Source organism: Sus scrofa, unplaced genomic scaffold (genome assembly GCF_000003025.6).
Source record: "Sus scrofa isolate TJ Tabasco breed Duroc unplaced genomic scaffold, Sscrofa11.1 Contig1878, whole genome shotgun sequence".
NCBI lineage: Eukaryota > Metazoa > Chordata > Mammalia > Artiodactyla > Suidae > Sus > Sus scrofa.
The window spans coordinates 1652170-1723233 of record NW_018084968.1 but is presented as its reverse complement, the minus strand read 5'-3'; the positions used below and the strand labels follow the sequence as shown (position 1 = coordinate 1723233).

The 71064-nt window shown below is 49.6% G+C and overlaps 1 protein-coding gene and 1 long non-coding RNA gene across 3 annotated transcripts; one reads left to right on the top strand and one right to left on the bottom strand.

The window, feature by feature from the left end:
• The first annotated feature begins 17162 nt into the window (after positions 1 to 17162).
• On the top strand, positions 17163 to 35043 carry LOC102164846. 2 transcript variants are annotated; one of them, XR_303380.2, is made up of 3 exons: positions 17163 to 17416; positions 24910 to 25026; positions 34942 to 35043. It is a non-coding gene; the product is annotated as an uncharacterized LOC102164846 (long non-coding RNA). The 2 variants fall into 2 exon arrangements; XR_002341050.1 differs by lacking the exon at positions 17163 to 17416 and adding an exon at positions 21083 to 21460.
• Positions 34820 to 53059, bottom strand: ISX (intestine specific homeobox). The gene is given in 5 exon segments (XM_013997557.2): positions 34820 to 35659; positions 35661 to 35846; positions 36706 to 36822; positions 38581 to 38732; positions 51253 to 53059. Coding segments are annotated over 5 exon segments (873 nt in total). The 5' UTR covers positions 51446 to 53059; the 3' UTR covers positions 34820 to 35434.
• Positions 53060 to 71064: the final 18005 nt, after the last annotated feature.

Below are 71064 nucleotides of genomic sequence, written 5' to 3'. Positions count from 1 at the left end.
GGCCAATGAGGCACTCTCAGGAGATAGGATTCATGGAAGAGAAAGAGAGTCGTTGTTCTTTAGAGGCGCTGCACCTGCACAGGTGTGCAGATGTGAGGCTGGAAGCCGTGTCCAGGTGGGCTTCCTGAGAGGCACCTCCATTAGGGATTCAGGCTGAGCTGGCTCATGGGAGCTTCCCAGTGGCCTCGGGGTGAGCTGTTGAAAACCACCTCATTGCAGGTGGCTTCCTGTCCCCCAGCGTTGTGCAAGCCCCCGATTTCCTACCCTAAATCCTTCGTACTTGAAATACACAGAATGGCTTCTGTTTTCTTGATAGATTCCTCACTGATACATGAATCAGGTGTGTGGAGTGTAAATATCTATCATCATTCCCCCCCTAAACCATAAGCCCCACGTGATCAGAGCCACCACGACATCCATCTACATGGAAATGGAATCCCTATTGTTCCATTTAACAGATTGGAAGACTGAGCCCCAGGGTAGGTCACAAGGCAATGGCAGAGCCACCAGCAACCCCGTTTCTGAGTGCATTCTTCCTTCGCCACCAAGGCACTAGAAATGAAAGGACCAACTTAAACTCAAAGTGGCGTTTGAGTGATGATCTCAGATAGTACTTTTCTCCCCCCAATCAAAATGCTAGTCACACTGAAACCAAACCACAGGCTTCTCACTAATACAATTGAGTTATTATCACCACTTTCCAGTTGACAAAATTATTTCTTATCTCTGTGTTTTACAGGTATAAGCAATAAAAATTATCGTCAAGGGCATTATTACAATTTTTAACTACGAATGGAATTATGACGCTTGATGGAATATGGGCAACAAAACGCACTCCCCCCAACAGGCAGGACCTTTTGATTTATTATCTCTGGGCTTTACAGTTACCATGGCAATAAAATTCATAGGTACCAGGATTATTACCATTCTCAACAACGAATGGAATTATTGTTTTTGTTTGTAGTTTTAAGCCTTAGAAGAAAATGTAATCCCATCAATGGCGCTGAACAGTTTAATGTCCTTAAACGTTACCGTGAAGGATCAATATCCTAACAGAACTCCTCTAAACCTGTCGTTGTCCCTTCTCCTTCAGCCATGGGGTCTTTTCGTTTCTCTTTTTCATGAGAGCCAAATTTGTGAAGGGAGCATTCGTTACACAGGCATTCAGTCAATAGACTCCTTTCTAGGCGTGGAGACTTCTAGGATTCTAGGATGAATAAGATCACCAAGCTTGGTAGTTAAGGAGCTGGCTTTGAGGTCATCTGGACATGAGTTTGTTTTTTTGGTTTTTTGGGTTTTTTTTTGCTGTTGTTTCTTTTTTCTTTTTTTCTTTTTATGGCTGCACCTGCGACATGCAGCAGTTCCCAGGCTAAGGATCGATTTGGAGCTGCAATTGCTGGCCTGCACCACAGCCACAGCAACGCCAGATCCATCCGAGCCACATCCGCAGCCTATACCGGACCTTGCAGCAATGTCAGATGCTTAACCCGCTGAGCAGGGCCAGAGATTGAACCTGTGTCCTCACAGACACTATGTCAGGTTCTTCACCTGCTGAGCCGCAAAGGGAACTCCTGGGCAGGACTTTGAATCCCACTTCCAGTGGGTAGCCCTGGGCATGTGTCCTAACTGCCTGAGGTTTCCATTTCCTTATTCCAGCACAATCCCCTGGCAAACCCCTACAACTCTCCCCTCAAATTCTGCCTCCCAAAGCCAAGAAGAAAACCACTCTCCCCTCTCAACTTTGGAGTGTGGATCAAGGGGTCTTTGCCGTGTGGGAAAGATGCTCAGTGAAGGATGGTAGTTGCTGTGTTTGTGGTTGTTTCTGTCGCTGTCACAGTCCAGCCTTTTCTCTCAAAGGATGTGCATTCTAATCAGGGGGAGGGGTGCCCCTCTGCAGGTGTGCCAGGCGCTATGCAGAGAGCCATCTAACCCAGCCAGGAGACACTGCGGAGGTGGGGGGGCTTCCTGCTGGAGGTGACCCCTAAGTCAAGTCCCAAGGAGTGGGTGGCCTGGACACTCGGGGAGACGAGGAGATCAAAGGGCCGTGGGCTTCCCCGTGGGCAAAATGACCCCCACCAGGCCACGCCGTGACTTTGAGCTACTCCCTAAACTTCTTCCTTCTCAACGTGTGAACATCCATTACCAAAGATACCCGCAGGCTGTCTTTGGAGGAAAGAAAGCATTATCATATTAACTAATTACATGAATTAAAATAAATTAATGAAATAAATGGCTTAATGAGATTAGTGCATGCGTTGTTTAATGATGCGTTACCGCTAATGATAATAATAATGGATTCTGCACTTGGGACAGGTGACAAGTCTGTCAGCGAGCAGTGCGATTTGAAGCCACAAAGGAGCCACCTAGGTAGGGAGGTCAGAAAGTGGCCAGGGGGCTTGTCTTCCTCTGTCCCTCAGGCCACTTCTCAGAGGCACCTGTGCGGGGGTGGGGGCATCAGTGATGCTGGAATTAGGTCATGTTCACGTTCACACCTGGACCCCCGCCAGAGTGGAGCCTGAGGCAGAGGCTGATGACGGCCTTGCTGTCCATCTCGGTAAACCCACTCACTTGGCCTTTGCAGTCGAGGTGCTGCCGCGTGGCCGGAATGCACACACTGGGCACTGTCCTTCCGTGGCTGCATCTCCCACCTTTATCAGAGGGACCACAGGGCCTTGTACTGGCTTCCTTCCCGTCTTGTGTTTATTTCCCTGGGTCCCCCCCTCCTCCTTCCCGGATCACATTTCCAAATGAACCCTCCACACACAAACCTTGGCTGGATCCCGGGCATGGACACTGAGTCCCAGAAGTGGCCCTGGAAAGCAGGGTCCTGGATGACTGTCGCCTGCACAGGATGACTGTCCCCAGTATTTCTCAAAGATGCTGGTTTGCTCTCCTTCCATCCTGACGCTACCCCCCATCCCCGTATGTCCCTTACTGCCTCAGTGAAGGATGGATTCGCCCATTTCACATAATAAACCCAACTAGCCTTCCTGCCTCCCTACGTCTTCTGGCCCCTTTCTCAGCACTACGCCAAAGCAGGTCCAGCCCCTCCACCTCATCTGTTAGAGTGAGAACACCATTGTGTTTGACCTTCAAGGAGCCATCTCAGCAGAGTTAGGGTGAGTCCAAGTATCTGTACCAGACACTGAATGCCAGGCTGCAGGTGGGTTCCACCCCCCCATGTTAATGACTTCTTCCCTATCCATTTTTATTTTATTTTATATTATTTTTTTTTTTAGGGCCACACCTGTGGCATATGGAAGTTGCCAGGCTAGGAGCCAAGTCAGAGCTGCAGCTGCCGGCCTGCACCACAGCCACAGCAACTTGGGATCCGAGCTGCATTTGTGATCTACACAGCAGCTCACGGCAATGCCAGATCCTTAACCCCCTGAGCGAGGCCAGGGATCGAACCTGCATCTTCATGGATACTAGTTGGGTTCGTAAGCTGCTGAGCCACAGTAGGCGCTCCCCTACTCATTTTTATATCTCACTGGTGAAACTCCACCAGGATTGGCTTCTTAGCTGGGTCTTGAAACTCCTTCAGTGTGAAAATTGCCTCTACCCGGGGCAGCAGCGATACTCTCCTGCTTGGGCTGGGATTGTCATCAATCGGCCGCAAGTGAAGGTCGGAGCTCGTGTGTTGCTGCTGAGTTCCTGGGATTATTGATTGTTCACAGATATGAACCTGAGGGGGAGTTTCTAGGGCCATTTCTGGTACCCACTGTTTTCACGTGGGTTTCCCGCAAGGTTTATGTATGGATGGGTAGTTTATCTGGGAAAGTGATTCAGGAAGGAGGCCTGAGGATGGATGGAAATAGAAACAGGACAGAAAGGAACCGATACTAGGAGCTGTTACCCTTTTGGCCAAAGTACCTTCTAAGAGGTTTCAGAACCATCTGCCCAAGGAAAGTAAGCGTCCTCCACCAAGAGTTGCCCTGTGGGTGCTCGCTTTCATTTCTCATGTCAGTGGGTGAAGAGTGGGTGTCCCCAGGCATCTGGGGACAGGAAGTGAGAAATGCACATGGGGCCTGAGGTGGGGCAGCGTCAGGGTGCATGTTCATGAAACTCGGGGAACTTTATGCCCCCCTCCCAACAGCGGCTGGAGTAAGAGATGAGGCCGAGAAGATCGGAAATGGTGCCCAAGGAGCAGCCAGTTGGTAAAGCACTTGGCAAAGTGCCTGGCAGACAGTTAGAGCTTGAGTTAAAAGGCAGTTACAACTTTCCCTCCCTGGTAGCTTGCAGTCACTAAATGACGGATGAATGAAAAGGAAGAAGAAGCTGGCTTTGGAAAGTGGGCCTTGTGCGTATTTAAATGGCATAGCTCTTATTTAAAGGTCTCTGTCCACCTTCAGCAAAGATGCCTGCGCTGGACCAATAGGACCTGAAACTACCATTTTTTTTTTTTTTTTTGAACTGCACCTTCGGCATATGGAGGTTCCCAGGCTAGGGGTTCAATCAGAGCTACAGCTGTCGGCCTACGCCAGAGACACAGCAATGCGGGATCCGAGCCACGTCTGCAACCTACACCACAGCTCACAGCAACGCCGGATCGTTAACCCACTGAGCAAGGGCAGGGATCGAACCCGCAACCTCAAGGTTCCTAGTTGGATTTGTTTCCGCTGTGCCATGACAGGAACTCCGAAGTTACTGTTCTTGAGAAGAGGTTTTGGCCTGTGGCCTCGGAGGACTTCACAGTGATGGGGAACAACAGCTAAGGGGACAGTCCCCAGAGAAGCAACCTGAATGAAATCACGTGGCCCGGGGCAGTCACCCTAGTGGTTCCACCCAAGGGCTTGAGACTCCGTGGCCAATGATTTGAGCCCAGTTTTCCTTGCTCCTTCTGCCCAGATTCTGACCCACTTGGCAACAGAGCCCAGATAATGATTCTTCCTCCAGGAAGAGGTAACTTTTCCTTTTTTTTTTCCCCTCTGGGTGCACCCTCAGCATACCAAAGGTCCCTAACCAGAGATAGAACCTGTGTCACAGCGGTGATGATGCCAGATCCTTAACCCCCTGAGCCACCAGGGAACTCTGAGGTTATTTTTCTTTCTTTCTTTTTTTTCTTCTCTTTTTAGGGTCACACCTGTGACATCTGGAGTTTCAGGCTAGGGGTTGAATTGCAGCTACAGCTGCAGGCCTACACCACAGTCACGGCAACACCAGATCCAAGCCTAGTCTGTGACCTACACCACGGCTCACGGCAACACTGGATCCTTAACCCACTGAGCGAGGCCAGGGATCGAACCCGCATCCTCATAGATCATAGTTGGGTTCATTTCAGCTGGGCCCAAAGGGAACTGCAAGATTATTTTTCTTATTTGTGGCCCTCTTCCCTTCCCTTCCCTTCCCTGGAGTAATGATTGCAAAAGTCTCTGGAGTTTGCCTCCGGCAGGGAGAGGCCATGCCCGTGACCCCGTTCTGTCCCCCCAGCCAGCCAGAAGCCTTAAGGTTGGAGCGAGTTGGGGCAACTTGAAAGAGCACAAGACAAGCAGGCAGGCTGGAGTCCTGGAGCCCAGGACAAGGGATGTAAAAAAATTGGGAGACGTCAGCCAAGGTCGAGAAAGGCCCCCCAGCGGCTTACCAGGTGTGAGCCGGAGAGACAGACTGGCTGATACTGTGACCTTGAAGGAGTGGCCTAACCTCTCTGAGCCCCAGTCACGGCACTGGGAACCAGAGTCTGTGTTGGCACCTTGGCGGGGCGGGGTGGGGGGGTGGGGGTGCTCCAAAGACCAGAGGAGGCCCCAGCAGGAAGCACACGGCACCATTGCTGGTACACAGTTGGCGCTTAATAAATGTTCTCTCCTGCTCTCCCCGCCGGTGGCTGATTTAAGGGGAGGGGTCCTCACTCCGGGGCTCAGAGAACCTGGGTGACTCTCTTGCTTCAGAAGCCAGAGACCCAATGCAGTGGGGTTTCCAGGTCCTGAGAGAAGCTGCTCCCGAGACAGTTATGTTGAGGTTATAAGGCAGGTGCGGAGGGAGGGGTGAGCTGGGTGGTCCAGGTGGGCCCCTTCCCGCAGGCTGCAGGGCAGGGGGCTCCAGCCCCAGGTCTCTTTAATAAAGCCATCTGTGTGGCTCAGGATTTCCTGACAACGATTGTAATAAAAATAGCAACCGTGAGGCAGACACTTAGCATTATTAGCAGGCTAGTTTATCAGCAGAGCGCTCAGCAGGCATTAACTAATTAAAACTCCTCCAAGGTAAGCAGTTATTGATTTGTGAGGAAAGATAAAAAGAGCTCCATGAGGATACGGCCAGCCAGGCTGAACATTGCGTCAGCCTCAGCCGCAAGGTCTTTCGTCTGCGATGGCTCCATTCGCAGGTTCTGGGGACCCTGCCCTGGGTGGGGGTGGGGTGTCTGGCAGCCTGAGACCCTCTGATGGCCTTGGATCCTCTGCATCAGACGTTGTCCTCAACCACAGAGAGAAGCCGGCCAACCTGGCCCTCCAGGGGGGTGTGGAGAGAGAAGGGGGCATGGACCAAACCACGGTGCTCGGAACACCACCTACCATGAGCTGAGCACTTGCCATGTGCCAGGCAGTGTCCTAAGTGTTTACCCACATTATCTCATTTGATTCGAACAACACCCTGGGAGGTAAATGTTAGGATACCCGCTTTACAGATTGAGAAACTGAGGTTGTGAGAGATGAAGTAATTTCCCCCAATTCCCACAGCTCCTGAAGGGAGAGACTTATCTCAGGATTTCTGGAAGGTTTGGCACAGACAAGCTCTCCTTGGATCCTGAAAACAAACCTCCACCTTAGGAAGTGAGGCTTGAAGGGGGCCAGCAGGTCAGACTTGGGACGGAGGCTGGAACCAGAGCTGTCATTCGAGAGCAGGGCTCTTTTGCTGCTACTGCCCACCCTCATGAGGAAGCCTTGAATGTGGCCCTTTCTGGGCATCTCTGGCTGCTCACGGGGCCTCACCCCTGGACCACTTCCTTCTGGTCTGTCTTGCTTACATCACAAGTTGGGACTTTCTAAGGCTCCATAACAAGGCATTGCAGAAATTACGGTATTGGTGCCACGACAGCATCTGCCCAGACCGCCCTCGCCAGGTCCTGGAGGGTTCCAGCCTGAGTGAGCCCTGGACGCTCTGTTCTGGGCTCACCGAGCCACACCCTGCCTCCTGGCAGTGACAGTGCCACTTTATAAAGCTGGCAGTCGCTCTCCACCAGACCTCCGCCCCAGGCATGGGATTTATTCTGCAGCCATAAAGTGCGATCAGGGAAGAATTTACAATCAAGGCTATAAAGTAATAACAGCAAAGAGGCTATTTCGTTGGGTTCAAGTGGAGGTGAGCGAGGGGTTCAGAAGTTCAAGACCTCCAGGCATTTCCGGGCGGCTGATAACCCACTCTGGGCGCTGAAACCAGCTGGTGTCCCAGCCGCAGAGGCCTTTCAGAAGCTGAATAAGTGGGATTATTGTTCATGGTTCTTAGCCTGGATGGATGGACCCCTGTCGGGTCAGGTGGTCCCCAAGACAGGCACTGAGGATGAGGTGTCACCTTCCCAGCTCTCACCTTTATGCCACCTGGGGAGTATGTCTTCTTTGGCCCTGTCCTGCTCTGAACACGTAAGTGGAGGGGCAGACCACAGCCAGAGAAGTCAGCCATGCCCTGCCATGTGGGGTCCACAGGGCTGGGTCCGTCTTGACTCCCACTTACTGGCTGTGTGACCTTGGACAAACCCTCCACCTCTCTGGGCCTGATTCTTCATCTGTCCTGGGGAGGGCAACGCTGCCTGTAATTGAGATCATAGCCTGGCACACAGTGCGGGGATGGAAGGAGCTCCTTGGCCCTCCTTTTGCCCTCTTTCTCTTCTCTCCCGTGGGGCCCTCCGCCTTCCCAGGACTCAGAGAAGTGGAATCGAAGGGGTCTTGGAATTATCCTGGGGTAGAGGTGAGGGGTGGAGGCAAGAGCCCCAAAAAACTACATTCTAGTTCCATCCCAGATCCCTTCTAGTTGTGTGACCTCAGGCAAGTTTCCTAACCTCTCTGAGCCCCGGGTTCTACCTTCAAAGAAGACAGAATTGGGTACCAATATTCTGCTGAGCCCGTTCACCTGGACATTCCACTGGCTGCAGAATCTATCCTAGAAAAGCCTTCAATAAGTACATTTAGAGGGGGGATGATGAGGCCCAGAGAAGTGGGGGGACTTTCCCAGCATCTGAAGAAGAAAGGTGCTTCTTGTATGTCCTAATTGGGGTTCCTCAAGTTTTAAAAGACAGAGTCGGGAGTTCCCATTGTAGCGCAGCGTAAACGATTCCGACTAATATCCATGTGGGTGTGGGTTGGATCTGCCCTCGCTTAGTGGGTTGGGGATCCTGTGTTGCCATGAGCTGTGGTGCAGGTCACAGATGCGGGTCGGATCGTGTGTTGCTATGGCTGTGGTGTAGGCTGGCAGCTACAGTTCTGATGCGACCCTTAGCCGGGGAACTGCCAGAGGTTTAGGGCCATGGGTTTGGCCCTAAAAAGCAAAAAAAAAAAAAAAAAAAAAAAGCAAAAAAAACCCAAACAGAGTCAAGTGTCAATGGCAAGACAGATTAGGTGGCATGGCCAGCAGCCTGGCCAGACACAGAAATGCTGGTGTTCAAACCTTCTTTATCGCCACAAGAGTCTGGCAGTATTTTGGGAACATTTCAGGGCAGGGGTTAGCACGTGCCGGCCTGTGGAAGAAATCCAGCCCACTGCTTCTTTTTGTAAATAAAGTTTTATTGGAACCCAGCCACACCCATTCATTTACATATTGTCTCTGGCTATTTATGAGCTACAAGGGAGGGAAAGGTAGTTGATACAGAGACCACGGGGCCTGTAAAGCTGAAAGTATCTGCAGTCTGGCCCTTTATAGAACACATCTGTAACCCCTGCCCTGGCGGCTGGGGGTTTGAGGCTGGGGGTCTGAGGCTGGGGTCTGTGCTTGAATCCATTGCCCACCCTTCACTTAACCGAAGGGTCGGCGACTTGCCCACTGCCATGCGATGGTGGGGTGACTTCTCAGGGTCAGGGTACAGCTCAGTCCCATTGTCAGCCAGGGGTCACACTGGAGGCGGTGGAAATCTTTAGCCAGACCCACATCTGTCCCAACATGTGTAAAGTGCTTTGCAGGTGGTCAAACAGATTTCAATCCCCTGTTTTCGGAGTCCTCGAGAAACTCTTCTTGGCAAGTATTTGTGTCAATAAACACTGAATGAAGGAATGAAGGTACAAAGGAATCCTCACCTATTTCAGTGGGGTGGCTGAAACTCCCATGATCAGCACTGGCAGGTTTCAGACTCAGGGCACCGCCTGCTCCCTCGTGGTTTTTCTATCAAGCTCAGAGCCCTCAGCATCCCTCTGCACTGAGGACACAGGCCAGGGCCAGCTGAGCACAAGGGGGAGAGCTCAAGACTCAGCCTGTAACCTAATCCATCACCCCAAGAATCTCCCCTGTTGATGCTGTAGGCCCACCAGGCCTGTGCTGGCTTTATCCACAGGTCATGTGCTGAATTTTACAGAACTTCATCTTTAAATTAATTAATTTATTTATATTTAGGGCCGCACCCGCAGCGTATGGAGTTCCCAGGCTAGGCCTATGCCACAGCCACAGCAACATGGGATCCAAGCTGCATCTACACCAGCTGCAAACTATACCACAGCTCACAGCAATGACGGATCCTTAACCCACTGAGAGAGGCCAGGGATCGAACCCGGGTCCTCCTGGATACAAGTCGGGTTCAGCTATGGAGCCAGGACAGGACCTCTCTTACGGAACTCTTTAAAGACATCTCTTTGGGTGAGTCATTTGAGAAAGTGTTTTCCTGTCGTAAAAATTCTTGTGTTGGTGGTGTGCCAGTGCTGGCTGTGGGCATCTGGAGCTTTAGTGGATGGATTCGCTCTCTCCTTCCTCCTACACCCACCAAACTCAGGAGGCTTTTTGTCCCGAAGGGCCTTTGGAGATCTCCTGATGCCCTGAGGCCAGAAAAAGGGTCTAGGACAAAGCTGGAGTGAGCATCCATTTCTCTGGGCTCCCTCTATGGAGCGGGGTTGCAGCATGGGGCAGAAGAGAGGGCAAAAGCTATGGAGCCTTGGAGTTCCCATCATGGCTCAGTGATAATAAACCCGACCAGCATCCATGAGGATGTGGGTTCGATCCCTGGCTTCGCTCAGTGGATTAAGGATCTGGTGTTGCTGTGAGCTGTGGTGTAGGTTGCAGACCTGGCACGGATCCTGTGTTGCTATGGCTGTGGCATAGCCTGGCAGCTACAGTTCCAATTTGACCCCTAGCCTAGGAACTTCCATATGCTGTGGGTGTGGCCCTAAAAAGAGAAATATATACATACATACATACAGAAAGCAAGCCATGGAGCCTGGTGGCCCTGGGCTTGAATTCTAAACTGGTCACTAGTTGTGTGGTGTTGAGCCTTTCCTGAGTCCCCTGGGCCCCCCTTTCTTCATCTGTAAATGAGGACAATGAGGAAGCCCCGTTGATTCAACTAATGTGTACTGGAGTTTCTTCCGGAGGCTGGCAGCTGCCACGTGGATTAAATGCAATAACACCCTGGAAGAATCTGGACCCGTCAAGCCCCACTTGAAAGCTATCTGTATTCTTCTTCTAGTTCTTGTCTTCAGTCTTGGCTTCTTGATCTTGCTGTTCTCTGGGGCCATGGAAACGACCTGCAAATAAAGAATAAAGGTAATCAAAGAACTTTTATTTTGTTTTGTTTTTAAATAGAGTCCCTCCCTATTCAGATATTGCAGGGCACTGGTGTTCAATAAAACATACTCTGAAAACATGGATCTAGGAGAATTCCCAACTCTTGAGCAAGGTCCGTTTCCAAGGGGTGGTTAGATGGCTTACTTAAGTTGGTGACCCACCCCACACAGAAGTCCAGGCCATCTCAGAAGCTCCTGTGCCAATGAGCTTTCCTCTCCAACACTCAGTCAACTTTAAGAAGGCAGCACTTATAACCTGTCAAATCATTCCTGATCTGGCTTCTCTTTCTGGATCCTATGAGAGGTGGTGACCCCAGGATGTAAGAAGAATGCCTTGCTGGTCTGTTCTCACTCCTTAAAAAGGCACCAGGGAGTTCCTATTGTGGCTCAGGGGGTTAAGAACCTGACTAGTACCCATGAGGATGCAGGTTCAATCCCTGGCTTTGATCAGTGGGTTAAGGATCTGGCTTTGCCGTGAGCCGTGGTGTAGGTTGCAGATGCAGCTCAGATCCTCAGCACCCTGATTTGACCCCTAGCCTGGGAACTTCCATATGCCACAGGTGTGCCCCCGCCAAATGAAACCCCAAACAAACAAGAAAACCAAAAAGGCCTTCAGCCCCTTGGGGTGGAGGTCAGCTCCCTGCTGTCACTTCTGCGCTGGTTTTGCCAGAAGCATCATACCCCATCCAATCCCCTGACTCCCTAGGGAAGATCATCCCTCCCCCTCCCCCGCCCCCACTGCCCAATCACACCTCCACCTCCAGCGAAGGAATTACTAGAACCGTGTAGGCTTTTGGCTTCATATGATCTGACCCTTCTCCTGGAAAGCCAACTTAGAGAGCATGTCAGTCTTATCAGCTCCCGAATCCCCAGCACTGGGTGGTTCCCTGGTACATAGTAGGTGCTCAGGCAACGCTGCCGAATAAATGAACACCTCCTTCCTGAAGGTCATCTCAAAGTTGAAACTGAACTTTGCTTTAGGGCCATAAATGCAGTTTCAGAGATGGCATGCTGGATAAGGAGACAACTTTGGCCTGGGCTTGATTGCTTCAAAGAATGTTCAAGAAATGTTCAAGGAAAGACTCAAGCCTGGGGGGTCGGAGTTCTGGGATTTCACACCCAAGTGCTTCTTGATTCTGTTCCAGGCAAAGTCAGCTGCTGGCTTTTCCCTCTGGCCTCCTCCTGCCTCCAGGATTTTGTGCACCCTCGTCCCCCCTTTGGGCAGCTGGCCTTCCATCTCTCTCTCTCTTTCTTTCTTTCTTTCTTTTTTTGCTTTTCAGGGCTGTACCCACAGCATATGGAGGCTCCCAGGCTAGGGGTCAAATCAGAGCTACAGCTGCGGGTCTACGCCACAGCCACAGCCACAGCCACAGCCACAGCCACAGCCACGCAGGATCTGAGCCGCGTCTTTGACCTACACCACAGCTCACTGTAATGCTGGATCCTTAACCGACTGAGTGGGGCCAGGGATCGAACCTGCATCCTTATGGATACTAGTCAGGTTTGTTTCTGCCGGGCCACAGTGGGAACTCTTACATCGCCTACTTGAGCCGATGGTTCCCTTATCACCGCATCTTCTATGAGGGCACCGGGCTTATAGAAGTCGCACAGCTTGTAGAGCTGGGACACAAGCCAGGGACTTCAGAGCCTAGATCTTAACTCTGCAGCTTTAAATCCTCAGGGACCGACAGGACGAGGCCTGAGTGCTCGTTTCTTCATTTCTCGAGCTGAGGCCACTGTCATAAGAGGCAACATGTAACTGTTGGAAAGGGGGCTTTGGGGAGAGATGGTCCCTGGTTCCAGATCTGGCTGCATCACTTACTGCCCTTTGACCTCCAGCCTGCTGTTTCCCGTCTCTAAGAACGTGGGTTCTTTTCTGGAGAGGGAAGGCAACCAGAGCAACCCCACGGGGCCAAGCAGAGGATGATGGCAGATGCTCTATGAGGTGGTTAGTCTCCTTCCCACCCCTCACCCCCCTATTCATTCATTAATTTATTTAGTTTTTAGGGCCCCACGTATGGCATATGGAAGTTCCTGGGCTGGGGTCCAATCAGAGCAGCAGCTCCAGGCCACAGCCGCAGCCACAGCCACACCAGGTCCAAGCTGAATCTTTGATCTCTGCCGCAGCCTGTGGCAACGCCAGATCCTCAACCCACCAAGCGAAGCCACAGATGGAAGCCCCATCCTCCCAGAGAGCCAACATCAGGTCCTTAAAGCACTGAGCCACACGGGAACTCCCCACCCCCTGTCTGAATGCTCTCAGCACCTCTAAAATCTTCATCTGATTGGTATCGTGATCTTTATAAATCTGGACGTTTAAACAAATCTCCAACTCCTGGTGTACAACAAGCGTCGCATGGTGGTTTGTGAGTCGATCCAGTTTATGTTCAGAAGAAACATTTGGCGGGATTTCATCTGGAGGCTGAGAGATCCATGTTCGACTCCTACCCTGCCTTTTTCTTACACTGACTCAGCGCCCAAGGTTGGTTCATCCGCCTCATGGAGCCTTGGGTTCTCACATCTGCAGTGGAGGAACCAGAACTCATCTCATTGGGTTATTTTTTTCCCTTTCTTTCCCCACCCCCGAGCTTTATTGAGGTATAATTGACATATAACATTGCATAAACTTAAGGTGTCCAACGAGATGAGTTGACACCTGTGTATATTGCAGAATGATTGCTACAATAAGGTTACTTCACACTTCCTTCACTTCATATCATTACCATTCCCCCCCCCCACCCCTTGGGATGAGACCATTTAAAGACTTACTCTCTTAGGAGTCCCCGTTGTGGCTCAGTGGTTAATGAATCCGACTAGGAACCATGAGGTTGCAGGTTTGATCCCTGGCCTCGCTCAGTGGGTTAAGGATCCGGCATTGCTGTAAGCTGTGGTGTAGGTTGCAGACACAGCTCAGATCCCCCGTTGCTGCGGCTCTGGCATAGGCCAGAGGCTATAGCTCCGATTCAACCCCTAGCCTGGGAACCTCCACATGCCACGGGAGTGGCCCTAGAAAAGGCAAAAAGACAAAAAAAAAAAAAAAAGATTTACTCTCTTAGTGACTTTCAGTATATAGTATACCATATAGTATTGAGAGCCAGAGTCACCAGGCAGGGCAGTATTTCTCACATGACTGGTGGTGTGTACCCCTTGACCAATAGCTCCCTAGTTCGTTCGCCCCCAGCTCCTAGCAACCTCCATCCAGCTCTCTGCTTCTCTGATGCGGGCTTTTTTAGCTCTCACCTCTAAGTGAGAACATTTGGTATCTGTCTTTCTCTGTCTGACATACTTCATTTAGCAGTCACCGAGTTATTTTAAGACACACGAGATAATGAAGAGAAAGCAATTTACATAGTGCCTAGCACATACTAAGTGATAAAAGTCTGGATAATAATAATTATTCCCATTTTCATGCTAATCCATCAAGGTGGAGGAAATTCATGTTAGAGGTCAGGCTATTAGCCCAAGACCACTCAGAAAAGCGTTGGTGTCAAGCGTGCGGACCTCATTCCCGCACTGCCCAAAGGCAAAAGGGAAGGCCTCGGTGAACGTTATTCAGTCACTCAACAAACATTTATGAAATGGCTACTATGCACAGGCACTGTGGTGTGAGCCAGAGGCACACAGTCCTCCAGGACTTAGGCCTTTCCTCCAGGGCCTGATGGCTATGAATCAAGAACAAAAAGAAAATCTTGGATTTCCCCTTGGGGCTCAGCAGGTTAAGAACTGGACTAGTATCACGAGGACGTGGGTTCAATTCCTGACCTTGCTCAGTGGGTCGGGGATCCAGTGTCACCATGAGCTGTGGTGTAGGTCGCAGACATGGCTCGGATCTGGCAGTGCTGTGGCTGTGGTGTAGGCTGGTGGCAATAGCTCCGATTGGACCCCTAGCCTGGGAACCTCCATATGCTACAGGTGCGGCCCTAAAAAAAAAAAAAAAAAAAAAAAAGACCCAGGGAGAAGCAGAGCACAGCCCTGGGCCCCCTGCGCTTCCTGGCTGAGGTCCTGTGGACATCTTGCCTTTCCAGAGGGTCTCTTTTTCATGGCAGGAGGCTGCAACCTCTGGTGCCTGAATGGGGCTACCTGCCTGACCGAGCAAAGCCAGGAATGAAGCCAGGCAGCACTAGGGGTGGGCAGCCCATCCCTGGAGCATCTCTAGTTGAATGCTGTTGCTGTGATACCCAAAGCCTCCGGAGAAGGCTTATCCATCTTCCTTTCTCATTCTACAGATGGGGACACTGAGACCCAAGGGTGGGCGGCACTGTCTAGATGCATCCAGCAGGTGAAGAAAGCTTGGGCTTGAATCAGAATCTTCCCATTGCCAGCCCAGGACCCTCTCTCCTCTGCCCAGGGCTGCATCTATCCAGAGTGCTTTGGAAACACCTGGAGAATCAGTGTGGGGTGGTGACACAGAGAACAAAATTGCTCGGTGGTTGCTCCCCCTGGCCCCTAACTTGAACTTGTGACCCTCGAGCTTCTAGTGAGCATGAAGGTGGTGGAAGCATCTCACTAAAGTCCCCTGGAGGGCAGTGTGCACGGAGATCTGGGTCACGTGATTTAGGAAGGGATTTCCTTGCCTGGGATGGAACAAACTTTAATTCTGGGTTTAAATTCATTGGAAGTGTGTTTCTTTCTTTTCTTTTCTGTTTGTTTGCTCGCCACCCTCGCCAGGGCGACCTACATCACAGCTGCAGCAGGGCTGGATCCTTAAAGCCCACTCCGCCCCAACCCACTGGGGTGGGGATTGAACCAGTGCCTCCACAGAGACAAACTGGCTCATTAACCCACTGCACCACAGCGGGAACTCCTCACTGGAAGTGTTCTTAATGGCATCTCCCATTGCTCTGGAAGGGAATGTGAGCCCGGCTAAGGAAGATAGTTTGCATCCGGGGGAGTTTGCGAGCTGTGCTGGTGGTCACGGAGGGGCTGTGTGCATGGAGCCTCATCTTCTCTTCCGAGGTGAAATTCTGGTTTATCAATGCTCCAAGCCCCCTTTGGAAGGCTGGAGAGGTGGGTGCTTTCCTAGCTCTTCAAAAAGGTGGATGGGTGGAGGGAGTCTGATTGGGAAAAATTGGTTCTGGAGGTTAGTGCTGTGGGCAGGACGCAAGCCTAGTGGGACTGCAATTTCTTTCCGTACAAATGATGCAGGTAAAGAGGAGGCAGGACAGAACGGCTGAGATACAGGGCCTCTGATTAGCCAGAAGAGTCACAGAAGCCTTCTGTGGTCTCTGCAGTGGAAGCCCCTGGTGGAAAAGGAAGGCATTCTATTGGGAGGGCGGGGGCAGGTTCTTAGCTTTTTTGAACCATGGAATCTTCTGTCTGGCTGGAAAAACCGACCCTTTCTCTGATACTTTCTTTGACACCTTAATACTTGTTAAAAAAATTTTTTTTTTAATTTCTTGGCTGTACCCACAGCATATGGAAGCTCCTGGGCCAGGGATCGAACCCATGCCTTAGCAACGACCTGAGCTGCTGCAGAGTCAACACCAGATCCTTAACCCTATGTGCCACAGGGGACACCTGAATAATACATTTATTTCATTTCACTTCATTTTATTTTATTTTATTGTCTTTTTGCCTTTTCTAGGGCCGCTCCTGCAGCATATGGAGGTTCCCAGGCTAGGGGTCTAATTGGAGCTGTAGCCGCCGGCCTACACCAGAGCCACAGCAATGCGGGATCCGAACTGCGTCTGCGACCTGCACCACAGCTCACGGCAACGTCAGAGCCTTAATCCACTAAGCGAGTCCAGGGATTGAACCCGCAACCTCATGGTTCCTAGTCGGACTTGTTAACCACTGAGCCACGATGGGAACTCCCAATAATACGTTTTAAATTGATGAAATACAATATGGATTTTAGAAGAAATTAATCATACTGCAATCAAAGAGTAAAATATTTGTGATACTGTAACGTTCCCGTGTTTCTTTATTAGTAATTAGATATTTGGAGGTATCTGCAGGTCCCAGGTACTGCAGTGCTGTGTAATTAGTTGTCTGCAGTCTTAATGGAAGGAAATGCTACATCTTAGAGGTTGATGAAAATACAGATGCACACACGCCTACAAGATGTGGATGTATAATAAGAAATCAGTCTGAGCCAAAGTCTCAAGAAAGGTGAGTGGTTTGAATAAATTGATTGCAGTAAGGTTAAATGGAAAGGTATTAAATAATACCCTTGTTTGCTTTGCCAGATCTTTTTTTCTTGATCTTTAAAAAACATTTTAAACATGGTAAAATGTGTTAAATATATATTTTGCAATAACGATAGCCTTTTTTTTTCAGTATAGGAGGGAATGTCTAGTTATTTTTTCTTTTGTTAAGCCACAGTTAAGGTCTAAGTATCCCATTTGGTTCTCATGACCTGGACTTATTATTATTCAGGTCACACCCCCCTCCCCAGCCCCCAATAAGGAAAGGCGCTCTCGAGGGCTAGATGCTACTCCCCCCAGTCCCTGCTCCCGCGAGAGTCCACGCGAAGTGGGTCCGGGAGAACCCTTTGGAGCCGGAAGCTCTGCTCCTTACCGTGAGGACCACAGCGTTTACTTGAGCCTCGTTTTCCACAACCTGTACGGAGGGGATTGTAAACCCCACGGGGATGTGATGCGGAGGAACAGAATAGAGGTTAAACGAATCTGAGTTCCCTCAAGGTTCTGTATTTGGGCACAGCCCGCTGTCTGCGATGGTCTCCGTACCCGCTCCTGCAAGACTCCCCCTCCCGCAACCTGACTAAGGTATAATTGACAGCAATTACATGTGTTTAAGGGGTTCAACGTGATGGTTGTTGTACATGTACCTTGTGAAGTGATTACCCCCCCTCACATGAATGAACGCATCTATCACCCGACACAGTCACTTTTATTTTCTGTGTGGTGAGAACACTTAGGATCTATGCTCCTAGCAAATTTCAAGGTGACGGTCGAGTATTATTAACTACAGTGGCCAAGTGGCACGTTCTATCCCCAGAACGTACTCATCTAATAACGGAAAGTTTGTGGCTTTTGGTCAGCCTCTCCCCAGTTTCCCCAGCACCCAGCCCCTGCTAATCGTGGTTCTACTCGTTAGTTCTATGAGTTCAACTTTTTTTTTTTGGCGGTGCCCAGGGCATATGGAAGTTCCCACACCAGGGATTGAACCTGCGCCACAGGAGCGACCCAACCTGCTGCAGTGACAATGCCGGATCCCCAAGCTGCTGCTCCACAAGAGAACTCCGAGTTCAACTTTCAATTTTTTATACATGAGATCATGCAGTATTTGTCTTTCTCTATCTGGTTAATTTCATCTAGCATCATGTCCTCCAGGTTCATTCATGCGGCTCCAAATGGCAAGTGTTCCTTCTTTTTTATGGTTGAATAATATTCCATCATACATGCGCACGCACACATGCACACGCACACATCCATATCTTTACCCATTCACACAGAGAGACATTTAGGTTGTTTTCATATCTTGGCTACTGTGAATAATGAGGCAATGAACGTGGCGTGCAGATATCTCTTTGAGATACTGATTTCATTTGGATAAATACCCGGTAGAGGGACTGCTGGATAACACAGTAGTTCCATTTTTCATTTTTTTGAGGCACCCCATAATGTTTTCCATAATAGCTGTACCAATTTACATTCCCACCAGCAATGCACAAGGGTTCCTTTTTCTCCACACCCTTGATAATACTTCTCTGTTGTCATTTTGATAATAGCCATCCTAACAGGTGTGAGGTGGTATCTTTTTGTGGTTTTGATTTGCATTTCCCTGATGATTAGTGATGTTAAGCATCTTTTCGTGTACTTGTCTTTGGAAAAGTGTCCTTTGAGGTCCTTTGCCCATTTTAAAAATGGATTATTTGTTTTGTTTTTTTTTTTGCTATTGGGTTTTAAGAGCTCCTTGTATATTTTGGATATTAATCATTTATTGGACATATGGTTTGCAAATATTTTCTCCCATTCTTCAGGTTGCCTTTTAATTTTGTTGACGGCTTCCTTTGCTGTGCAGAAGCCTTTTAATCGGATGTAGTTCCATTTGTTTATTTTTTGGTTTTGTTGCCTGTGCTTTTGGTGTCATATCCAAAAAAATCACTGCCAAGACCAATGTCAAGGAGTTTTTCCCTGTGTTTTCTGCATGGAGTTTTATGGTTCCAGGTCTTATATTTGTCTTTAATCCATTTTTTCTTTTTTTGAGTTTTTAAAAGTAAAATATAGTTGATTTACAATGTTGTGCCAATTTATGCTGTACAGCGAAGTGACCCAGTCATACATATATATACATTCCTTTTCTTATATTATCTTCCATCATGGTCTATCCCAAGAGACTCCCCGTACTGTACAGCAGGACCTCACTGCTTATCCATTCTAAATGGAATAGTTTGCATCTACTATCCCCAAACTCCCAGCCCATCCCACTCTGTCTTTAATCCATTTTGAGTTGATTTATGTGAGGGCTGTAAGAGAAGAGTTCAGTCTTGTTCTTTTGCATTGGATATCCAGTTTTCCAAACACCATTTGTTGAAGAGACTATCCTTTTCCCATTGTGTATTCTTGGCATCTTTGTCACAGATTAGCTGACTATATATGTGTGTGTTTATTTCTGGGCTCTCTATTCTATTCCATTGATCTAGGTGTCTGTTTTTATGCCAGTACTCTGCTGTCTTGGTTAGTATAGCTTTGAACTATAGTTTGCAATCAGACCATGCCTCCAGCTTTGTTCTCCTTTCTTAGGATTTCTTTGGCTATTGGTGTCTTTCATGAATTGGTGATTGCTTTTTCTATTTCTGTGAAATATGCTTTGGAATTTTGATAGGGATGATTTCAATACGCTTGGTTCCTCAGGCTCTGGAGGTGGGTTGTATTTATTGGTGTCACATGATTAAATTGAATAATTCCTTACTGAGAATCTATAAGGACTTGTTGATGCTCTAAATCGAGAGCTCTCAAAGTAGGGGTGGGGGAGCCCAAAGACCACAGAGAATATTTTATTTATGTCTCCTGGAAACTTTTTTAAAAAAGTGAAATATAGCTGATTGACAGTGTTCCTTTCGTTTCTGGTGTACAGAAAAAGAAAAGGGATTCAGTTATACATATATTCCTTTTCATATTCTTTTCCATTATAGGATATTACAGGATACTGAATATAATTCCATGAGCTAAACAGTAGGACCTTGATGTTTATCCATTCTACGTACAACATTTTGATCTACTAGTTCCAAACTCCTAACCCAACACCTCCTCCAGCACCACTCTCATCTCCCTAGATACTTTTTTTTTGTTTGATTGAAGTAATGGTTGAGTTACAAGGTTGTGATGGTTTCTGCTATACAACAGAGTGATTCAGCTGTACATGTACATACAGCCATTCTCTTTCAGATTCTTTTCCCACATGGATTATCCCAGAATATTGGGTAGACTTCTCTGGGCCATGTAGCAGGTCCCATCTCCTGGATACTTTAAAAATCTAAGCATACAGCAGCTTTGATGTTCTTAGCATCTACTGTGGATGAGACATGCCAGGTGCCTCTCTGGGCCTGTTTTCCCATTGACAGAATAGGAATTCTACCAGTGTCTACTTCCTAGGGCTGCTAGGAGGGGGTCAGTGAACAGTCGTATAACGTGTTTAGAGCCGAACCTAGGAGTTCCTCCTGTCACTTACCTCTCAGCTCCAGCATCTGGATCCCTCCAAGGCTTTGCCTGGCCACTGTAACTTCACTAGCCTGCATCCATCATGACCACCCTTTTTAGATCTTTATCGTTCTCTGTACTTACTCTATTTGTATTTATTTGGCTCTCATCTCTTTCTCTTCCCTCCGCATCAGACTAGAAGCTCCAGTATAGCAGGGACTTTGCTCATCATTGTTTTTCTACCTTCAGTTGGTATTTTGAACACTACAGATTCTCAAATATTTACTAATGGACTGAGTATTGCACTTCTAAGGGGCTGTTCAACTTGGGCTCATATGCACATGTTGTCAGGGAGTTCCTTCCTCCCTGAGGCCATCTGTTCTGCTGTCTGTACCTTTGACAGTTAGAAAGTTCCTTCTTCAACTAGATCAGTTCTGCCCTTTTGGTATCCACAGTTTAAGTCTCTTCCCAGCACCTTTGGAGGTGAGCTTCGGTGACCCGATTTTTGGTTTGTCAAAATATTCTCTTTTTCCTTCCTTTTTTTCCTTCACATAGATGTTCAGGCAAAGCAAAACAAAACAAAAAATAGAGGTTGTCCCCCATTATCTTGCAAAGATATCCACAGATGGCTAACTGCCCACTGTCAAGTGCAAATATTTGTCCTAACCAGGGGCATGTTACAGAACAGAAAGCCACGCTGTTCAACCTAAAAACAAAAAGGAAACTTGGATTAAAAGATCCATATTCTAGAGGCTTATTGTGCTATTAACAGATTTCCTGTGGGGGTGAAAATGTCCAGTGGTCAAAGTCTGAACACACTGCGCTTCACTGAGTTAAACTTTCCTGTGGATCCTGGTTTCTTTCCCACAGATCTTGTCAGAACCTCTGAGATGCAGTGGGGCCTGTGAGCCTCTATGAGGGAGTCACAGTTTATGCGTTTGCCAAACTCATTCACCCTGGGAATATTTTCATCCAACATCCATGAACCCCTCCGGAACTGCAGATGGCCAGGCTCTCTGATTTGAGAAGTCCTTTCCTAGATGTTTCTGAAGCTTTTCGAGCTGAGATTTCGTGATTCTGGAGAGGAACCTGCTAGGGATAGAAGACCCTTCTCCTACGAAATCCACAAGGCTAGGCCTGCCTTGTCCACGTCCGAGGAAGGGCCAGGTACGTGGATGGAGCGCCGAGCTGTTGCCGCTTTCCCATCGCCGCGGGCGGCCGTCTTTCCTCCTTGTCCTTTCTCATCGTTCCCCGCCCCCACCCAGGTTCGAGGTTTATGACCCCTTTCAAATAACATCTCGGGATTCTTGGGGAGATAAGAACCACCAGGTAATTGTTTGAGAGCTGTAAATGACTTAAATTGGTTAGGATTCTAATTACCACGAAATGGCTTTATTGCCTCTTGGTGATAACAGGGCCATAAACTTCCTTCCCTGGGGAGCACAGGTCCCCACCCCCAGGGGTCACCCAGCGGTCAGGGCCCTGGCAGCTGGGGAAGAAGAGAGAGGCTTTCTTCTCCCCAACCCCCCACACTCCCACAATGCCTAGAAGCAGGCTGGGCGGGTGGTGCCCACTGCATTGGGACCTCGTGGGCCATTCCCCTCCCTCTGTCATCCCATCAACTTCCTGGGCAGCTTGGCAAGCCCCTGCCACTCTCTGTCACCTGTCTGCTCTTCTAGCCCATGTGGAATCCTGGAACTGAGTCCCATTTATTTATTTTATTGTCCAGAAGTTTGCTGTGAGGGGCATGGGGAGGGTGGGGAGGGGAGGGAGAAGCATATACATAATGTGTCATAATGCTGGATTTATTCATTCATCCATCCATCCATTCTCAAATATTTATTGAGCATTTACCATTTGCCAGTGTACTAGAAGGGAAAATATAGACTCAATGAATAAAAGAAGGCATGTATTGATACACACATATACACACACCATTTATATGGTCATAGAATCAAGAATAGTGTGTGTATGTGTGTGTGTATATATGCATATATATATATACATGCATATGATTAAAGCTTTGGGATCAGGCAAATCTGAGTTGTGATTAGATCTTTGCTGGGTGACACTAAGTCCTATCCACCTCTGATGCTTATTTATTTATTGTCTTTTTAGGGTCTCACCGCAGCATATGGAAGTTCCCAAGGTAGGGGTCGAATCGGAGCTGTCACTACCAGCCTACACCATAGCCACAGCAACGCCAGATCCCAGCTGTGTCTGCAGCCTATACCCCAGCTCATGGCAATGCCACATCCTTAACCCACTGAGTGAGGCCAGGGATCGAACCCACATTCTCGTGGATACTAGTCGGGTTCCTTACCACTGAGCCGAGATGGGAACTCCCCACCTCTGATGCTTATGATGCCTGTGCCATTGGCTTGGGGTGAGAATCAAAGCTGTGGGCCCATGGTAGGGTCCTCCATACGTGGGGCCACTATTGTCATAACGAAGGTACACAGTGCTGTGGGAGTGAAAAGGAGGAATTGTTATAAAAGGTAATTTATAACTTAACTTTGATATCTGTCTATAAAGACATGCCTGTAACAACCACCCGTAGATTCTGAGCAATTAGGGGATGCTGTTACTTCAAGGGAGAGATCAAGGGCAACCAGGACAGCATGTGAGTTGGGCCTTGAAGCATGAGTAGAATTCCTAGAGCTGGGGAGAGAGGAGAGCATTCCTGGCCAGGGAAAATGCAGGACAAAGGGCGTGAGATAGGAATGTCCCTGGTCTGTTCTTGGAGCCTCATGAGATTGAGCGAGGTTGGAAGGTGGGGCTTCTGGAGGGCTGCAGAAGAGGAAGCTCTGGAGCGGTTCGGGAGGAGGCGACTTTGGGGAACTCGCTCCAAAGTTCTTTGCACTGACTTTAAACTTCTGTCTCTCTGATGTCCACCTTGGTCCTGATGTCACCCCCTGGGGAACTTGCCCAGAGCCCGTCTTCCCTCTTCCTCCGGACAAGTTCTTCAAATATGAGCTGTCTGGGTCCCCGACATCCTTGGTTCTTTCACAAAACCCTCAGCAGACCTGGTTCCGAGAACCTGTGCCCCTGTACATTCTAGATCATTTTTTTTTTCTGTCTGCACCCCCCTCATTTTTTTTTTTTAGACTCAGATTCATCCGTTTTCTTTTAGTTCCACAGCTTCACATTAAAAAAAGCATGAATCTGAAAATCTTTTAAAACGCGTACCAGTAAACAAAATTCATTTTTATTAGAACACTGATGAACATGTATTGCAATTAAGAAAATCCTCAGACATATCCAGTGTTTTCATGTATTTTTTTCTTAGGAAGTTGTAAAATAAACAATTTCCCAAATTGCATCAAAACGTGCAACAACTTTTTGAAGCAGATCTCTTCAAACTACTGGAGTCAACATGGAAGGTACACAGTCTGGATGCTAAAAGCAAGGAAAGCTTCTGGAATGAATAGATGTTTATGACCAAAGTTCAGAGCTTGTTTTTTTCCCCCCATAAACTCATTTGATGTCCATTGATTTTTTTCCCCCTTTTTTGGCCACCCCACATATGGAGACCCAGCATATGGAGTTCCCAGGCCAGGGGGCAGATCTGAGCTGAGGTTGTGACCTACACCACAGCTGTGGCAACGCCAGATCCCTTAACCCACTGTGCTGGGCTGGGGATCGAACCTGCGTCCCTGTGCTCCAGAGACGCCACGGATCCCGTCGCACCACAGTGGGAGCTCCTGCCCTCCCCTTTTTAAATGAATGGCTTCTGGGTTAAAATTTCTTGATTATGCAAGATTTCTAGCATATATGAAACTAGAGAGCATCGCTTATGGTAGGAACTCCCACAGGCCCATCAACTTGTCTCAACAACTATGAACATTTTGCAGTCATGTTTTCTCTTTCTTTCTTCTGCTCTTTTGTTTGTGTGTGAGGTTTTTTTTTGTTTTGTTTTGTTGTGTTTTGTTTTTTTGTTTTTTGTTTTTCTGGGGTAGTTGAAAGCAAATCCCAAACATTACATCTTCTGTAAGAGTTTAGTACACGTCACTCGCAACAAGGGACATTACAAAACCTGGCCATGTTATTTTGACAATTAACACAATTAATGGAAGCTTTCAGAATCCTCTACTACTCAGTCTGTATTCAGAGTTCCTTGATTGTTTCTGAATTTTATTGTTTTTTTTTTTTTTTTTTAAATCAGGGTCCAGAAAGCACTCAGATATTTCGCTTACTTGTTCATTCTCCGAAGTTTCTGTTACTCTATAACCATTCCTGCCTCCTCTTTTCCAAACTATGGATTTGCTGGAGAAACCCAGTCATTCATTCTTTTGACTATCTTATATCCTGAATATGGCTGATTGCTTTTTCCTGGTATTTGATTTGTTTTTCTGCACACGCACACACACACACACACCCCGTGATGCACACATGCATGCCCAAGATGCTCCCAATGGGCAGAGCTCTGCTGTAGGAAGTGGAAAAGTCCTTTTGCATGAAGGGGTGAGTTCCTTCTGCTCCTCCACCGCATTTAACTCCAGATCAAGGAAGCAAACAATTAGCTGGAGTGACTCAGCCCCAAGGGGGACCACTGTGCGAGCCATGACCCCGGGGAAAGTTTGGTAAGAGCATCTGTTTGGAACCTTTCTTTGCAGATCCTGAGGCTTGCAGCAAACACCTTCATGAACCCCATCTTCACCTTTGGCTGGCGGAAGAGGCTCGGAGGTTATTTGAGCTGGTTTCCAGCTGGGACTCTGGGGACCAGAGAGGAAGTGAGTCAATGTCTCCTGGGAACTCAGGCAACGAGTCCGGCTCAGACCCTGCCTCTCTGAGGAACACAGACAATTAGAACTGGAAGAGGGCCCAGTGATAGGGAGGGAGTAGGATGGTTACACGGGTAGTTGTAGAAGTCCCAGTCGGGGACCACAGATAGAGAGGAAACCTAGGGAACTTGGGGAGACCACGCTAAGTTAATAATTGCTCAAGAAAGCCATCCGAGCAAGGCAGGTTTGCTTGATGGGTGGAGGCTCCAGATGTGCCTCAGGTCACTGGCTGGTGGATGGAGTGAGGCCTGCATTCAGCTTCAGACCCAGGGCAGGAGGTTAAGGACCACCCTTCTGCTGGTTGGAATAAGCAGCAGGGCGGTCCTAGTCTGACCTTACAGGGTCAAATACTCTCTTACCGGATACCAAGGAGGGGCTACTACTTGAAGAAAGAAGAGGCGGTCTTTTCCCACCCCCCCTCCCCTTGGATTATAAAAGTGTGGCCCATTGAATCCTTGGAGCAGAGCCTCCTCGCCTGCCCCTTTGCCCCTCTCACAAGCCTCCTATCTTAACAAGTCTGCTTCTTGCCTATCACTCTGTCTCTCACTAAATTCCTTCTGCATGGGTCAGCAAGAACCTGAACCTCAATAAGTCCAGACAGCGGGTGAGTGATTCTAATTTAAAAACTGGGTTTGAGTCCCAGTCTGGGTTTAGACTGGGTTCAAGTCTCAGCACATGGGTTCAAGTACCAATATGGGTTTAGGCTGGGTTTGAGTCCTGGCACGTGGGTTCAAGTCCCAATCTCCTTCTGGCTACGTTCAAGCCATTAGCACTGTCAGTTTCACCAGGAGCCCTCTTGATCAATGTTACTTTATACAGGATGAGGAAGCTGCGTTGTGGAGATGGGCCACTACAGCATATGGTGGGGATGGCGCCAGAGGCTCAGGCTTCCTAAATTGTCTGTTGGAAGTTTGTTTTTTTTTTTTTTTTGGTTGTTGTTGTTATTGTTGCTATTTCTTGGGCCGCTCCCGCGGCATATGGAGGTTCCCAGGCTAGGGGTCCAATCAGAGCTGTAGCCACCGGCCTACGCCAGAGCCACAGCAATGCGGGATCCGAACCGCGTCTGCAACCTACACCACAGCTCACGGCAACGCCGGATCGTTAACCCACTGAGCAAGGGCAGGGACCGAACCCGCAACCTCATGGTTCCTAGTCGGATTCGTTAACCACTGCGCCACGATGGGAACTCCGGCTACAGAGTCTTAAATGGAAGCCTCCTTGTGGGAGAGGGGTTCTGGGAGTGTTTTGTTTTTCCTAATAGAAGAGACAGATGTCACTGACATTGCTTTCTTTGCTTCTTCCCAACTTGAATGCAGATGCGATGGCTGGAGCTGAAGCAGCCACTGTGTGGCTATGAGGGAAAGGTCAAATGACTCATAGACATGCTGGCCACACCTCTGGATTTCTTATTATGTGAGAAATCCAAATTCGTATTTGTGTAAGCTACTGTTGATTTGATCTTTTATTTCTTGTAGGTGAATACACTCTTATGTGGTATAAATAGAGAACATTTGGGGTTATCTGTAGTAAATACCTATTATTTGTCAAGCCAGAATCCATTTCCCTTTCTTTTGGTAGCAGCATCCTATTTTCCCCAGGGGATCCTTTTCCCTCTATTCTTAATCCATGTGGCTGGGGTGGAACTGACTTTACCTCTGGCTGTACCATTGGTCAGTCAGAAGATTGCACCCAAGCCTTAGGGATGGACAGATTGAGAAATGGCTTCTGCCTTGGGCATGGTCAATGGGACTCAGTCCCTAGTGGCACTCAGTCCCTAATAACCCTAGAAAAGACAGAATCTCTTTCCCTTGGTGTGAAGTTGGGAAGATGTGGACTTGAGAGTCTGGCTTATGCCCAAGAAAGCAGAGTGTAGAGATGGAATCTTCTGGAGACATAACTGAATTTTAGATCCAACCCCACTTGGACTCTGATAGCAGCATGTGAAAGTGTAAAGCACCAGAGAAGTGAGAAAAAAACATCCCTTGTCTATTTTATTTATAAAATTATATACTTAGGGCAAAACATTCAAACATGGCCAGGCAGCAGGAAAACAAACGTTCCTTTCTCCATCACATGAGACCATCAGCTTGGTCTCTGGAAGGGATTCTGTCAGTTCTTTTTTTTTTTTTTTTTGGTATCTGTCTAGGAACTTCCTAGGCATACATAGGTGTGTGTGTGTGTGTGTGTGTGTGTGTGCGCGCGCGCGCACATTTAGCAAATATCGAGTGCCTGCTATGTGCCAGGCCCCATTTCGTTCTCTGTTTTGGGAAGATAGCAGCATACAAACCAGATAAGATCCTTGACTTCACGGAATTTTCATTCCACTGTTGGGAGATAGACAATAAATAAATAAATGCATAATATGTCGATGCTGATAAGTACTACAAAAATTTTAAAAATCGGGTAAAGGACAGGGAATGACAGGATGTGGGTGTTTTGGGCAGGTTGGTCTGAGGTTGGCTCTGTGGGTGCTGTGTAAGTGGAGAACTGGTAGGAGTGAAGTAGTGAGCCAGGCAAAGGGCTAGAAAAGGATGTTTCCGGCAGTGACAGGAAGTGCCAAAGCCCTGGGGTGGGAATGTGCTGGGCACCGTGGAGCAGCAGCTGGTAGGAGGCTGGCGAGGCTGGAGCAGGGAGTGCTGGGGCACGTGAGGGAGCCACGGGACCTTCCCTGTTGGCCACAGGAAAGACCTTCGCTTAATCCCATGTAAGATGGAGAAGAACGTGAGGGTTTGAGTCATGCTCTGACTCACATTCTCCCAGCATCTCTGGCTGTGGAGTGAAGATTAGAGCCCAGGTGGTGCAAGGTGAACGCGGGGAGGGGATCGAGGCTGGAGTCCGGGAGGCAGAGTTGAATGCTGAGTTTGCTGCTTGACTGAAAAAGACAGTCATCAGGAGTTCCCTTCGTGGCGCAGTGGTTAACGAATCTGACTAGGAACCGTGAGGTTGCGGGTTCGGTCCCTGCCCTTGCTCAGTGGGTTAAGGATTTGGTGTTGCCATGAGCTGTGGTGTAGGTTGCAGACGTGGCTCGGATCCCACGTTGCTGTGGCTCTGGTATAGGCTGGTGGTTACAGCTCTGATTAGACCCCTAGCCTGGGAACCTCCATATGCTGCAGGAGCGGCCCAAGAAATAGCAAAAAGAGAAAAAAAAAAAAAAGACAGTCATCAGACAAATATCATATGATATTACTTATATGTGGAATCTAAAAAATGATGCAGGAGTTCCCGTCGTGGCGCAGTGGAATGAATCCGATTAGGAACCTTGAGGTTGCCTGTTTGATCCCTGGCCTCACTCAGTGGGTTAAGGATCTGGAACTGCAGAGTAGGTTGCCGATGCGGCTCAGGATCTGGCTTTGCTGCGGCTGTGGTGTAGACCAGCAGCTGTAGCTCCAATTGGACCCCAGCCTGGGAACCTCCAAGTACTGTGGGTGTGGCCCTAAAAAGACAAAAATAAATAAATAAATAAATAAATAAATAATGATGCAAAGGAACTTATTTACAAAACAGTGATAGACTCTCAAACATAGAAAACAAACTTACAGTGACAGGGAAAAGGGAGGGGGGTAGATTGAGAATTTGGGATTAACATATACACACTATACAAGTAGGAAACCAACAAGGTCCTACTGCATAGCACAGAGAACTAGAGCCAAACTCATGTAGTAATCGATCTATAATGGAACAGAGTCTGAAAAGGAGTACATGTATATGTATCTGAATCACTTTGCTGTACACCTGAAACGAACACAGTTTTGTAAATCAACTATACTTTAATAAAATAGGTATATGTATGGATGATAGATGGATAGATAGAGAGACAGTTATCAAAAGTGCTCTAAGGATTTGTCTCCGAGCAACTAGAAGAAAGGGGCTGCCATATGCTGGGACAAGGAAGGCTGAGGAAAAAGCAGGTTTGGGCTAGGGAGTGAACAGATTTGGTTTTATTTATTATTTTTGAGGGTTGCACCTGCAGCATATAGAAGTTCCCAGGCTAGGGATCGAATCAGAACTACAGCTGCCGGCCTACACCACAGCCACAGCAACTCAGGATCTGAGCCGCATCTGCAGCTCACGGTAATGCCGGATGCTTAACCCACTGATGGAGGCCAGGGATCAAACCAGAGTCCTCTTGGATCCTAGTCAGGTTCATTACCGCTGAGCCACAATGGGAACTCCAAAATATTACTGTATTTCTGACCTCTTTCTCAGTGTAGATTTTTTTCCCTTAAACAATTTTTAGATGTAGACTTTTTGAATTCTAGAAGAGTTTAGGCCCTAAATAATAATTTCCTAACTTCCCAGTGATTTTAAAGTACAAAACCCTTGGCTGGATCATCTAATATAATCTCACAGCTAACTTCTGAGGCAGGACCTGTGGTCCCCAAGAGAATAAGCAACTTCTAGGTCAGGAAAAACCGAAAGACTTTGAAACGGGCGTGAAAAGATTGTTGTTTGATCTGGCACATTCTTCTAGAAATTCTGTGCCTTTCATTGTCTTTGAGCTATTTTTCCACTCTTTAAATTGTAGAAAACTGGTAGTCATGCAAATGATTCTTGTCCATAGAAATGCAAGTGATTTTTCCTCTCCTGGAGACACCATTGATTACTTCCCTGTGGCCTTGGACCCTTTTTTGTCTCTGTTTGTAATTCTTTTCAGCATTCCTGCTCCCCGCTGCTCTTAGAATTCTCCTTTGAACTGTTACGACGTCTTACTGATTCCCCATTAATTAGCGAGTTACATAAAGCTCTGGCACTTGTTCATTTTATTTATTTATTTATTTATTATTTTATTTTGTTTTATTGTTATTATTATTTTTTTTGGTCTTTTTGCTATTTCTTGGTCTTGGGCCGCTCCCGTGGCATATGGAGATTCCCAGGCTAGGGGTCCAATTCCCAGCCTACACCAGAGCCACAGCAACGCGGGATCCGAGCCGCGTCTGCAACCCACACCACAGCTCACGGCAACACCGGATCGTTAACCCACTGAGCAAGGGCAGGGATCGAACCCGCAACCTCATGGTTCCTAGTCCGATTTGTTAACCACTGCGCCACGACGGGAACTCCGCACTTGTTCATTTTATCTTTCTATGATTGTACCTTTAAAAAGGTGACTCTTTGGGAGCCATTGTGGCTCAGTTATAATGAATCTGACTAGTATCCATGAGGATGCAGGTTTGATCCCTGGCCTCGATCAGTGGGTGAAGGATCCGGTGTTGCTGTAGCATCGGCTGGCATAGGCTGGTGGCTGCAACTCTGTTTGGACCCCCAGCCTGGGAACTTCTGTGAGCCGAGGGCGAGGCCCTAAAAAAAGGCGACCCTTTAACTCCTCTCAAGCCTCTAGTCCACACAGCTAGAGTAGAAACCTACCAAGGTATTACGCAGATATGACTGATGAGGATTCTTTTTTTTTTTTTTTGTCTTTTTAGGGCCGCACCCATGGCATATGGAAGTTCCCAGGCTTGGGGTCGAGTTGGAGCTGCAGGCTGCTGGCCTATGCCACAGCCACAACAACGCCAGATAGGAGCCGGGAGTCTGTGACCTACACCACAGCTCACAGCAACGCCAGATCCTTAACCCAGTGAGTGAAGCCAGCGAGCGAACCCGAGTCCTCAAGGTTACTAGTCAGATTTGTTTCCGTTGAGCCATGGCAGGAACTCCCGACGGGGATTCTTTATTATTGTTATTATTAGCTGCAGAGCTCCTTGACAAGCTGATGAAAGCGATGAATGGTTTTGTCTGGGAAAAATAAACACAGTCACACATGCAGTTTTGCATACTCTCTTCAGAAACAGGAGGGAAGGGAACAGGGCACAACCTTTAAAGGAATAAAAGTGTTTGAGGATATGACGAGACCTGGTTAGAACCAACTAGGTCCTAGATGGTGGTTGATTTGACTTCCATGGGGCCTTGAGTTTCGTTACACACCCATTGTAACACATTAGCATCTAAATTCACACCCACAGGTGCAATGACAGTTCCCAGGCTGAACCATAAAAGGCCAAAAAGGTGGTCGGCGGTGGCACAATTCCTGGAAACCCTCACCCCTTCCCGGAAATAGTCCGAATAATCCTCCTACTCATCAGCCTTTGAAATTGCCCGTCCGTAAAAAACTCACCACCCCATATTTCGGGGGGCCTCTTGCCTTGTGAAAGGGCCCACCCAATGTGAAGAGTGTTTTTCTCGGGGCTGCTCTCTTGCCTTTTGAAACAGACGTCATTCTGTCTATGGACCATGTGTCTCCCAGACCACTTCTGAGACGCCCCACTCTCCATCTCTCTCAATAAGTCTACTTCTTACCTATCCCTTTGCCTCTCGCTGAATTCCTTCCATGCTGAGACATAAAGAACCTGAACTTGGAGTGCCCGTCGTGGCGCAGCAGAAAAGAATCCGACTAGGAACCATGAGGTTGTGGGTTCGAATCCCAGCCTTGTTCCGTGGGTTAAGGATCCGGTGTCGCTGTGAGCTGTGGTGTAGGTCGCAGATGTGGCTCAGATCTGGTGTTGCTGTGGCTGTGGCTGTGGCGTAGGCTGGTGGCCACAGCTCTGATTAGACCCCTAGCCTGGGAACCTCCATGTGCCTTGGGTGTGGCCCTAAAAAGACAAAAACAAAAACAAAAAACAAAACAAAACCCTGAACTTCATTAAGTCCTGGGAGTAGGTATGTGATTTTAATTAACCCCCCCCCCAAAAAAAAACAGAGGGTTTGAGTCCCATTTTGGGTCTTGGCTGGCTTAAGAGTCTCTGTCCATGGGTTGGAGTCCCAATCTGAGGTGTATGTTTTTGCCTTGACCTCCTGAACACTGGTGTATGAACTCCTGGGACAGAGTCTGGGATCAGGGTAGTTGCTCAAGATCAGAAGTTGAAAGAGATAGAAGGGAGAGTTGGAAAAATGACTTTTTTCTTAACACTTGTGCCTACCATCTGCCAAACGTATTAACTCAAGACAGATACTCTAAGAGACAAGAAACTCGCTCTCCAGGGAAAAGACACAAAGAGGGGACGTGTCTCTTGCTCAAGCTTTCACAACTGATGATGAAACTGAGCCGGGCCCTGTGGGGCTCCTGGACACACAGGCTTTTCTGTGTCCCCATTTCTTGTTTTGGGGCAATGGGCTTCAGCCATGACCTTCCCTGAGTTCCAAAGGCAGGTTCAAACAGTTGCTAATCAGGGAAGGGAAGAGATGCAGAGGCCAGAGAGGAACAGTCAAGGGACAACAGCGAGGGAGTTCCTGTCGTGGCGCAGTGGAAATGAGTCCAACTAGGAACTATGAGGTTGCAGGTTTGATCTGTGACTTCACTCAGTGGGTTAAGGATCTGGTGTTGCTGTGAGCTATGGTGTGGGTCGGCTCTGATCTGAGGTCGCTGTGGCTGTGGTGTCGGCCGGCAGCTATAGCGCCGATTGGACCCCTAGCCTGGGAACCTCCGTATGCTGCAAGTGTGGCCCTAAAAAGACAAAAAAAAAAAAAAAAAAGAGTTCTAAAATGATTCCTTTGCCCCATAGCTATCAAGTAAAAGGAACAGAATAGTTCTTGGGGGAAAAAATCCCTGGAAAGGAAGAGGTGGCACCCTCTTATTCCCCCGAAATCAACTTTCACATCTGTACTGAGGCTGAGACATTCTGGTCACCGGAACCTCTTGTACTTGGCCAAATCCTGTTTCTAGAGGATTCTGGCAGATGGAGGGAATGTGACTGGGAAAAGGGCATGGGAAGTAGCATGATTAATTTTATGTGTCAACTTGACTGGGCCACAGGGTGACCAGGTATTCCGTGTATTATTCCGGGTGTGTCTGTGAGGGGGTTTCTGGATGAGTCGAGCATTTGATCTGGTAGGCCTTCTCCTACGGGGGTAGGCCTCACCCGATCCTGCAGAGAACAGAAAGAACTCACCCTCTTTCTCTGAGCTGGGATTTAGTGAAATGGAGCAAGACCCTGGGGGGTGCTTGGTGGGTGGGGGGGCTAAAAATACTTTCTGTGTCTGCTATTTCTTGTTTGAAGGAAATAGACTTTATTCAACCTCCTGGACCTTCCCCGAGGTGCAAAAGGCTGATTCAAACAGTAGCTAATCAGGGAAGGGAGCGAATGCAGGAAAGAGGGGGGAGCCGTCCAGAAATCACAGTGCAGCCTTGGAGCAGGGTCCTGGTTCCTCTTCAAGGAATATACAGAACAATATCTTCTCTGGGGCGGGGTGGGGGGTGGAAGGGTGGTAACTTCAGGCTAAGCCCAAGATTCCTGGAGCTCCTCCCAGTTACCTCATCACCAACCAATCAGAAGAAAGTCTGCATGCACCCCAAGGTCAAAAAGACTCTGTCCCCTCCCCCAGTGATTCTCCCTTTAAAAAGCTTTCTTGGTCAAGCAGAATGGAGTTGGAATTTTGGACCCACGTCTGCCTTCTCCCCAGGTTTCTGGCCTCCTGAATAAAGCAGCTTTTCCTTTTCAGCCAACATTGTCTCTTGCGTATTGGCTTTCGAAGGATGAGCAGCTCAACCTGACTTTGGTAACAATAGGTCCTCTCCTGCCTTGGGTCTTACCCTGGAGCTTATCCCCTCTGCTCCCCTGGGTCTCCGTCTCCAGTTTGCCAAGTGCTGGTCATGGGATTTCTCAGCTTCCTGAACTGAAAGCTAATTCCTTATAGAAAAACCAGTCTCCCTCTCCTCTCTGTCCCTCTCTCTTTTCTAGGCTTTTCAGGACAGTCAGGCTGGACTTGCAACTGGGCCCTTCCAGAAACTGACAGTACTTATGACTCAAACAGAGCAGAACCCAGATTGGCACTTAAACCCATGTGCTGGGACTTGAACCCAGCCTAAACCCAGACTGGGACTCAAACCCACAGTTTTTAAATTAGAATCACTCACCCGCTGTCTGGACTTACTGAGGTTCAGGTTCTTGCTGACCCGTGCAGAAGGAATTTAGTGAGAGACAGAGTGATAGGCAAGAAGCAGACTTGTTAAGATAGGACGCTTGTGAGAGGGGCAAAGGGGCAGGCGAGGAGGCTCTGCTCCAAGGATTCAATGGGCCACACTTTTACAATCCAAGGGAGGGGGGGTGGGAAAAGACCGCCTCTTCCTCTTTCTTCAAGTAGTAGCTCCTCCTTGGTATCTGGTAAGAGAGTATTTGACCCTGTAAGGTCAGACTAGGACCGCCCTGCTGCTTATTCCAACCAGCAGAAGGGTGGTCCTTAACCTCCTGCCCTGGGTCTGAAGCTGAATGCAGGCCTCACCCCATCCCCCAGCCAGTGACCTGAGGCACATCTGGAGCCTCCACCCGTCAAGCAAGCCTGCCTTGCTCGGATGGCTTTCTTGAGCAATTATTAACTTAGCGTGGTCTCCCCAAGTTCCCTAGGTTTCCTCTCTATCTGTGGTCCCCGACTGGGACTTCTACAACTACCCGTGTAACCATCCTACTCCCTCCCTATCACTCCCCCAAGTCCTGGGGGGATAAACTCTGAAAAGATCTTACTTCATTCAAACCAGAAAAGACAACATCCCACCTCGATCCAGCAGAAAAATCAGTCAGGAAATTCTATTTAAATTTTTATTTTGTTTGTAGGTTTTTTTTTGTTTGTTTTTTGTGGGTTTTTTTTTTTGCTTTTTAGGGCCTCACTCGTGGCATATGGAGGTTCCGAAGCTCGGGGTCAAATTAGAGCTAGAGCTGCCAGCCTACGCCACAGCCACAGCCACAGCACCCCCAGATCCGAGCCATGTCTGCAACCTACAGATGCTGCCACACCAGATCCTTAACCCACTGAGCGAGGCCAGGGATGGAATGCGCAACCTCGTGGTTCCTAGCTGGTTTCATTTCCGCTGCGCCACTATGGGAATTCCTGTTTAAATTTTTAAAGAAATATTTCTGTATTTCTTTCCTTCCTTAGGACACGCATATCAAAGCCAAACAGAATGCTTCGGTGTGAGCCTCTTGCAGGGTCATTGACAGAATGTCTGCTGGCAGGGGTGGTCCGTATCATCTCTTTGACCAACCTGGACTGAGCTCCTGGGATCAGAGCTTCAGTTGTTCAGGCCAATGTCCAGTTCCATTTATGAAGCACTCAGTAGGTGTTTAATACATGTCTTACCAATGGATGAACAAAACTCTCCTGGATTTCCTCTGTGCCTCTGTTCTCACCATGGTCCACCTCCCCAAAGTAAGGGCCCGATGGGTCCTCAGAAGTCATCTTGTCCAACTGCCTTCTGCTACAGATGAGTCCCAGAGGGGGTGAGTGATTGGCTGGAGGTCACACAGCAAGTTCAAGGCAGCACAGGTGCAAGAGGATGACCTTCTTGTTCCTGAGCTCATCCCGAGACCTCACACAGCATCTGTCGTCCGAAGCGGCAGGTGACACTGGCCAGGAGAGATAAGAGCTTCCTTTATTGGCCATCTTGCTGCTGAGTCCGATGTAACCTTCCAAGGGATGCACTCAGGGTGGCTTCTTGGGCTGTGAATTCTGAGACGATTCCCCCAGAGGCCTGGGCACCTTTCTGCCACCTGCCTTCACCTGGAGAGAACAGTGGCTCCGCCAGGGAGAGGATGTCCGGTCCCTGTGTGGAAGTGGCACAGATGCTGCCCCATTTGGGGTGAGGAGATGGAAAAAAAGCAGAGTGCAGGGACACAGGTCTGCTGGCTGGGAGGGCCCGGGAGGGGCTGTGTCGCCCATGGGTGGCATGGGAGGAGGGTGATCCGGGCGGGGAGCCAGGCAGAGGCTAGTTGACCTCGAGCCAGCGGACAGCACCCTGAGAGAGGAGTCAGCCAGGGCCGTGCGGGGGGCAGCAGCATGGGGCCCTGTCACAAGGAGAGGCCAGGAGAGAGAAGTGAGCCCTCAGCTTTAACCTGTTCTGTCCTGGGGCTTTCCAGCCTTTCCCTCCAGACTCTTGGTAGGTCAGGGGCCCAACTTGGGGAGAAGTGTGTGATGGGTGGGTTGGGGGGCAGGAAACCTGGTCCCCATCCTGGCATTTACAGCAGTTATTTACCGTGGAAAATTCACTTTGCATCTCAAAGCCCAGTTTCTGCATCAGTAAAAAGTGGATAAATTAAAAAAAAAAAAGTCCTACTTCATAGCGTCACTGTGGGTTTGTACAAAGCGTCATCCAGAGGATTATTTTGCATATTGCAGCCTCTCCTGTTTAGTGTCTGGTACACACTCCAAATATGTGTTGGCTGAATGGACAGCTAGTCCTTAGGGAGCATTTCTTAGGTGGTGAGCACTCTTCAAGACGGTCCTTTCACCGTCATTGAATCTATGACTGCTCTCTGAGGGGCCCAGTGACTCTTCCAGGCCACACTGCTAAGGGCAGAGGTGGGATTCGAACCTGGGCAGAAGACTCCTGAGCGGATGCGCTCAGCCTCCACGCTCCGCCCTTTACTCTGCAGCCCCCTCCATAAACTGGGAAGTTTTGCACAAGGACTACAAATCGGCTTGGGGAGGAGGAAGAGGACGATGATTGTCACTCAGTGCGTGAAGACACGGGGACGGAAAGGTACTGACTTCCTGAGCATCCGTGCTTAGGCTCTTTCTAAAAGAACTGTCCTTGCGCATTTTATACCCGGAGGAGGTGTTTCTTTACCTTGCGGTCTGGATGGGATTCTTCCCAGATAACGGCACCACCCCCAGCCCCGCCCCCCGGGTGCCTCAGCCACTCACGGCTACGTCCGGGTTTGTGGGCGGGGCCAGGGCCGCCTCACTCAGATGCGGCGGAGCCCCCAGGCTGCCGGTCCTCTCCTGCTTCCGCCGCTTGGCTCGCTGATTCTGGAACCAGATCTGAGATGAAAGCGAGAGAGGATGGAGGTAAGTAAAAGGAATTTTCTCCATCTAGTTCCCTCCAAAATGCATAATAACGGTGCCTTTCAAGGGACCGACGCTGTTACTGTTTAGAAAGCTCCACGACAGCTTCGATGTCTTTGGATTTGGATTCGATGTCTTGGCCTTTGGCGAGGGGCCCCAGGATTGCAACCTTCAGTGCCTTCAGGGCTGGGGTCTCGTGGGGGGGTGGGGTGGGGGGGTGAAACAGCTGGGTGTCATATAACTGGGAGTGGTGGGGTCTGCGGTGAACAGAGCCTAAAGGGGCAGCTTCTCAGTCAGCAGTTACCACGTGGAAATGTGAGCCCAGTGTTGCAGCCTCATCCGACTTCTAAGGCAGAAGTCTTGATTTTTATGTGAAAGCTCAGGGTTTAAAATGCCGCCCAGATCAACTAAAACCCATCTGTGGGCTTTTTCCTGCTGGCAGGCCACCAGTGTGCCACCCCCGTGGGGCCGGTGGCAAAGACTGGTTTGAACATTGACGGTCGGAGTGCCCTGATTGTCCCTGGCACGCGGCCATTTGTGCTTGGTCATTCTGTCCAGGCGGCCGCAGAATTCTGGGCTTTACAGTGGGTGCATCTGCTACGTGCTTATTAGCTGGTGACTAATTTTAAATGGGAAGGAAAAGTGGCGAAGTCCAGAAAGGGGTGGTCCTTAGCCAGAAGAAAAGTAGGATGATACAAGGGGGGGAAAGTTGACATGGACCCTGGATTTGGATTTGCTGGCGTCACACTTGCAGAACTGAGCATGTGCAAAGAGGGTGGGGCATACCCCTGGTGAGTGACAAGGGGCTACTGTATCTCTTCACTACAGAGGAGACCATGGACGAAATGACAGATGAGTTCTCTGACTCTAGAGAGTCCTTGCCACTTCCCTGTGCTGCCTCCAAAGTGATGCCCACATGGTTTAGGTCAGGGATTGGCAAACCTAAGGCTTTGGGCTAACTCCAGCCTCCTACTTGGTTTTTCATGGCCCTTGGGCTAAGAATGGTTTACACATTTTTAAATGGTTGGGAAAACAGTCTAAACAAGAATAATATTTTGTGACATATGCCAATGATACGAAATTCAAATTTTAGTGTTCACTGGTAAGGTTTTACTGGAACATAACCATGCTCGTTTATTTACATATTGTAAACTACAGCTGCTTTTGTGCTACAAGGGCAGAGTTGAATAGCTGTGACAGCGACCATATGGCCCCACAAGCCTGACATAATTAGCATCTTGTCCTTTATAGAAATTTTGGTGAGCCTTGATCTAGACTGTCAAGACCTGTTTTGTGAATGAGGCTGCGCAATGAGTCATGTTTTTTGTTTGTTGTTTGTTTTGTTTTTGGCCATGCCCATGGCGGGTGTAAGTTCTCGGGCCAGGGATCGAACCCTAGCCATAGCAATGACAATGCCAGATCTTTAACCTACTGAGCCACCAGGGAACTCTGTGAATGATGTTCTTGAACCCCAGCCATGTGGAGAAGAAGGGATCAGAAGAAGAAACCAAAGGCCATCATCCATACCCCCTCTGTCTCCATCCCCCAAGGAGAGAGACCATAACTGTGGTGCCCTCTTTCCTGGAAATAGTATTGGGCCAATAGAACTGTATTCATGGGGTAGAGCCAATGGACAGTTTCATATGGGGCAGCCCCAGAGGGTGCAGGATACCTGGGGTCTCATCCATGGCCACAAGGGCAATGAGGTGGGAGCTGACGGATGGGCTGCTGTACCTGTACCCGAGCTTCTGGGAGGTTGATCCTGGCTGCCAGCTGGTTGCGGATATGGACATCGGGGTAGTGGGTGAAGTGGAAGATCTTCTCCAGCTCCTGCAGCTGCTCTGTGGTGAAGGTGGTTCGGATCCTCCGCTTGCCCTTCTTCTCCTCTGGATGGAAGAGGGTCCAAGTTGAGTCAGTGGCCTTGGTGTCAGCATCTCAGCAAAGCTTTCATACTGCCTCGTCAGAGCCTTTCAACCCCTGTTGCCACTACGTGGTCCTTGGTTCTTTATCTTGAAGTTTCACAATGTCTACCTTCCTAGAAATTCTGCCCCTAGGTTGACCCCTCCCATCCCACCTGGACAGAGTGGCCAAGATGACCTTCTAGAAACTTATGCGATTGCCCTTTCTGCTGCTCAGATGCTTTCAAACAATTCCTCTTATCTTGGAGTAAGATAAGCCTGGGGCCAAATCTGACCCACTGTCTGCTTTTATAAATAAAGTTTTATTGGAACACAGGCCCACCATGGGTTTATATTTCGTCTATGGCTGCTTTCGTGCTATAGGGCAGAGTGAGTCGTTGCAACAGAGATCGACTATCATCGAGGCTTTTATGGAAAAAACCACAGTAATCAGCCCCTTATAGTCTGTTTCCAGCCACCTGTCCGGCCTCTTGTCCACTCAGGGCTGGCTGCATATGCGGGGCCTAGTCAAAAGGAAAAACGGGAGTCCTCTTGTTCAAAATGAAGGCTTTTCCCATTTCTTCCACAGTCTCTCTCTTGACCTGTCAGCCTAGTTTTTTATTTGCTATCGAAGGCCCTGCTCCCTTGGGCACAGGGATACTGAGAGCGTGAGTGTGGCCCCTCATGGGGCTCCAGGGCTCCACAGTGCAACTTGGCACCAGGGTGTGTGTCTGACCTTGACCGTCCTCATATCCATCTCCCCACCCCCACCGCCAACACATGCTCGCAGGATGGAGGAGGCGGGCACTGGGTAGGGGCGGGGAAACAGGTGGCCGAGAGCTCATCCCAGGGAAGCAGGGAGGCAAGAGGGGTGTTGAGCATGAACTGAAGCTCCAAGCCCCTGCTGCATGCTTCGTGGTCCTGCTGGATTTCACTTAAGAAACACAGAGTCAAACAAAAAATGATTAAGAATTTCAAGATGGTGGAGTTCCCGTCGTGGCTCAGTGGTTAACTAGTAACCATGAGGTTGCGGGTTCGATCCCTGGCCTCACTCAGTGGGTTAAGGCTCTGGCATTGCTGTGAGCTGTGGTGTTGGCCGGCAGCTACAGCTCCAATTAGACCCCTAGCCTGGGAACCTCCATGTGCTGCGGGTGCAGCCCTTAAAAAGACCAAAAAAAAAAAAAAAAAAAAAAAAAAAAAAAAAAAGAGGCAGTATCTTTTTTTTTTCCCCTGTCTTTTTGCTATTTCTTTGGGCTACTCCTGTGGCATATGGAGGTTCCCAGGCTAGGGGTCAAATCGGAGCTGTAGCCACCAGCCTACACCAGAGCCACAGCAACTCGGGATCTGAGCAGCATCTGCAACCTACACCACAGCTCATGGCAACACCGGATCCTTAACCCACTGAGCAAGGCCAGGGATCGAACCCGCAACCTCATGGTTCCTAGTCGGATTCGTTAACCACTGCGTCACGACGGGAACTCCTGAGGCAGTGTCTTCATTAAAAAAAAGAAAAAAAGAGTTTCAAGATGGTGACTGTAAGCTTTAAACCCCAAGCGCTGGGCCTCCTGAGCGCAGAACCTGTGCAAGTATGCTGGTCACACACAGGCCTGTGAAGCCAGCCCTGTGTGCCTGTGTGTGTGTGTGTGTGTGTGTGTGTGTGTGTGTGTGTGTGTGTATGCGTGTGTGTGATGGGAAATCAGGTATTCTATTTGGACATGTTAAATTTGAGATACCTGTTGGCCCTTCAAAGCAGATTTTATTTTAGTTTTATTTTTTTGTCTTCTTAGGGCTGCACCTGAGGCATATGGAGGTTCCCAGGCTAGGAGCTGCATCAGAGCTGCAGCTTCCAGACTACCCCACAGCCACAGCAACGCCAGATCCAAGCAGCATCTGCAGCCTTCATCAGAGCTCGTGGCAATGCCAGATCCTTAACCCACTGAGTGAGGCCAGAGATCGAACCTACATCCTCATGGATACTAGTTGGGTTTGTTACTGCTGAGCCACAAGGGGAACTCCCCAAAGCAAATTTTATTTTATTTTATTTTTTGCCCTTTCTAGGGTCGCTCCCACGGCATATGGAGGTTCCCAGGCTAGGGGTCGAATCAGAGCTGTAGCCACCGGCCTACACCACAGCCACACGGGATCCGAGCCGAATCTTCGACCCACACAACAGCTCACGGCAGCACCGGATCCTTAACCCACTGAGCAAGGCCAGGGATTGAACCCGCAACCTCGTGGTTCCTAGTCGGATTTGTTAACTACTGCGCCACGACGGGAACTCCGAATTAAATTGGGTTGAGGTGTGAACGGTTGTGATGAAGTGGAGGTGGTGAGTGAAAGAACTTTTATCTTTTTGTTTGTTTGTTTTGCTTTTTAGGGCCATACTCATGGCATACAGAGGTTCCCAGGCTAGCGGTCCCATCAGAGCTACAGCTGCTGGCCGACACCACAAGCACAGCAACTCACGATATGAACCGTGTCTGCAACCGACACCACAGCTCACAGCAACGCCAGATCCTTAACCCACTGAGTGAGGCCAGGGATTGAACCCGCAGCCTCACGGTTCCTAGTTGGATTTGTTTCTGCTGTGCCACAGTGGGAACTCTAAGAACGTATATCTTGAGAAGGTGCTAGAAAGGCTAGAGGGAGGTTGGGGAGGAGTCTGAGGTGCCGCCTGGAGCACATCTAAAGACTAAGGAGGAGAAATGAGGAGGGAGAGAGAGGGCTCTAGTGGGGGCTTGATGGAGCAGGGCTGCGGGGCAGGCTGGTCAGAGGTGCCCACCACCCGTGGCGCTGAGTTTTTCCGGACAGGAGAGCGGGAGGTCAGGTCAGCAGCAGAGAATGAGGGAGGTTCGAGGGATCAGGGGCTGGGAGAATGAAGAAGGCATGTGGAAGGCTGCCCTGGACAAGGGCCAGGGAAGCTGAGTCAGGAGGAGGGACAGGCAACCAGTCTTGCTGTCCGTCCTGGTGAAGTCAAGGGATGGCGGGCCTTAGAGGCAGCGCCAAACCAGGTGGGCAGAGTCGTCTTCTGAGGCCAGGGTTACGATTCTACTCTAACTTGGACCAAAGACCGCAGGATGCAATTTTAGGAATCGTGGGAAAAGCACAACTTCGCCTTCACTTTCGGGGCCCGCTAGAATTCTTGCCATTTTCGTTGACCGCTGCGGCTCCTGAGCTCATTCTCACTCCTATAGGAAAAGTCTGCTTTCTGAAAATGATCATGAGGAGTTCCCATTATGGTCCAGTGGAAACGAATCCGATTAGCATCCATGAGGATGTGGGTTCGATCCCTGGCCTTGACTAGTGGGTTAGGGATCCAGGGTTGCTGTGAGCTGTGCTATAGGTCCCAGATGTGGCTTGGATCCCATGTGGCTGTGGCTGTGGCTGTGGTGTAGGCCAGCAGCTGCAGTTCTGATGCGACCCCTAGCCTGGGAACCTCCATATGCCTTGTATGCGGCCCTAAAAAGCAAATGAACTGCACTTCTGAAGCTGAGAGCTCTGTTCTTGGCACTACTCTACAACTAGGACCGTGTTTTAGTTACTTTCTGGACCTCAGTCTCCCCATCTGTAGAATGGGGGAGGAGAGAGGGGTTGAAGGATCCGGTTGCTAAGGCCAAATCCATCCTGACACTCTGTAATTCTCCTTCTCTTCAGGTGGAGGCTGAATGACTTAAAATTCCTTGCCTCGGGGCTTGCCTGGGGAGCCAGTTTGCTTGGCGAGTGGGAGAGGGCCAGAGAGGAGAGCTTTCTGCTGAGGCCGACTCTGCTGGCCTAATGGCTCCCGCATCTCTAAGAGCATATGAGTGGGTTTCGTAGTTGGCCTTTGGTCTTGCTCCTCCCTACCACCCCTCACATTTGTTATTAGTCCATTTTTTAAATCCCCTCAGGATACTTTCACTCATCTTTCTGATTCTTGGAAGCTTCTCAGGAGTCACAGACAGTGAGGTTTCAAACATGACTACCCCCTAGGGGAAGCTGTTGGATTGTGAATCAACTGGATTGTGATATGATCTATCTTCTTCTCTATCCCCTTTCCCTCCTTAAGTCCACCCTACTTTTTAAATTTAAAAAGAGCTGTTTACTCTATGTTTAGAGCTGGGGGTCTATTTAAGGGATAGAGCCAAACCCAACCAGAATAGATGTAGAGAGAAGTGGCAAGAGTTAGTCCCTTGCCAAGATCTTCCTGAATGTCTTCTGTGTATCCAGCATCTAATAGTCATTCTGCAGGAGTACAGAAATGAACAAGCCGCGGTGACAGCATCTCATCTCATCTCATTCATTCACTGGGTCAGCATTTTATTTTATTTTTTTTATTTTATTTTTTTTTGTCTTTTTTTGCTATTTCTTGGGCCGCTCCCGCGGCATATGGAGGTACCCAGGCTAGGGGTCGAATCGGAGCTGTAGCCACCGGCCTACGCCAGAGCCACAGCAATGCGGGATCCGAGCCGCGTCTGCAACCTACCCCACAGCTCACGGCAACGCCGGATCGTCAACCCACTGAGCAAGGGCAGGGACCGAACCCACAACCTCATGGTTCCTAGTCGGATTCGTTAACCACTGCACCACGACGGGAACTCCTGGGTCAGCATTTTAGATGATACAGCGCAGTTCTACAGGAAATTTCCAAAAAATAAAATAAAATAAAATAAAAATCACAGAATGGAAGATTTCAGGTTGGATGGGCAAACGGAGGTCAAGGACAGCATGGATCTGGGATTCCTCTGAGAACACAGAACTTTGGAACAGAGGATACAGCACAGGAAATGTAGGGTGTAGAACTGGAACACATGGAGGTAAGCAACATGGAGAACAGAAGATTATAAACAGAATGTAGATTATAACAAAAATAAGCCATCTTCTCCTTCCCCCCAGAAGGAAACATAGGCAAACAAGGGTTCATGACTAAGTATAGAATCCTTAATAAAATAATAATTTCAAGTTTCCACTTGTGTACCTAAGGGAGCAGCCCTAAGATATATATGGCTTGCCCTGGAGATAAGAGAAAGGGGAAAGAGGTGGGAATGTAAACTGGTACAGCCACTATGGAGAACAGTTTGGAGATACCTTAGAAATCTATACATAGACCTTCCATATGACCCCGCAATCCCACTCTTGGGCATCTATCCGGACAAAACTCTACTTAAAAGAGACACATGCACCCGCATGTTCATTGCAGCACTATTCACAATAGCCAGGACATGGAAACAATCCAAATGTCCATCGACAGATGATTGGATTCGGAAGATGTGGTATATATACACAATGGAATACTACTCAGCCATAAAAAAGAATGGCATCATGCCATTTGCAGCAACATGGATGGAACTGGAGAATCTCATCCTGAGTGAAATGAGCCAGAAAGACAAAGACAAATACCATATGATATCACTTATAACTGGAATCTAATATCCAGCACAAATGAACATCTCCTCAGAAAAGAAAATCATGGACTTGGAGAAGAGACTTGTGGTTGCCTGATGGGAGGGGGAGGGAGTGGGAGGGATCGGGAGCTTGGGCTTATCAGACACAACTTAGAATAGATTTACAAGGAGATCCTGCTGAGTAGCATTGAGAACTCTGTCTAGATACTCATGTTGCAACAGAAGAAAGGGTGGGGGAAAAATGTAATTGTAATGTATACATGTAAGGATAACCTGACCCCCTTGCTGTACAGTGGGAAAATAAAAAAAAATTATTAAAAAAAAAAAAAGAGAAAGGGGAAAGAATTGGAAACCTACTTGGAAAAATATGTGACTATTGACTTCATGGGGTGGGGCTGTCTGGCAAATGATGGACCAGTGAGAAAAGTACTTCTTCTCATTAGTTTTGAGCTATACATCCTCAGAATAAAGGTTTATTCTTGAGAGATGATGATGATGGTGGTGGTGATGGTGGTGGTGGTTGTGGGGGTGGGTGTATGTCCAACAGCTGTAGGGGACTTCTCTTGGCAAGGAAAAGAGGTGTCTAAAATTCACACTGGTGGGGAGGTAGAGGCTAAGCCCCAAGTGGACCATCCTGCGGGACTTAGAGGACCAAAGCCCCTTCTCAGAGACTAAGCATGGGTCCTTGGGATGCCATAGCCAGCAATGATTGTCCCCATACAGACCTCCTTGCGATGCTGTTTGAGACTAAATATCCCCCAGTTGGAGAACTCTAAAAAGGAGTGATAGGGACGGGGGTCCTGGATCCAGCCAAGATCACTCCCAGTGAGTGGGGTTTCTTTCCCTGAAATCTGACCCGTGACACCCAACCAGAAGAGTGGTTTCGGGAGGCAGAGAGACTTGACCCTGAAGTCAGGGAAGCAAGGTTAGGATCTAAGGCTGGACCTTGTTAAAAGTTCAGCTCCTTAGATCTGTATTGTTCAATGTGGTATCCACTATCTACATATGGCTATTTAAAGAAAATCAAATAAAAAATGCAGTTCCTCAGTCACACTAGCTATAGGTCGAAAACCACACGTGGCTAGTGGCTGCACAGATAGAGAATATTTCCATTTTCAGAGAAAGCGCTATTGGCTAGTGTTACCTAACAGGTTTTCCCATGGGGTTCTTGAAAAAGTCATATTCTATGTCTCGCTTCAAGTTTCTCCTGGTGTTGCAGTTTTCTCTAGTTGGCCCATATCTCTAGGAAAGAGAGTGTCCATTGGTCATGGAGCCCACTTTGATGGCCTTGGGCAAACTGGAAGTACAGGGAAAGCAAGAGAAAGGGAGGACAGGCCACGCCCACCTCTCCAGGGGCGCCTGGGGAGAAGGGGTGTGTCCCGCGGGGAGGATGGCGTCCTGGGGCTCCTGGTGCTAACTCCGAGCGGAATGATCTACCCATGGTCCACAGGGCAGTGAGGCTGGGGAAGAGCAGAGTCTGAGATGTTGGCTCAGGAAGGATGAAGGTCAACCTTTGGGTTTTCCCACCATACGCAGAAGGAGGCTGCTCCAGGAAAGGCGTGAGGGGGGCAAGCAAGCCTGATGCCCGGGTTACAGACCACAGCGGGTGGGAAGAGAGAAGTAGCAGGTGAGGGACCAGCACACGTGGAATATGGAACAGAGAAGAAGGCTCAACACAGGACCCTGCACGCATGTAGAATTTTTGAACCAGAGGGACCTCATTCAATAGGAAGCTGGTAGTACCAGCTCATGGATGGAGTGCCCCATGCCCGGGATGATACTTAATCATGGGGAAGGGCTAGGATGCTCTGGGCTCCGGCTCAGAGAGGACGATGAGAGCGCTGAGCCCCATCCAAGGGCACCGGGGAAGGGCCGCAGGAACAGCGGGGAGGAAGAAGGCGGGGAACGGCCGCCCCTTTTGAGTTGCTCCTCTCCGGGTTATTAATTGCGGGAACTGTGCATCACACTTCAGTGGGTCTTCAAAGAGGACGAGTCAGCAGAACTTAATTAAACCTGAGCCGTTTAGCACATCGATCATAAGAAATACACAATTTACACAGGTGATTAGGCCACCTAATTATAAACCGATGTTTCCCCTCCGCTCGGGCTCCCTCCCCGGATTGCTCCTTCTCTGAGGTCTACTAATTGGCCCTGGCCGCTCAGCTAGAGTCTGAGTTGGGACTGGATGGCGGGGGGACTTTGCTGCTGGGCTGTCTGGAAATGGGCCTTGTCCTTGTGTTCCCAAGGCAGTGGGCTCAGAGGGAGGAGATGCAGGCTCCCTTTGGGGCCCTCCTGCAGGCCGGGGGCACCTCCTGGGCAGGACAGGTGGGATGCAAGGAGGCGCCTCCCAGGGCAGATAGGTGCAAACCTCCTTCTTCCAAGGTGGTCCTGGCCTTTTACAGCTTTCTGTGCCCACAGCGTGCAAGGCCAGCTCTTTGGTGCAGCATTCAAGGCTCTTCGCATTCCTTTCCAAGGTCATCTGCTTTCTCCCCAGTGCTCATTTCCATTATTTCGGTCCCACCCGATGGCTTCTAGAGCCCTCACATCAGCCGCCCCCTTGCATCCTCCGTGTGCTTGCTCTCAGGACCCCTTACATCTGGCTTGCGTGTCCTCCTCTGCCTATGTAAACTCACTCATCCATCAAAGCTCAGATTGAGCAAAGGTTTCCTTCTCTCCAAGGTCTGCTGGGAATATCCATGTGAAACACGAAAGGCTTTCTAAAAAATTTATGTAAAATAAAGAAGTAGGAGTTCCCATCGTGGCTCAGTGGTAATGAACCCAACTAGTATCCATGAGGATGCGGGTTCGAACCCTGGCCTTGCTCAGTGGGTTAAGGATCCAGCATTGCTGTGAGCTGTGGTATAGGTTGCAGACACACCTTAGATCCCAAGTTGTGGCTGTGGTGAAGGCTGGCAGCTGTAGCTCCTATCTGACCCCTAGCCTGGGAAATTCCATATGCCATATGCCACAGGTGTGGCCTTAAAAAAAGGACAGAAAAATAAAATAAAATAAAATAAAAAAGTAGAAATTGACAGAACACTATAAATCAACAATGGGAACTCCTTTTTTAAAAAATTTATTTTTGTTAGAGTTGATTTACAGTGTTGTCAATTTCTGCTGTACAGCAAAGTGACCCAGTCACACATATTTATATATAGTCTGTTTCTTTTTCTTTCTTTTTTTTTTTTTGTCTTTTTGCCATTTCTAGGGCTGTGGCACATGGAGGTTCCCAGGCTAGGGGTCGAATCGGAGCTGCAGCCGCTGGCCTACACCACAGCCATAGCAACGCCGGATCCGAGCAGCTTCTGCAACCTACACCACGGCTCACGGCAACGCCGGGTCCTTAACCCACTGAGCAAGGCCAGGGATCGAACCTGCAACCTCATGGTTCCTCGTCGGATTCGTTAACCACTGCGCCACGACGGGGACTCCCAGTCTGTTTCTTATACTATCTTCCTTCATGTTCTAGCTCAAGAAATTGGATACAGCTCCCTGAGCTGTACAGCAGGACGTCATTGCTTATCCATTCTAAATGGAATCGTTTGCGTCTGCCAACTTCGAAGTCTCAGTCCATCCCACTTCCTCTCCTTCTCCCTTGGCAGCCACAAGTCTGTTCTCCCTGTGGAGCAATGTTTTTGATGCCTTGCTTGTATCCCTCAGAACTTTCTGTGCTCCAAAACCAGCTTTGTATTGCCAGGTTATCTCTTTCCAGGCTAAAAAGCCCAGATAATTCCAAGGAGTGTATATGCTCCACTTCCCAAAGGTTTTAAGCTTCAGTTTCCCGTGGTAGCCACTGGCTTAATCAAGTGCCCTTTGTTTAACAGCCTTCTGCTCTTTGTATCGTTTTACTACTTCCCTGCCGAGGTTCTTGCAGGCCACAAATGAACTGCTAGTGCTCAAATCCTCCTTCAGGTCTGCTTTTTGTGGGGAGCCCACATGAATACAATGCTTCTTTGCAGCAGGGATCAAGCCCCTTGTCCATCTCTCAGGGGCTAAGACCGAGTCAGGTTCTCAATTCTAGAGCCAGCCTCCAGGTGCCCCTGAGCCCTTTAGGAATGTTCCCATAGCCACGTTAGGTTGTGGGTCTGGTGGCAGGTGTCCACCAAAGAGGGTCTGGTGACAGAGTCCACACCACACGTATCCCAGGGGAGAGATGAGCTTAGCTCTTCGTCCTGCTCTGTTCCCGTCTGCTCTCGTGGATGCCCCTGGGTCTACCTGTCTGAGAGCCAGAGGCTTTCATGACTTTGGTCACAGCGCTGAGCCGGGTCCCTCTCCCAGGGCTCAGAGCAAAGCAGAGCCACTGCCTTTGGTTTTAGGCAGTGAGGGGGCGGAGGGGGAGGGGAAGGGGGGAAAGAAGGAGGAGGAGGAGAAAAGAAAGAGGAGGGGACAGGGAGAGGGGGGTCAAAGAGGAAAATGAGGGGGACGAAGAAGTGAGGGAAGGGGGAGGGGGCTCCCCCCCCCCAAGAAGGGATGTCCAAGTCGTAGCCCCTGCTTCCTGTGAATGGGACCTTGCATTGAAATCGGATCTTTGCAGATGTGATTGGCTGAAGGATCGTGAGATGGGATTCTCCCGGATGTAGGGTGAGCCCTAAATCCAATGACTGGTGTCCTTATGAGAGAAAAGAGAAATGGGGGAGACGCCACAGAGACCCAGAGCTGGTTTGCCTGGTTTGCCCTCTGTAGGGAGGGACCTTCTGAGGTGGAAAATGACCACAAGTGACACCACCAAGGCTTCTGAGCAACCAGCTTGTGGTGGAATCGGTCATGGCATGTCAGAGCGGGGAGGGACCTTAGGAATGTTCTAGCTCTGCTCTTTCCTGTCCCAGATAAGGAAGGAAATAGAGGCCCAGTGAGGGGCGTGGCTTGCCTGAGGTCCTCCTGTGCATGGGTGCCAGGCCTGGTCTTAGAGGCCAGGTTTCTAGAATCCTAGCTCGCTGCCCCCTGTGCTCGGTCAAGCGTCTCACACGCTTGCAGGTTGTGCAAGTTACCTTTGCAGTTTCTGACCTGTAAGCATCCCGTCTGCATTATTATCGGCTTAGCATTTAAATAGGCTTTTTTTTTTTTTGAGTTCCCATCATGGCTTAGCAGTAACGAACCCTACGAGTACCCACAATGATGTGGGTTTGATCCCCGGTCTTGCTCAGTGGTTAAGTATCCCAAGTTGCTGTAAGCTGTAGTGTAGGTCACAGATGCGGCTTAGAGCTGGGGTGGCTGTGGCTGTGGCTGTGGCTGTGGCTGTGGCTGGCAGCTGTAGCTCTGATTAGACCCCTAGCCTAGGAACTTTCATATGCCGCAGGTGCGGTCATAGCAAGCAAAAAAAAAAAAAAAAAAAAAAGAATAGCCTTTTTTTTTTTTTTTCTGTTTTACCTAAATAAATACATCTATTTTGAAAGAAAACCTCACATCATGACCATAAATGGGTAAGTAGAATCACGCGTCATAAATAGGTTAGTGTAGAAATCATTACAGAACTACTGACATAAATCATCTTTGTCCCCGTGCCCCTCAAAGTCATCTTGAAAATCAGCGGGTCGACCCTCACGAGTCTTTTGGAAATGCTTCATTCCAGCCTAGTGGGGAGATGTATGTATTTAAGCCACGTTCAGGAAAAATCTAGATTGGATGGTCTCAGGCCACCAGTGTTCTATTCTAATGCCACCTGCTTGTGTAGTTTGTGCAGGTGATTTGTTTTTTCTTCTTGGTTGCATCAGCTCTAAGGTGGGGCTTGCCACTGTGACAGATGGGTGGAACAATGGCCTTGCGATTGCGGTGAGAGCCACAGGGCAATCAGTCCAATCTCATGATGCTATTTTCGCAAGCACTTACTGGGGGTCTCCTCTGGGGCCAGCAGGATAGCTGACATGGAACATGCCAGCAGCTTCAGGGGAAGGCTAGAATGACTGGCCTCCTTTTGCCGCCAACCAACGTCAGGCTAGAGGAAGGGACGCTGCTCTGGGTAGGGGAAATGCCATCTCCCTCTCTCAACACAGCAGAGAGCACAGACTTGGATCTTATGCAGCTGCAGCAGGAGAGACTCAGGTTAGACTCTGAGAAGAATGGTTTCTGTGAATGCTCATTGTGTATTCGAACTTCTGATAATTAAGCTGGGACCCGTTCTCATTGATGGACTCAGCTACTGGGAAATCCACCAGCTCCTTAGAGACTGTGGCTGTGGCTGCTAAGCAAACCCCCTCTTTTGGGAGACTTGACTGTGGGAAGGGAGCAGGGCTGTGTGTTTGGTAGGAAGATGCCCCCCTGGGCTTCCTCTCCTTGGATTCAAGGGAGGAAAGGAGGGAGGGGTAACATATTCCAGACTCATTGCCTTTCAGTCTCCAGTCTCCAGGGAACCCTCATCACCAGCTCCATTTCTTCCTCCTTCACTCAGTCATCGCGGAGGGACTTGGCCGAGGTGGCACAGCAGGCTGGGGAAGAGCCTAGACTGACTACGGATTCCTGTCTCTTAGCATGGTTAAGGAGCCCACCTCCAAGCCCCACTCAAGCCAGCTCTTAAGGAGGGGCCCGGGGTCATTGATATTTGGGGACAAGCCCTGGGGTGGGCACTGGCCTGGGGAGTGATCAGGACGAGTGGATCCTGGGCCAAATTTCAGCCACCAGAGGCCGTGCCTGCTGAACTCTGCTTATGAAGGGAGAGAACAGAACAGTCTGGGGCAGGTGTTTGGGGGCAGCCAGGTCCCAGGTCCTCTGCTTTGTGGCCATGTGACTTGGGGGCAGCAACCACCTCTCCCCTCTTACAGATGAGTGCCCTTTTGATAATTATGCGTTGCTATTGAAGTTAACGCAGAGAAGCCCTCAGTCTCCAGGACAGTGCCAACCACAACCTAAATGCTGAATAAATAGATGGTAGCGGGCATTCTCAGCTGTGACCTGGTTACAGAAACAAGCCCCAGGTCCCTGTATCTTGCAACTCACCCAGCTTTGGTATCCACATGGGAACAGCCAAGGTTCTGGGCTGGAGAGAAAGGTATTTAAGGCAACCAGCCCAGCACCTGCCATCTCTGAATTTTGGAGTCTATCCTTTTGTTGATAGGGAGCAGATTTGTCTCTGCCTGAACCCCGCTGGCTCTGGGGGAGCTGGGAGTGGGTAAGGACAGGCCAGATTCACTTACCCGGGGGTTGGTCCCGCGGGGGTCTCTGCGGCTCCGGGTCTGCAGCTGCTGCTTGCTGGGCGCCCTGTCCCCCTGCCTCTTTTGGCTTGACCTCGTCGCTCCGGTCAGCCGGCCTCTTTAAGATCTCCTCGATGGAGAAGGACAGGCCCAGCTTCTTTGGGGCCTCACAGCACCCCGGGCTCTTCCTCTCCATCCCCCAGTGGAGAGGAGGGTGCGCCTTGGCCCCCTCCGCTGGCGGCTGCGTGGAGGGCGGAGGGGGCTTGGCGCGCGCCCCGGGCGAAGCCAGTGGAGGGCGGCGTCCTTCTCTTCCCGGAACGCCTGGAATCAAGAGGGCGAGCAGAGGTGGAGAACGGGGATCCGCATGGCGGATTATCCAAGCATGGTTAAATCTCCGCGGGTACTTCGATGGGTCACCGCAAAAACACCCTGGAGTCACGGAGACAGGTCACGTGGAGAAAGCTGGAAGGGGCTGTACCGCGTGCCCACCGGCTCAGAGCCCTCCCGGGTGCGCTGGTGAGGGAGTTGCCATTGCCAAACCGGGTTCAGTCCTCCTGTGACAAGTCTTCTCCAGGGCGGTCAAGTTCACAGTCCCCAGCCTAGGCCCAGGAGTCAGGGTGGAGGCCGAGGTCAAGGCCAGGGGGGAGCACGACAGTGGGGAAGGAAGCGGGAGCTGCGGCTGGAGGGGATCTGAAGGCAGGCTCTCCCTCCACCTTTGCCCTCTCTCTGGCTCGTGGCCCTTTCCTGCTGGCTCCAGCCAGGCTTCTGGAAGGCTGGAGTAACCCCTGGGGGGGGCCCCAGCTCAGTCCTGGGCCACACCACAGCTTGAGGGGTGCTCCCAGAAAGCTCCTCTGGATCTCTTTTGCTTCTACTGCCCCCGGACTCCAGAAGAGGGCTTCTAGAGCAGCTTCCGCTGCCCTGTAGGAAGTGGCTTAGGAGGGGGTCACTGGGTCCCCGGCAGGCTGGTTCTCTGTGCCGGGGCTGGGCTGAGTGCTGGAGCCAGAGTCCCCCCTGGCACCTCTGGTCTGGCCATCACTTTCTTCCTTTTTCTCCCCGACTTTGCTGTACAAGTCTCTCCGTAGGCTCCTGGCCGAGGGTGCCTTGTCCTTTTGGGAGGCCTTCCTGCTCCCTTCCTGCTTGCGTGCCTCTTACCCGCCTCCCCAGACACCACCGAAGGTACCCCTTTCTCTCCGTCCAGTATAAACCGTCGACTGGGAGCTGATAGGCACTGACCCGTCTTTGCCAGGAGTTCTGTTCGCAATTACTGTGTAACCAGGGAGGAGGGGGCAGTAAAACGGCTGATAAGAGAAGAAAATCTCCACCCCCCTTAGGGCCTGGATGTGTGTTGGGGGAAAGGGGTCGGAGGCAGAGGGGGACTGAAGGATGGGGGTTGGCACCCCGCCCCTCGGGGAGGTGCTGCGCTGGGGGTGCTGGCCGGCTGGAGGGGCCAAGGGAAGGGGGAAGCAGGATGGCCGAGAAGTGTCCCCGGGCCCAATAAAATGTGTTTACTCAGCCAGGCGAATTTATGGGTCCCATATAGGCTGGAGGCTGGGCCAGGGTGCAGTCTGCTGGGTGTGGCCGGCAGGCAGGTAGTCCCTCTCAAGTGTGCTTTCTGGGCTTGCAAATGTCAGAGCGAGAGGAATCTTTTGAGGTCCTTATGGTGCATGGGGAGGAACTGAGGGCCAGGCCCAGAGGATGTTGTGGATGCCACGGCTCGGTCTTGTCTAAGCAGGCCACTGGGAGCTCCAGGGTGCCAGGCTAGCCATGAGGTGCCATCTGCCAGACTGTGACCACAGTGGGGCATTAGAATCCAGACCTTCTCGCGCAGGGAGGGGGAAAGGGGAGGCTGGTCAGACTAAAGCTCGCCTGTCTGGTTTTAGGAGCTGCGCCCCTTGGAAGTGTCAGGGTGTCTGGTGCAGCCAGGGGAGCCTCGGCTGTAGACACAGCCAAACCTTCAAATCTGGGGGGCTTCACTGCTTACTTATGTAACCGTCAATGTAGTTGGACATTCATTTGGGGACTCAGGCTTCCTCCGGACCGGGATGCCGTCCCCCAATTGTGGGCTTCAGGTTTTCCAGGGAAGAGGAGAGAGCAGAGGAGGGAATTTTGATGAGCCAGCAGGGGACGTGGTTAAGTAACTTCTGCTGCTATTCGGAGCCAGAATGAGTCATAGCCCCTGCCCAGACGCAAGGGGGCTGGGAGAGAGAGTTCTCCCCTGTGTCCGGAGGAAGGTAACCCAGCTTGCTGGATGCAGAGCGAAATGCCCGCTGTGTGTGCATCACCCGTTACAGTCAGGAGGCTGGAGTCCCACGGAAGCCGGGCCCCCCATTGGTTGGCTAAAGGAGGTGTGGCATTGGGAGGGCGGGTTTCCTTCCGCTCCGGGCAGAGAAGGTATGATGGACACTCGTAGAGGCTGGTTAAGAGTAGGGACAGGGACTTCAGGAGCTGAAAGACCAGAGGAAAGGGGAGGCCACGGAGCCAGAATCTATGCATGCACCACCTCATTTAGCCCACCCGATGGCCCTCCTCACTGGGGTCATTCACACCGTCTTACAGCGGAGGAGATGCGCCCAGAGATGTGAGGGGCAGGTGTAAGGCTGCACAGCTACCCAGTGGAAGCAGCAGGGCTCAAACCCAGGCGAATCCAGCTCTGCACCCCAGGCTCCCTTTGCCGTCATCCCCAGAGACCTGTCTGTTCCATCCCTCTCACTGTGCAGAGGAAGAACCATATCTCAGAGAGAGAAGCTTCCGGTGTTCACGTGTCCTTTTCAGCACCTCATTTGAGTTCCTTGTATTCTTCCTTTCTCTGGAATGAGCCTGCCCCCACCCCCACAGGATAAGAAGACACCCCTTGCAGTGTGGCCCTTGGCACCTGTTCTCCTTCCAAACCATCCAGCATGGTTGACCACAGCCCTGGCATCCACACGTGTGCTCACCCCTCAGATGTTTCTTGAGCATCTACTCTGCGCCACCCACTAAGGAGATACAGATGAATGAGACCCCGAGGGTGGGGAGCATGGGGGGTGGGGGGAGGGGGAGGATGGCTGTGGAGGATCCAGGGAGGCAAGGTGGCAGGTGGTCAGTGGTCAGCGGTCAGCGATGGGATTTTGCAGGGGGTTCAGAGGAGTGACTCTGTCTAGCCCTTTGGATCAAAGAAAGCCTCTACGCGGAGGAAGGTGAGAAGGAGAGGAGGCGATGCATCTACCTTCCTTCATTGAATTGACTCTAAAACGCATCTGCAAGGAAAGACACTTAGATGCGTGGTGCACTGTCACTATTTCATCAATGGGAGGAAGATGTCATTTTCTGAAGGGGCATTTAGGAAGAACATGCTGGAAAGGTAGAGTGGGACCCTCTGTGCATTTATACGTCCATCGACATGGCTGGACGTGGCAGGCATTATGTGAAGTGAAATAAATCAGACAAATACTGTATGAGGTCACTTATGTATGGAATCTAAAAAGTAAAACTGGAGTTCCCTGGTGGCTCAGTGGGTTAAGGATCTGCTGTTGTCCCTGCTGTGGCTTGGGTTTGATCACTGACCTGGGAATTTCTGCAGGCTGCAGGTGCAGCCTAAATAAGCCCATTTTATTTTATTATTTTTTGGTCTTTTTGTCTTCGTAGGGCCGCACCCATGGCACATGGAGGTTCCCAGGCTAGGGGTCCAATCGGAGGTGTTGCTCCCAACCTACGCCAGAGCCAAAGCAACACTGGATCCATGCTGCATCTGTGACCTATACCACAGCTCGTGGCAATGCACAGTCCTTAACCCCCTGAGCGAGGCCAGGGCTCGAACCTGCAACCTCATGGTTCCTAGTTGGATTCGTTTCTGCTGTGCCACGACGGGAATTTATAATTAATAAATTAAAAAAAAGCTAACTAGTGAAAATAACGAAAAAGAAGCAGGCTCACAGATATAGAGAACAAACTAGTAGTTAGCAGTGGGGAGAGGGAAGGGGGAGGGTAAGAGGGGGTAGGTGATTGAGGGACACGAACTACACATATGACATAAATTAGCTGCAAAGATGTGTGTGTCACACCACACAGGGAATGTAGCCAGTATTTAATAATAACTATAAATAGCATATAACGTTTAAAAATTGGGAATCGCTATGTCACACACCTGAAACTCATAGAATATTGTACCTCAACCATACCTCATATAAAAAAAATTTAAAAAGTATTTTTATTTATTTATTTATTTTTAGGGCTGATCATGTGGCATACGGAAGTTCCCAGGCCAGAGGGTTGAAGTGAAGCTGCAGCTGCCAGCCTATGCCACAGCCACAGTAACACTGGATCCTTAACCCACTGAGTGAGGCCAGGGATTGAACCCGCATCCTCATGGATACCAGTTGGGTTCTTTACCCACTGAGCCACAACGGGAACTCCTTACAAAGTATTTTTAAAGCACCCACAGTGATGTGCCAGACTTTGATGGCAGTGCTAGAAAGATAGTTATGATCAAAATAGACAATCCTGGAGGTCCCATTGTGGCTCAGTGAATTAAGAACCTGACTAGTATCCAGTATCCCTGGCCTTGCTCATTGGGTTAAGGACCTGGGGTTGCTGTAAGCTACAGCTTGGATCTGGCGTTGCTGTGCTGTGGTGTATCTCGAGGGCATTGGCTTTATCTTGAACTTGTCCCCGCGTGGCTGGTGATGCTCTCGTGGCAGCTCCAGGCTTCATGGCCTCGCACATCCCAGGGGAAGACTTGTCTTTTCTCACTCTTTTTTTTGGCCATGCCCAAGGCATGCGGGAGTTCCCAGGCCAGTGATCGAACTTGTGCCGCAGACATGACAGTGCAGGAACTTTCACTACTAGACCACCAGGGAACTCCTCTCACTCTTTTTTTAATTTTATTTTTTATTTTTATTTATTATTATTATTATTATTTTGGTCTTTTTGTCTCTTTAGGGCCACACCCGCGGCATATGGAGGTTCCTAGGCTAGGGGTCTAATTGGCGCTGTAGCCACCGGCCTACGCCAGAGCCACAGCAACTCGGGATCTGAGCAGCATCTGCGACCTACACCACAGCTCACGGCAACACCGGATCCTTAACCCACTAAGCAAGGCCAGGGATTGAACCCACAACCTCATGGTTCCTAGTCGGATTTGTTAACCACTGAGCCACGATGGCAACTCCTCCCCCTCGCTCTTTTTATCACAGAAGAACACCTTTCTCAGAAATCTCCAAGTGGGAGTTGCCGTTGCGGCTCAGTGGAAACAAATCCAACTAATGTGTGTGGAGATACAGGTTTGATCCTTGGCCTCGCTCAGTGGGTTGGGGATCCGGCATTGCCACAAACTGTGGCTTAGGTCACCATGCGGCTAAATTGAGATGATAGGCAGATTGTGGTTGCTGTGGTTGTGGTGTAGGCCGGTGGCTACAGCTCCGATTAGATCCCTAGCCTGGGAACTTCCTTATGTGCAGGTGTGGCCCAAAAAAGAAAAAAGAAAAAAAAAAAGAACTTTCCAAGTGACTTCCCTTTATTCCGCTTGGCCAGGGCTGACTCCCTGCCCATGCTTAAACCCATCGCCTGCAGAAAGAGAGAACTGGCCCTGGGCATCACTCTATTCCGTGTTCACTCCCTGGGACTGCGGCGTGGTGGGGCCATCCGCCCTCATCGCTCTGCTGCTTGGTTCCTGGACAAAGCCGGGGTGCGCTGGGCAGGAAGAAGGTTGTTGGGGGTAGGGGTGGGCAACAGGGTCTGCTACGAGGTGGGTGCAGCAGATCAAGTGGGTTTTGCTTGGGGCCTTGTGCCCGGAAAGGGGTGTGACCATGTGTCCTGGGGGCGTGGGCTCTTCCTGAGTCACCAGTGCCCCCGTCTTCTCAAGGAGCTCACATTGGAAATTGAGATGATAGGCAGATACCCAATAAATGTTATCTGACTCTCTCCTCAAAGGCGGGGAGCAAAGGAAGGGAGGAAGGAAAGAGAACGCATCTGCTCCTCTCCTCTTGGTTATTCTCGAACATACACTGCTCCCTGCCCGACCATTTCCGAAGCGGTTTTCCATATTGATGTGTTTGGCCTTTGCGCCTTCCACGGGAAGTGGGAGTTTCTATCCCTGTTGGGGGGTCCAGGGCCTGCCCAGGAGGGAAGGGGCTCGCTTAAGGTCTCTGGTGGTTGCCAGCAAGCGGCAGCGTCCCAGCTTGAACCCAGTCTCTCTGTCACCATCCTAACCCCTTTCCAGCCCTGCACCCCCATGCTGCTTCTTTGAGTTATTTTAAAATTGTGAGTTTTCAGAAGGAACTCACAAAGAAGGGACTTTGGTGGGTTGGTGGTTGAGAGATGTGAGGACTGGGGGGCTCCCGTTCTATTCTCTCCAGAGCAATTTTTCAGGGTCTTGTCCGTGCCTTCGGGGTTTTGCGGTGCTGGCTTCTTGAGCAGAAGAGGGCGCTCGTTCTCTGGGCTAGTTTATAGGGGCTGAGGGATCAAAACCAGGACATAAAGATGGCCCATCATGGGATGATCTGGTGGGGGGATCTGGAGTCCTCAGTGGACCCCCAGTCCGTGCAATATTTGCCCTTGACCCGGCATTTAGCATGGACTCCTGGGGAGCCAATATGCTTAGACCCGCCCTTTTGAGCTCAGGTTTGACTGATTCTTTTCTAGCCCAGATTCCATTGAGAGCCTTCGAAGCCCTCCCAGAGCCAGGTCTTTGTGTGTCCTTGCTTGGGAAGGAGAACTTGTTCTTTCAAGCAGGCTGAGCACGTCCTAGAAGTGCCTTAACTTGGAAAATGACGATATTTAGTGGACAGGACAGAACCCAAGACTCTTTCCGGTTTTTGTAACCAGAGAAGCTAGAGCTGTTTAAAGTTGTTTCACATCTTTCTGTTCAGGTAGGAACAATTTGCTGGCCCTTGGGTTGTGTGTGATGGTCAAAATCCACTGTTTCCATCATGTGTTTAAAGTCAGTTATAATAGGAGTTCCCGTCGTGGCGCAGTGGTTAACGAATCCGACGAGGAACCATGAGGTTGCAGGTTCGACCCCTAGCCTTGCTCAATGGGTTAAAGATCTGGCGTTGCCGTGAGCTGTGGTGTAGGTTGCAGATGCAGCTCGGATCCGCGTTGCTATGGCTGTGGTGTAGGCCGGCGGCTACAGCTCCGATTCCACCCCTAGCCTGGGAACCTCCATATGCCGTGGAAGTGCCCAAGAAATGGCAAAAAGACAAAAATAATAATAATAATAATAATAATAATAAAGTCAGTTATAATAACCTCTTATAGACCAGAATATCAGGATTGGCGTAAGGCTTGCAGGGCCCAGCCTAAGCCACTCAGATTTCCTACAGCTCCTGCAGACAGCTGTGTCAAGCGAGAGAACCGTTCCCCACCGATGGGTTTATAGCGTCTAGTGTTTCTGAGGGCCCGTGCGTGGCGTGGACCTGGGGAAATTTTCCATTCAATCCTTCATTCAGCAGATACTCATTTGGTGCCTACGATGTGTCAGATACCAGGCTAAATAGGAGGAACCAATTGAGGTAAGACCAATGTGACTCCTGCCTGGATGGGCTTATAATCAGAGCATGATCAACAAGCAGACACATAGATATTACAAATTACAGCAGAGCAGTTTGAAGGAGCCAGTGCTGTAACTTGTGCTGTGGTGAGCCTGTCTGATTTATTACGGTTTAGGAGGGCGATTTTCAGATAGGGACACAGTGGTAACGTCTGTCCCGCCTTAATCGTAGGTGTGGCCGGGGCTATTAGCGCTCATGGTTACACCTCAGAGAATGGGGGCATTTCTTATTTTTATTTATTTATTTTTTATTTAGGGCCCCTGGTGTGGCATAGGGATGTTCCCAGGCCAAGGCTGGAATTGGAGCCGCAGCTGCTGGCCTACCTACGCCACAGCCACAGCAACTCTGGATCCAAGCTGTGCCTGCGACCTACACCACAGTTCACGGCAATGCTGGATCCTCAACCCTGGATCCTCAGGCCAGGGATGGAACCTGCATCCTCATGGATACTAGTTGGGTTCCTTTCCACTGAGCCACAGTGGGAACTCCAGGACAGGGGCATTTCAAAATGAGGAATGGAATTTTCAAATTGGTGGAGCTGCCCTTTTGAGAATCTCTTGAAATTCCATGAGGTGCCTTGGGCTTACCCCTTACTTGTTATCAACAGAGTTGTCAGCAAATCAGAACAGGCTTGAGTTCCCCTGGTGGCGCAGCGGATTAAGGATCCAGTGTTGTCACTGCTGTAGCTCAGGTAGCTGTTGTGGCATGGGTTTGATCCCTGGCCTGGGAACTTCTGCATGCCTTGGGCATGGCAAAAGCAAGCAAACAAACAAAAAACTGGCTTTGTTGGCTCATTTTTTTTTAATAATTTTTTTTATTTTCCCACTGTACAGCAAGGGGGTCAGGTTATCCTTACATGTATACATTACAATTACATTTTTTCCCCCACCCTTTCTTCTGTTGCAACATGAGTATCTAGACAAACTTCTCAATGCTATTCAGCAGGATCTCCTTGTCAATCTCTTCTAAGTTGTGTCTGATATGTTGGCTCATTTTGATTTGGGTCCATGTGGACTTTGTCATTGTGGTCCTTGGTTTGATAAAGACTATCAGAGGAGTTCCCACTGTGGCTCAGTGGTAAAGAACCAGACTAGTATCCATGAGGACATGGGTTCAATCCCTGGCCTCATTCAGTGGGTTAAGGATCTGGCTTTGCCGTGAGCTGTGCTGTAGATATTCACAGATGTGGCTTGGATCCAGCGTTGCTGTGCCTGTGGTGTAGGCCAGCAGCTGCAGCTTCAATTCCACCATTGGCCTATAGCTCTGATTCAACCACTAGCCTTGGAATCTCCATATGCTGAGGATGTGACCCTAAAAAACAAAAACAAAACAAAACAAAACAAAAACCCACCAAAAAACCAAAAAAAACAAAAACAAAGCTATTCAAGAGGAAAAAGAAAATAAATGAACTAAGAAGCAATTCTTAAACAGTGACCAGGGCAGCGAGCTGACGTAGGAAGAGGAGTTTGGAGGCTTGTTACAGCTAGTGTAAAATGGAAATACGCGGTGCTGGTGCATCTTGCTGGGGTTTGTTCTCAAGGATGTGACTCCTGCGGTGCTGCCTGGCCTGCAGCTTTGAGACGGACCCATTAGACATGGGGTGAGTTTTCCGTCTCTAGGGTTGGAAGAAATGGCTCTTTCTTCAGGTAAGTTCTAGATGGGGCAGTCAGTATGTAGAATTTATGTAGCATGGAAACAAGACATCTTTAAACTCTTGACTCCCACCGGCTTGGGGAGATGAGAGACTCAGGAAAGGGACTGATGGAGACCCATCTCCTGACCCTGAATCCCCTGGGAGGACTTTCAGAAAATTCTCTGTGGCTCAGCGCCCCCCCCCCCCCCCCCCGCCCTAGGTATGGCAGAATCCCTTGGTGAGGGAGCTCATGTTCGAGTCAAGCTTAGTAAGAGCTTAAGGCAGAACAGATTCTGGGGTCTGGTCACCCTTAGCAGGGATCTGGAGTGTGAGAGGTCTGAGGACCGGTTCTGAACTGATGCTCTGAATTAGTGCTTCTCAAAGCCAGTGTATGTCCAGATCTTAAACTGCAGATTCTGACTTGGTCCTCTTGGGCTGGGCTTGAGCCATGGCCTTTCTGACAGTTCCCAGGTGGATTCTGATGTACCTCTGGGGTAGCCAAGCCCTAGAGGAAACAGGGAATTAGCACAGTGACATTGGGGAAGCATTTCCTTGGAGCAGGGGCCTCAATGTTGGCTGTACAGTCACATCACCTGAGTAAATTTTTTTTTGTTTTTAGGGCCACACCTGTGGCATATAGAGGTTCCCAGGCTAGGGGTCGAATCGGAGCTGTAGCTGCTGGCCTACACCACAGCCACAGCAATGCCAGATCCGAGCCACGTCTTCGACCTACACCACAGCTCATGGCAACACCGGATCCCTAACCCACTGCACAAGGCCAAGGATTGAACCCACATCCTCACGGATGCTAGTTGGGTTTGTTACCACTAAACCGCAACAGGAACTCCTTTTCTGAACTTGGGATCAGCACTGCTTAATAGAAATAAAATGCATGCATATCAGTTATCTATTGCTGTGGAGTAAATTACCCGGGACTTAATATTTGTGAGGTCACATAGTATCTGAGGACCAGAAATCTGGGAGTGGTTACCTGGGTGATTCCATCTCAGGGTCTTTCATGAGGTTGTAGTCAAGCTATTGATTGGGCTGCAGTTATCTGAAGGTTGGGCTGTGGCCGGAGGACCTGCTTCTAAGAAGATTCATCCACGTGGCTGTTGGCCAGAGGCCTTAGTGCTTCACTATGCAGGCCTCTCCAGAGGACTCCTCACAAATTAGCAACTAACTTCCCTAGAACAAGTGACCAGAGAGAGAGAGATTGAAAGAGACTGAGGCAGAAGCTCGAGTGTCTTTCGACGCCTCATCTTGAGTGACATACCATTATTTCTGATACATTCTCTTGGTCACACAGCCCAACCCCGTGGGAGGGGATCACAGGAGGGTGTGAATATCAGGAAGAGAGACCCCAGGGCCATCTTGGCGATGGCTACCACCGTGTGCGTGCAAGTGATTTAAAACTTTTTAGTAGGAGTTCCCGTCGTGGCGCAGTGGTTAACGAATCCGACTAGGAACCATGAGGTTGCGGGTTCGGTCCCTGCCCTTGCTCAGTGGGTTAAGGATCCGGCGTTGCCGTGAGCTGTGGTGTAGGTTGCAGACGCGGCTCGGATCCCGCGTTGCTGTGGCTCTGGCGTAGGCCGGTGGCTACAGCTCCGATTCGACCCCTAGCCTGGGAACCTCCATATGCCGCGGGAGCGGCCCAAGAGATAGCAACAACAACAACAACAAAAGACAAAAGACAAAAAAAAAAAATAAATAAATAAAACTTTTTAGTAGTCATATAAAAAGTAAAAAAAAAAAAAAAAAGTGGGGAGGGGGAAATGGCGTTAATTTTTTATTCACCCCAAATACCCAGATATTCTCCTTCTGACCCACAGTCAGTCTGAAATTATTCTGCATTCTTTTTTTACACTAGGTTTGAGATCGAAGGCACACTTTACATTTAGAGAGTTCATCTCTACCTGGACTCATTTCAAGCATTCATTAGCCAAGTTGCTGATTCTCCTTAATTCTACAGGCAGCCTTGTCTGCATGGACCCTAAGGGTAGAGTATCCCACTTTGTGGAAGCCCATCCTCTATGCCCCCCGACCCCCAAATGATAGACTTGTTGGTTTACTTGCTATTCCAACTAAACCATCTGTCACTCTCCTCTCTTATAAATGGCGAGTCTGGGGTTTCTCAGGCTGATAGTTTGTAGGAAGAAGCTCTGGGGTTTTCAGCATATTTAGTCCACCCTATGGACCTTTTTTTTTTTTATATGTCACCTGTGCAAAAATGGGTCAGGAGCCATAGAAGTGACCGACTTTGGCCTTTGACTCAGTGGAGGGAAACGAATTCTGTGGAGAGAAACCAATGACGGGCTAACCTAGAGGTGCTGGGTGTTTGGCCCGCCCTGCCACGGCCACTTACAGAGAGCTGGACCCTGAGCACAGGCTGTGGGCTGGTGTCACGTGGCATTCTCTCCCGATTGAGCCAACCACGGTGATTTCAAGCGAGCACTAGAGCCGTGTGCTCTGGTCCCTGCTCTTCTAATGGGTGTCTTGTGACTTTGAAAGAATTTTTGCATGAGCTGAATGAATCGCCCTTTGCCAGGAGGAACAGAAAGTTGAAAGTCTTATCTATGCAGATGACATGGTTTTACTGTTGGGAACCAGGAACGGGCCTCATTACTGTCAGAACGGAAAGGCTCAGGATGAACGGCTCCAACCCCCAAATGTCACTGTTGGCAGATGTCCTCCGACACTGAGTTGGCTTTTATTCAACAACCTGTGAATTGCATTCACTCGTTCAGTCCCTTAGGGCTACACTTTCCTTCTCTGCCATGTGCGGGACTCAGCAGGAGGTGGCATTTGCTTAACATTAGGTGTCTGCGGGTGCAGGGTTAGGATGTTTCTAAGGCCTTCTTGGGGGATTTGTAAGATGTCCTTTGAAAAAAAAAATTCAGCTAAAATTATTCTGGCTCAGCGTGATGGACTAGGACATGATTTCTTGGTGTGGAAGGTCCAGAGTTGTCCTCTCAAGGATCACAGCTTCCCACAGGCATCCCGCCCCTCGCTCCTCCCTTACTGCTATTCCCACAGGTGCTCCCCAGTGTATTCCCACGGGTATTCCTCAAAGGATTCCTGATAGGGATGGAGTAGGCACAGGTAGTGGAGTCCCAGTAAAGGGTTGTCGACAGAGAGGAAAACCTAGGGGATGTTGGGACATCACTGTAAGTTAATAATTGCTCAAGAAAGCCAGCAGAAAGAGGCAGGCTTGCTGGACCAGTGGAAGTGTGAGAACTGCCTTAGGTCATTGGGTGCGGGATGGGGTGAGGCCTGCGTTCAGATTCAGACCGAGGGCGGGCGTTTGAGGACCGCCCTTCTGCTGATTTGAATACACCCCTTACCGGATACTAAGGAGGAGCAGCTGCTGGAAGAAAGAGGAAGAGGGGGTCTTCCCCCGCCCCCATCCCCGCTCCCCCCGGGATGATAAAACTGTAGCCCACAGGATCCGGGATCCGGGGGGCATAGCCTCCTTGCCTGCCCCCTTGCATCTCTCACAAGCGTCCTATCTTAATTAATCTATGTCTTGCCTGTCACTTTGTCTCTCGCCGAATTCCTTCTGTGCAGAGACATGGAGAGCCCGAAGCTCCGTGAGTCCAGACGCAGGGCGAGTGATTCGAATTTAAAACTGTCCCGATCTGGTTTTTGGCTGGGCTCAGGCCGTTCGTGCTGTCAGTTTCATTGCCACAGGTATTCTCCAATGTATTTCCGTGGGTACTCCCACAGATACTCCTCTGAGGATTCCCACAGGCATTCTCCAGAATATTCCAACAGGAGTTCCCACAGGTATTCCTCAAAGTATTTTTCAAAGTATTTGCACAGGTATTCCTTCAAGGACTCCTACAGGCAAGCCCACATGTATCTCACAAGTATTCCTCAAAATCTGCCCGCCGGTATTCCCACCGTAGTCTCAGAGATATTCCCACAGGTGTTCCTGTGGCTTCTGTGTAGAGGTTTGTTCCCCTAATGGTTAATGCACATCGACCTTCCCTTAGCTGGTGGCACAGCATGTCCATGTCACAGACTGGTTCTCACTACACGCTCTAACTTCAAACTTTTTTGCTATCCACATTGGATTTTTTTTTTTTTTTTTTTTTTTTTGTCTTTTTGCCATTTCTTGGGCTGCTCCTGTGGCATATGGAGGTTCCCAGGCTAGGGGTCCAATCGGAGCTGTAGCCACTGGCCTATGCCAGAGCCACAGCAACGTGAAATCCCAGCTGCATCTGTGACCTACACCACAGCTCACGGCAACGCCGGATCCTTCACCCACTGAGCAAGGCCAGGGATCAAACCCGCAACCTCATGGTTCCTAGTCGAAGTCGTTAACCACTGAGCCATGACGGGAACTCCCACATTGCATCTTTAAAGCGATGGAGAGAAAAGTCCCCAGAATTCCCCGGAGGACTCGGCTCTTGCTGAGGCTCATGTCTTGGTTCCTTAATGGTGTGAACTGGAGTTTGGCACTGGCCTCTATCTACATAGATTAAATCAGGAGCCTCTGCAGCTGCTGAGCTGCAGTGGAGCTCGGGATGGAAATCAGGAATGAAGCACTCTGCGCTCTGGGAAAACTGGAAGAGCAGGTCTTCAGAGAGTCAGGTATTTTTAGGAGAAAACTTTATGAGCCCAATTCTTGCCTCTCCTATCTAGAAAAACACTAAAATCCTTCATGGGGCTGTCTGCTCCTTGTGACTAGTAGTAACCTTCACGAGACCAGCAACAAACTTTTGTTAAAAATGGGTGCAAGCTGGAGGTTCTGTCTTGGCACAGCGGATATGAATCCGACTAGGAACCATGAGGTTGCAGGTTCGATCCCTGGCCTCGCTCAGTGGGTTAAGGCCGGCATTGCTGTGAGCTGTGGTGTAGGCTGCAGACATGTCTCAGATCTGGCATTGCTGTGGCTGTGGCACAAGCCAGCAGCTGTAGCTCCGATTAGACCCCTAGCCTGGGAAACTCCACATGCCTCGGATATGCCCCCCCAAAGCCCCACCCCAAATGTGTGCCTGGCTGCACGCACCTCCCCCTCCCCTTTATCATATACACTGATTTTGTTGCCCCTGCCTCTTTGGGGCAGTATTTCATAGTCATCTGAGAGTGCAGCCACCTCCAAGGGTTTCAGCCTGTCATTTTGCAGACTGTGAAAACTCAGGATATGGGCCCTGGTAGCAGTGGTGCATATCAAAGGAAGGATTTCAGTGAGCCCAGGCCTCTTTTGTTCTTGCTGCCTGCCCTTTGTTGAAAAAACTCCTAAATATCCTAGCTTCCTCCTTACCTCCTGAGAGCGGTTTCTCAGGGCTACCTGAGATGCTGTCTCCTGGGCTTAAGTCCTACTTTTGCCCCCAGTAAAACTTAGTTTTCAGGTTGTGGTGGGTTTTTTTTTTTTTTTTTTTTTGCTTTTTAGGGCCGCACACATAGCATATGGAAGTTCCCAGGCTAGGGGTCGAATCGGAGCTGTAGCCACCAGCCTACACCAGAGCCACAGCAACTCGGGATCCGAGCTGCGTCTGCAACCTACACCACAGCTCACGCAACGCCAGATCCTTAACCCACTGAGCAAGGTCAGGGATCAAACCTGAAACCTGATGGTTCCTAGTCGGATTCATTAACCACTGCACCACGACAGGAACTCCCCTGAGCTGCTTTCTAACTTTGCAAATCATTGTCATCCTGACCACTCGTAGGTGGTCGTGTATCTGTTTCCTCTTCGGCCACTGGGAAGCTAAGGAAACACCTCATTCAGCCTCTTACATCATAGAGTGTGTTGGGCTTCCTGTCCTTCACTCTGGGGTTTCATCTATTCCTTCCTTTAAAATACATGCTGGGTTGTCTGTATTTAAATAAACATCCTCACCTCTTTTCCAGGATGAGGCAGAAATGTAAATACACACTCGTATGAAGAATGCAACCATCCATCTGTCCTCCTAAAACAACTCATGAGTATTGGTGACTGGATCCCAGGCTCTTGACTGCCCTGCTGGTCTTTTCCTATTAGATCATGATCTGGGCGCATGAGTTTAACAAGAAGAGTTCCCTTTTGTGGTTATTTTTACCCAGGATTTCCCATATAACTGAGATCAAAGAGTATTTATTTTTTTCTGTCATGTAGGTAGAGCCAAGAGTGTCAGGTCAGGGCAGAGTCACCATCATTAGGGGCCACCTACCTCAGTGCCAGCTTTCATCTTCAGTGCCTCACAGTCCAAGATGGCTGTTGGGGCTCCGGACATCAGGTTCACATTCCAGGTGGAAAGGAAGAAGAACCAGTCTCTTAGCTTGGTCAGGTCCCTGTCAAGAGCTTTTATGTAGGAAACTCATCCAATGACTTTCTTTTTCATCTCATTATGCCTCTTCTCTTAGCTGAAGGTGGGACTAGGAAATGTAATCTTCCACACGGCCACCCTGAATGAAATTGGGGGGTCAGCTGTTAAGGAGGGAAACATGAATATTGGATATACAACCAGTCCCCAGACTACAGTGTGTAGTCAGAACCACAATAAGCAAACCCCTTAAAAACCTGGGGAAAGGAAGGGAGATGTCCTTTTTGGTGACAAATAATAATGGACAAATAAAATGCTGAAGCAGAGACGTGTAACGGTAACTTAAGAAGACACAAAAGCTGTAACCTGTGAAGAATGTGTTCCTGTGGAGTTCCCTTTGTGGCCCAGTGAGTTAAGGACCCGACATAGCATCCATGAGGATACAGGTTCAATCCCCAGCCTTTCGCAGTGGGTTAAAGATCCAGGGTTGCTGCAAGCTGCGGAGGAGGTCTCAGATGCGGCTTGTATGTGTTGTTGTCGTGGCTGTGGTGTAGGCAGCACTTGCAGCTCTGATTTGACTCGGGCGGCGCGGGGTGGGGTGGGGTGGGGAATCTTCCATATGTCACAGGTGTGGCTGTAAAAATAAATAAATAAAAAGAATGTGTTAAGGTGAGACAGGCTGGTCAGCTCCCCAGGTACAAAGAAAACCCTCACACGGGGCGAATGTAGGAGGTGCTACCTTTTCCTGCCCACAGGGAGCACAGTCAAGGGGAGGTTTTAGCAGGTGGACTTCAGTTATTTTGGTACCCCTGGGAGGACATACGCTTGAAATGGGTGGGTAGCCAATTGCATCACTTAGGGTACACATGGTTATAAGATTAAACAGCCCAAACCCTTAGCTCACAAATGTGAGCATGCTGGGATCCAGAGAAATAAATCGATAACATGGCAGGTGATAAATGCTATGAAGGAAAGAAAAACAGGAAGAGAGGAGAATGACAGAGAGTCAGGGAAGCACGTCACTTCAGAAAGAACAAGAGAACAGATGTTGAGATGCCGGAGCCCTCATTCCAGCTTTGCTGTTGCCTTGCAAGTGTGTGTCTACATTGGTAGGTCTCAGGGAGCAGCTCTGTGGAGTGGGGGCATTGGACTGGTGGCCAAAGGGGGCACAGATTGTTGGGTGCTCTTGCCTTTGAATCCCAGCTCAGCTGTTTTTTTCCTTTGGCTTTTTTTTAGGGCCGCACCCATGGCATATGGACGTTCCCAGGTCTAATTGGAGCTGTAGCCACTGGCCCAGGCCACGCCACAACCACACCAGATCTGAGCTGCGTCTGCGACCTACACCACAGCTCACAGCAATGCCAGATCCTTAAGCCACTGAGCGAGGCCAGGGATCACACCCACAACCTCATGGTTCCTAGTCGGATTCGTTTCCGCTGCACCACGATGCCAACTCCCCAGCTCAGGTGTTAACTGAGTCAGTGACCTCATCTCCCTGAGCCTTGGTTGCTTTGCCTGTAAAGGGGACCCTATTACTCGAGCGCAACTCAAGGAGGCTTAAGTGAGGCTTAACCGAGGCAGTGCGAATAAAGACGTGCACAGAGCCGTGGCACCACTGATGCAGTTTCTCCCCCTGCCTGCTCCGCTGGGCCAGGGAATGCTGTCCTTTCTTGATAATCTGCTTCCAGCTGTCACCGTCACCAACTCCAGACTCCCTTTTGCAGCCGTCTCCCTGGTGACTGTTGCTATGATTGTCTCAGAAGTTCAACGGGCTACCACCCACCGTGTGTGCACAAGGAAGGCCTCGTGGGCTGTTGTCTGGAGTCCTTTTAGCCCATGATTTATTAGGTTTGTCCTCCCTGATGACTTTTCAAATGAGCCCATAAATTAGAAATATGACTAATGGGTCCCTGGGATCTGAAACTGATAACTTGGGTCATGGGGTCCATTGAGGGACCAATTATGATCAATTGACATTTCGGTCTGCATCACCATCCATCAGGGTGCAAATGATTCTTGGACACTCTGGGGGTTGAAGGGAGGCCTCAGGCAAGGGGTGGAGGGTTGTGAAGCTACAGTGATGTGGGTCCCTGTTTCTTCTGCATCCATAGGCTCCATCAATCTGCAGGTGTATCATTTAAACATGCTTCTTGCCCCTCTTCTGCCTTCCAGAGCTTTCTCTGAGTGGGTGGTACATTCCTTCACTCATTCGTTCATTCATTCTTCATTCACTTCTTCCTTCCTTCTCGCCCTCCTTCCCTCCTCTCTTTGTTGTATTTCCCGAGTATCTTATCTCTTTAGGTAAACCTGTAATTAATCATTAGTGATGACGAAGGTGGTAAAGATTAAAAAAAAAAGGAAAAAATGCTCAGAGTTCCCGCTGTGGCCCGGTGGATTAAAACCCTGACGTAGTGTCTGTGAGACGTGGGTTTAGATCCCTGGCCTCAGTGGGTTAAGGATCTGGCGTGGTCACAAGCTGTGGTGTAGGTTGCAGATGTGTCTAGTTTCCTGTGTTGCTGTGGCTGTGGTGCAGGCCGGCAGCTGCAGCTCTGTTTGGACCCCTAGCCTGCGAACTTCTACATGCTTTGGGTTTGGTCCTAAAAAAGCAAAAAACAAGCAATGGCAGGAGTGAGATTTGAACCCAGATCCATCTTGCTCTAGAACCTTCACACTCAGAAAACATTTTACCTTCCAGCGCTCGTCCTAAAAGCCAAAGCCAGAAGTCACGTTCAGCGAATGCAGAAAGGAAAAAATTGCATGATCTCACTTCTTGATGGAATCTAAAAAAGTAGACTCTGTAGAAGCAGTCTCTCAACTCCTGATTTTTTTTTTTCCTCCTTTTTCGCTCCATGCCCACGAATATGGAAGTTTCCAGGCCAGGGGTAGAATCTGAGCTGCAGCTGTAACCCACACCATAGCCATGGCAACTCTGGATGCTTAAACCATTGCCCTGGGCTGGGGATCAAACTGGTGTCACCACAGAGACAAGCTGGATCATTAACCCACTGTCACGGTGGGAACTCCTGGACTCCTGATTTTGTAGCACAAAAAACAGCAGAGCTGGGAGACCACTGGCTGGGAGTCATTGGTTGCACGTGCCAGCCAATCAGGGAGGGGAGGTGACCTTCCTGGGACGGGGTGGGGGCAGGGTCACACAGTGGGTTAGGGACACAGGCTAACACGTCAGACAATCGCAGGCTCGGGCTGCAGTCCTGCCACTTCCTATCTGGGTGAATTTTTGCACTGTCTCTGGGCTCAGCATCCCTCATCTCAAGCAGAACTAATGATGCCATGTCACAGCTCGCTGTGAGCTTTCAATGAGACTCTGAGCAGAGCACAGTGCTGGGCCCCCAGCAAGTCCCCACTTAGTGCACTATTATTTCTTCCAAGGCTGCACGTGGTCGTTGGCCTTAGTGTGGGGATGCGTACCTGACTCCCCACCACTCACTGCAGCCTCGAGCTGTTGGATGGTGGAATTACCCATGCCGTTTCCTCCCATCCTACATGGAATCCATCAGCAAATCCCATTGGTTAGATCTTTCAGGTGTGTTGGGAATCCTACCTCAGCTGCCCCTGGGGGTGAACCAGCTGTGTCCCCGTCTTGAAAAACTACATTAAATTTCCGGCTTTTCTCCCTTCCCCTCCAGTCTCAGCTCCATACACCTGCCATGTCTGGTCTCTTCTGCTCAAGCACCCACCCTGATTCTCCATGAATCTACGGGAGAACCAACAGCCTATGAGGCCTTGTGAAATCTGACTCCACAGCCTCTCTGGGCTTCAGGTACAGAGACTTCCTGGTGGTTCCTTTGAACTCACCAGGCATACTTACATCTTTGCATGTGCTGTTCCCTCTGCCTAAAATGCTTTTCCCTGCACAGTCTTATGGCTCTCCCTTTCATTTCTCCTAATCTGCTCTAACACTGTTCTCTAAACCAGGCCCTCCCTGCTTACCCCTGCTGTGATACCCTGATCCTTTTTTTTTTTTCTACAGTCTTACATGCCAGAGAATTTACTTATTTAGTATGTCTATGGCTTAGAACGTACTCTTTATCCGTCTCGCTGATTAGGTTGTAAGCCCACGATGGTTGGAATTTGTTGGTCTATTTGTTCATGATTGTAATTCCAAGCATCTAGAACAGTGTCTGGCACAATAATTCTTTGTCGATCCAAAGAACCTAAGGAAAATCTCCTGTTTCCAGTTTATCCTGGCCTGAATGCCTTCTCTGGTCACACAAGTATTTATGTCACCCAAGGGCAGGCTTCACCCCCCCAGTTTGGACCCGAGCACCATCTCTGCCCAACATGTCATCCCCTTTAGCTGAGACCAACCTGTCACGGAAACAAAGCAAGATGTGATAAAGTGAGGCAATTGCATGTTGTGCTGAACACTGTTTTACTGTCATTA